Consider the following 72089-nt stretch of genomic DNA (forward strand, 5'->3'; position numbering starts at 1 on the left):
GATTTTCTTGCTCCAAGTGTGGGAGATTTTTTAATCAGAAATCAAATCTTGTTAGGCACCAGATAACTCACACAGGAGAGAAACCATTTTCCTGTTCAGAATGTGGGAAATGTTTTGCAGAGAAATCAACTCTTATCACACATCAGAGAACTCACACAGGGGAGAAGCCATTTTCATGTTCAGAATGTGGGAAATGTTTTGTACAGAAATCAAATCTTATCAAACATCAGAGACCTCACACAGGAGAGAAACCAATTTCCTGTTCAGAATGTGGGAAATGTTTTGTACAGAAATCATATCTTATCAGCCATCAGAGAACTCACACAGGGGACAAGCCTTTTCCATGTTCAGAATGTGGGAAATGTTTTACAGAGAAATCAACTCTTATCAAACATCAGAGAACTCACACAGGGGAGAAGCCTTTTCCATGTTCAGAATGTGGAAAATGTTTTAACCAGAAACCTAGTTTTCTTAAGCACCAGAGAACCCACACAGTGGAGAAGCCTTTTTCATGTTCAGATTATGGGAAATGTTTTGTACAGAAATCATATCTTGGTATACATCAGAGAACTCTTACAGGGGAGAAGCCTTTTCCATGTTCAGAATATGTTTTAACCAGAAATCTGATTTTGATAAGCACCAGAGAACCCACACAGGGGCGAAGCCTTTTTCATGTTCAGATTGTGGGAAATGTTTTAACCAGAAAGCGCATCTTGATAACGCCACCACAGACCTAACTCCCTAATAAGCCATTGAGGAGTTTCTCATACCTCCTGAGGAAACAGAGGGGAGGCTGCAACACACTGTCAACGAGGGGAAAGTAAAGTATGAAGACGCATGACCTAGGACGCAAACCCAGCTTTCTGACACTAGGCACTAAATTGTGACCCAAAATCCTTTGCTAATCTTCAGATTTCATGATGTCTTGCACACAGTCAAGGCACCTAGTGCCAGAGGCAGCAAAACAACCCCAAAACACCTTTGAACCTCCACCATATTTGACTGTATGGGTTGTAAATTTATTGATTATGCTGCGCACCTTGGACAAAGGAACATGCGGATCCCTAAAGATGGACTTATAACCTTGAAATTGTTGACATTTTTCAACAATTTTGGTTCTCAAGTCCTCAGACAGTTCTCTTCTCCTCTTTCTGTTTTCTCCATGCTTAGTGTGGTATACATATGCACACAATGCAAAGATTGAATCAACTTCTCCCTTTTTTATCTAGTTTTTGTTGTGATTTTTATATTGCCCACACCTGTTACTTGCCACAATTGCGTTTGAACAAGCTTCACATCCTTGAAACAAAGTTGTTTACCCACAATTTTGGCAAGGTGCCAACAATTTTGTCCGGCCTATTTTGTGTGAAATTATGTTCAATTTGCCTTTTTTTCTCTGTTTTCTTGTGTTGTTCCAATATACGCAAAGGAAATAAACGTGTATAACTAAACATGTAATTGCAATAATTTTCTGGGAGAATTACTTCATTTTCTGAAACAATTTCAAGGGAGCCAACACTTTTCACTATGACTTGTTTTTGTTGCCTTTTTAATTAGTTGCAGCTTTTCATCCTCTACGTGTTCAGCTATATTAGGAGGCTTGTAGCAAAGTCCAGTTAGCAGCTTTCCATTATTGCCATGTCCATGTACATTTACCCAGACTGATTCTACATCAGGAATGTAAAACTCACAACATGAAAACTTTGACAAAGTCGTGGGCCAACCAGTATACAGTATAATGGGCCCCACATGCTCCTCCATACATAAGAAACAAGAGGAAAAAACTTCAAGTCAGAGTCCCATATAATAGTGAAAAAATTACAAAATGTTATTAATTATAATTTATACAGGAAAAAAATATGAATCGCAGAAACAGACAGTTAATAGTAAAACAATGGAGGAGACTAATGAGGAGCATGAGACAAATTAACATGATTCTTTTCTGATGTAAGTACATAATTGGGCTGCCAAAAAATAAGAATATATTGTTAAAATGCAGAGAAGCATTCAATAAAAGTGCACGTGCTTGTGAGGTAGGTCAGAAGTAGTTGCTATATAAGAGGTTAGTTATACCGCTGTCTATATATAGGTACTAATATAGATAGCTCATACCGGGGACAGCAGATCTTTATAAGTGGTATCAGTGCCCTGACCTCTTAGGCTACAGGGTAAAAGTATATCCTAATACATATTAAAGCCTAGAAAATGCACCTAAGTAGGAAAAAAGATTAAAGAACGGCAGCAAAAAGAGTGTAGCATGAATCCTATAGAATACTTACAGCCACAGTGGATGTGAACACGCCCCTCAATTGCGCTCACCCTGATGGGCGTTTCGGCACGGCTGCCTTCATCAAGAGGTGGCGTCAGTGAAGGTGGGTAAGGTTTAAAAAGGGCCCTTGAGCCAATGGAAAAGGGGGTGTGTAGTCTCTCGGCCAATGGGTGTGGGGAGGGCGTGGCATGACACATGGCAATCACTGCTACACCGCCGCATCCATGGCAAACGCGTCATATGATCCATCATGAGATCCTCAGACCCCTTGTGAGACCATATGTTGGTGCGGTTGTCTCTGGGTTCCCCCTAATGCAGGACAATGCCAGACCTCATGTGGCTAGAGTGTGTCAGCAGTTCCTGATAGATGAAGGCATTGAAGCTATGGACTGGCCCACCCGTTCCCCAGACCTGAATCCGATTGAGCACATCTGGGACATCATGTCTCGCTCCATCCACCAACGTCACGTTGCACCACAGACTGTCCAGGAGTTGGCGGATGCTTTAGTCCAGGTCTGGGAGGAGATCCCACAGGAGACCATCCGCAACCTCATCAGGAGCATTCCCAGGCGTTGTAGGGAGGCCATACTGGCACGTGGAGGCCACACATAATACTGAGCCTCATTTTGACTTGTTTTAAGACATTACATCAAAGTTGGATCAGCCTGTAGTGTGTTTTTCCACTTTAATTTTGGGGGTGACTCCAAATCCAGGCCTCCATTGGTTAATAAATTTGATTTCCATTGATGATTTTGTGTGATTTTGTTGTCAGCACATTCAGCTTTGTACAGAACAAAGTATTCAATGAGAATATTTCATTCATTCAGATATAGGATGTGTTATTTGAGTGTTCCCTTTAGTTTTCTGAGCAGTGTGTGTATATGTGTATGTGTGTGTGTGTATATATATATATATATATATATATATATATATATATATATATATATATATATATATATATATATATATATATATATATATACTGTAATGCAGTAGGTTGCTAGCATTACTGTAAATGGTCCAGGATGTGCTTACCGGACCATGTACCTTCCCCTGGTCACATGACTGTGACATCACCCAGGTCCTGCATGCACAGTAAAGCTCTGTATACATGACTGGGACAGCACACAGGACCTATACACACAGCTGACTGATCACATGACTGTGACATCAGCAAGGTCCTGTCAGTATGTGGCTGTCTGTGCACAGCATATATAAACCTGCTTAATTTGAGACAGGTGTGTTCGGTGTGAGGCGTGAGGCCTGTTCCCCATGTGTGTGGGATACCGTGATACCGTTTGTGAGAGGCCTAGTGAGGCCGAGAGTGAAGCCTGGCAGCCTGAAAGGCCAAGCCTGGATCCGATGCATGGATGTCAGTGGCCTTTGAGGGAAAGCCGGCTTGTGGAAGAGTCCTGAAAGGCGCAGGCTGGATGTGAGTGGAGACATACCAGTAGCCTTAGACGGAACGACGGCTGGAGACCCCTACCTGGGAAGCCGCAGAGCCACAGTGGTGGCAGAGTAACGGACTGAGACAGCTATACCCGGCAAAGGTAATACCCGGTGCTATATGGACATTGTGATATGAACATTGCTACTTTATTACCTTGCCGTAAGCTGTACCTTGGAGCAAGTGGGCCGGTGTGCCACTTGGCTCATGAATTGTTTATGTGTGTAAACCTGCCGGTGGCGGACTAAGATGAACTGTGTGTGAACAGCGGTTTATGAAATGCCATAATAAACTGCAACACTGTGTGAAAAACGTAAAGACATTGCACGTGTGCATTGATTGACGCAGCGAAGCGAGTTACCCCCAGTATGATGACGAGCGCTGCCTTACAATACACAGTGAAGGAAATAAGTATTTGATCCCTTGCTGTTTTTGTAAGTTTGCCCACTGACAAAGACATGAACAGTCTATAATTTTAAGGGGAGATTAATTTTAACATTGAGAGAGAGAATATCCCAAAAAAATCAAGAAAATCACAGTGCCCCTGACGAAGCATCAGCAATACGGCGTTGGGGTGGTGTGAGGGGGCCGGGGTATGTTCTGAATACGTTTTCTCTTTTGATCCCTCTGGCTGTAGCCATTATGGGAAGGTGTCGCAGCTTTTATTTGAGTTTTATCTTTTTATATATGAAATGAATATTTATTTTAATGCATGCATATTTATGTATATTTAAAAATTTCTTTCCAAATCAGACAATGTGATTTTCAGGATTTGTTTTCTCATTTTGTCTCTGATAGTTGAGGTCGACCTATGATGTCAATATACATATAATATAATATATATACATATATTATCCCACATGAATATTGCTCCACTCATGTAATTCCTCACGTGTGTGTATATATTGTAATGCAGCAGCTTGCTAGCATTACTGTAAATGGTCCAGGATGTGTTTACCGGACCATGTACCTTCCCCTTTAACTGACTGGTCATATGACTGTGACATCACACAGGTCCTGTATGCACAGTAAAGCTCTGTACACATGACTGGGACAGCACACAGGACCTATACACACAGCTAACTGATCACATGACTGTGACATCAGCAAGATCCTGTCAGTATGTGGCTGTCTGTGCACAGCATATATAAACCCTGCTTAATTTGAGACAGGTGTGTTCGGTGTGAGGCGTGAGGCCTGTGCTCCGTGTGCATGGGACACCGTTTGTGAGAGGCCTAGTGAGGCCGAGTGAAGCCTGGCAGCCTGAAGGCAAAGACTGGATCCTGTGCGGATGCTAGTGGCCTTGGAAGGCAGCGGCTTTGGAGTGAAGCCTGGTACCTGGAAGGTCGAGCCTGGATCCTGTGTGGATGTCAGTGGCCTTTGAGGGAGAGCCGGCTTGAGTAAGAGTCCTGAAAGGCAGAGCCTGGATCCTGTGTGGATGTCAGTGGCCTTTGAGGGAACGACGGCTAGAGACCCCCACCTGGGAAGCCACAAAGCCACAGTGGTGGCAAGCGTAATGGACTGAGACAGCTAAACCCGGCAAAGGTAATACCCTGTGCTATATGGACATTGTGATATGAACATTGCTATTTTTACCTTGCCGTAAGCTGTAACCTGGAGCAAGTGGGCCGGTGTGCCACTTGGCTCATGAACATTGTGTTTATGTGTGTAAACATGCCGGTGGCGGACTAAGATGAACTGTGTGGACTTGTGGTTTATGAAGTAATAAACTGCTGAGCATTGTTTATAAACGGAAAGACATTGCACGTGTGCATTGATTGTCGCAGCAAAGCGAGTATTCCCCATTATGATGACTAGTGCTGCCTTACAATATATATAATGTGTGCATATCTGGAGGGGAAGGACTTTTCTCTGAACAGAAGCTCAGTCTGGGCAAATCAGAAGCGGATTTACAATAGTTCTGTAAAGGTGGTGTATACAACTCGTAAAACCAGTTCCCTTCTGTCCTATCAGCCGAGGTTACCAGGGTTCATTATAGCTCTTAAGTCCCCGTCTCACATAGCGAGATCGCTGTTGTGTCACGGTTTTGGTGACGCAACAGCGACCTCACCAGCGATGTCGCTATGTGTGACACTTTGCAGCGATCAGGCCCCTGCTGTGAGGTCGCTGATCGCTGCAGAATGTCCTGGACCTTTTTTTGGTCGTTGCCCTCCCGCTGGTCAGCACACATCGCTGTGTGTGACCAGCGGGAGCAGTAATCAGACTGGTAACCATGATAAACATCGGGTTACTAGGGGCACACGCGCACCTAGTAACCCCCTATTTATCATGGTTACGAGCCTGCTAAAGTGCACGTGTGCCCCTAGTAACCCGATGTTTATCATGGTTACCAGCCTGCTCCTGCTTCAGCAGGCTGGTAACCAGGAGCAGGACATCGTGGAAAGATTCTTTCCACGATGTCGCTGCTCCCCTGATCGTTGGTGAGCCTGCCTGTTTGACAGCTCACCAGCGACCACATAGCGACGCAGCAACGATCCCTGACAGGTCATATCGTTGTCGGGATCGTTGCAGCGTCGCTAAGTGTGACGGGGCCTTTAGTCAGTGATGGGGGAAAATGGGAGAATACAATAGGCTGGTGATATCAGTCCCCCACATCGGGGGCTGGAGATGCCCCTCTTGGACTGGATGTAAAATCACAAGACACATGTGCTGTCTCTCTCTTACTCCATGGACACAATGACAACCATATCTGGCTGAGTATGTACTGATCCTCTGTGACCCCTTACTTACTAGGCCCTGCTTACCCTGTGCTCCTGCATTAACCCCATATATATATATATATATATATATATATATATATATATATATATATATATATATATATATATATATATATATATATATATATATATATATATATATATATATATATATATATTATAATATACAGTACAGACCAAAAGTTTGGACATACCTTCTCATTTAAAGATTTTTCTGTATTTTCATGACTATGAAAATTGTACATTCACACTGAAGTCATCAAAAGTATGAATTAACACATGTGGAATTATATACTTAACAAAAAAGTGTGAAATAACTGAAAATATGTCTTATATTCTACATTCTTCAAAGTAGAAGGGAAGGACCAAATGTATGACTATGGGAAAATGGGGGAAGCCCAACATCTAGGGAAAATGAGAGAGGAGACCCCCTAGGCAGATCTTACAACACCCTGACTCCCCTATCGTCCCTAATCACCAAGAAACTCCAAGAAGAAACTAGCTGACTGCTAGAACTCCAGGCCTGAACAGAGGAAAATAGTTCACCGGTGACTCTCTGGAGACACTGTGGGTTTTTAAATATCAAGCAAGGGTGTGTCAATTAGCAGCAGAAAGAGGAGATCACTGCTGGGTCCTAGCGAGAGAAGGATAGCACTACACTACAGGGATGAAAGAATCAAAAAGGTGTCTGCAAAGCCAAGCGCAGCGACCTTCTACAGCTGGATCCAGAACGACTGTCTGTCAAACCTGATACACCCATGACACCCTCCCAGAATGTTAGACATAATTATTCCAGCAGCCTTTACGCCCATTGTGGGGGCGGAATAATAACAAATGTGGGATTAGAGGCTTAGAATACATAGGGGCGTGATGAATTCTAAGTCTTTGTATGAAATAGAATAAAAATGATAACAAAGATGGACGGGCACATTGGGAGATGAGAGGAAATAGGATGGGGTGTATTGATAATTACTATTTCACCCTTATTACTACTAACACTGAATGACTGCAGAGGTTGGCACCCTAAGAAGTCCATAGTCTAAAGAAAAGACTTAGAATTCATCATGTCCTTTGTATTCTTAACCTCTAATACCAGAGGAATATCGTTTCCTAAGTGGGGTCACTGTAGTGGGAGAGGGGGTCTGCTGTTTTGGCAGCTGCACAATATTCCAGACAAATCAGCAGTCCAGAAACCATATACAGTGGATACGGAAAGTATTCAGACTCCTTTAAATTTTTCACTATTTGTTTCATTGCAGCCATTTGGTAAATTCTAAAAAGTTATTTTTTTTTTCTCATTAATGTACACTCTGCACCCCATCTTGACTGAAAAAAACAGAAATGTAGAAATGTTTGCAAATTTATTAAAAAAGAAAAACTGAAATATCGCATGGTCATAAGTCTTCAGACCCTTTTCTCAGACACTCATATTTAAGTCACATGCTGTCCATTTCCTTGTGTTCCCCCTTGAGATGGTTTTACTCCTTCATTGGAGTCCAGCTGTGTTTAATTAAACTGATAGGATTTGATTTGGAAAGGCACACACCTGTCTATATAAGACCTAACAGCTCACAGTGTATGTCAGACCAAATGAGAATCATGAGCTCAAAGGAACTGCCCAAGGAGCTCAGAGACAGAATTGTGGCAAGGCATAGATCTGGCTAAGGTTACAAAAGAATTTCTGCATTACTCAAGGTTCCTAAGAGCACAGTGGCCTCCATAATCCTTAAATGGAAGAAGTTTGAGACCACCAGAAGTCTTCCTAGACCTGGTCGTCCAGCCAAACTGAGCAATCGTGGCAGAAGAGCCTTGGTGGCAGAGGTAAAGAAGAACCCCAAGATCACTGTGGCTGAGCTCCAGAGATGCAGTAGGGAGATGGGAGAAAGTTCCACAAAGTCAACTATCACTGCTGCCCTCCACCAGTCGAGCCTTTATGCCAGAGTGGCCCGACGGAAGCCTCTCCTCAGTGCAAGACATATGAAAGCCCACATAGAGTTTGCTCAAAAACACATGAAGGACTCCCAGACTATGAGAAATAAGATTCTCTGGTCTGACGAGACGAAGATAGAACTTTTTGGTGATAATTCTAAGCGGTATGTGTGGAGAAAACCAGGCCCTGCTCATCACCTGCCCAATACAATCCCAACAGTGAAACATTGTGGTGGCAGCATCATGCTATGGGGGTGTTTTTCAGCTACAGGGACAAGACGACTGGTTGCAATTGAAGGGAACATGAATGCGGCCAAGTACAGAGATACCCTGGATGAAAACCTCTTCCAGAGTGCTCTGGACCTCAGACTTGGCCAAAGGTTCACCTTCCAACAAGACAATGACCCTAAGCACGCAGCTAAAATAACAAAGGAGTGGCTTCAGAACAACTCTGTGACCATTCTTGACCGGCCCAGCCAGAGCCCTGACCTAAACCCAATTGAACATCTCTGGAGAGACCTGAAAATGGCTGTCCACCAACGTTCACCATCCAACCTGACGGAACTTCAGAGGATCTGCCAGGAAGAATGGCAGAGGAACCCCAAATCCAGGTGTGAAAAACCTGCTGCATCATTCCCAAGAAGACTCATGGCTGTACTAGCTCAAAAGGGGGCTTCTACTCAATACTGAGCAAAGGGTCTGAATACTTATGACCATGTGATAGTTTAGTTTTTCTTTTTTAATAAATTTGCAAAAATTTCTACATTTGTTTTTTTTTCAGTCAAGATGGGGTGCAGAGTGGACTTTAATGGGAAAAAATGAACTTTTTAGAATTTACCAAATGGCTGCAATGAAACAAAGAGTGAAAAATGTAAAGGGGTCTGAATACTTTCCGTACCCACTGTAGTGATTCTTCCTTTCCGAGCCATGGAAGCGAGATCTTCTGCCACATTCTGGTGTCGTCTTATTGTTGAGAAACTGCTTTAAAAATTGTGTAGCCCCCTATAAGCTCTTCCTGCCCACAGTGCCCCCATCCAGCGAGTGTTTGAGAAAGGTTATTACACTGAAACGTCCCAATATTCACAACCAAGGATCACAATATCATTTATCATTGCTGCGCGCTGTTTACTGCATCAATGGATGGAACAGCTGAGATTCTCCAGACTCCACTCGCTCCTCACACTCAGCAATGTCTGCACTCCGGACTATATACCCGAAGCATCGTACACTTAACTACTTCTGTTATATACGTTCTGCTCCGTACACACACGGCTCCTCTCCGTACGCCTCGTATACACACGCAGCTCCTCTCCGTACGCTTGGTACACATGCAGCTCCGTACACCTCGTACACACGCGGCTCCACTCCGTACAACTCGTACACACGCGGCTCCGCTCCGTACAACTCGTACACACGTGGCTCCGCTCTGTACAACTCGTACACACGTGGCTCCGCTCTGTACACCTCACACACACGCGGCTCCGTACACCTCGTACACATGCGACTCCGCTCCGAACGCCTCGTACACACGTGCGACTCTGCACTGTACACCTCGTACACACGGCTCCGCTACGTACATCTCGTACACATACGGCTCCGCTACATACACCTCGTACACACGGTTCCTCTCCGTACACCTCGTACACGCGCGGCTCCGCTCCGTACGCCTCGTACACGCGCTGCTCCGCTCCGTACGCCTCGTACACACGCGGCTCCGCTCCGTACACGCGTGGCTCCGCTCCGTACACCTCATACAAGCGCGGCTCCGCTCCGTACGCCTCGTACACGCGCGGCTCCGCTCCATACACCTCGTACACGCGCGGCGCCGCTCCATACACCTCGTACACACGTGCGACTCCGCACCGTACACCTCGTACATGCGCGGCTCCGCTACGTACATCTCGTACACACAGCTCCGCTCCATACACCTCTTACACGCGCTGCTCCGCTCCGTACACCTCGTACACGCGCTGCTCCGCTCCGTACACCTCACACGCGGCTCCGCTCCGTACGCCTCGTACATGCGCGACTCCGCTCCGTACGTTTCGTACACGCGCGGCTCCGCTCCGTACGCCTCGTACACACGCGGCTCCGCTCCGTACACGTGTGGCTCCGCTCCGTACACCTCGTACACACGCGGCTCCGCTCTGTACAACTCGTACACACGTGGCTCCGCTTCGTACACCTCACACACACGCGGCTCCGTACACCTCGTACACACGCGACTCAGCTCCGAACGCCTCGTACACACGTGCGACTCCGCACCGTACACCTCGTACACGCGCGGCTCCACTCCTTACACCTCTCGCACATGGCTCCGCTACGTACATCTCGTACACACGGCTCCGCCCCGTACACGAGCGGCTCCGCTCCGTACACCTCTTACACATATGGCTCCGCTACATACACCTCGTACACACGGTTCCGCTCCGTACACCTCATACACACACGGCTCCGCACACCTCGTGCACGCGCGGCTCCGCTCCGTACGTCTCGTGCACGCGCGGCTCCGCTCCGTACGCCTCGTGCACGCGCTGCTCCGTACGCCTCGTACACGCGCGGCTCTGCTCCGTACGCCTCGTACACGCGCGGCTCTGCTCCGTACACGCGCGGCTCTGCTCCGTACACGCGCGGCTCTGCTCCGTACGCCTCGTACACGCGCGGCTCTGCTCCGTACACGCGCGGCTCTGCTCCGTACACGCGCGGCTCTGCTCCGTACGCCTCGTACACACGCGGCTCTGCTCCGTACGCCTCGTACACACGCGGCTCTGCTCCGTACACCTCGTACACACGCGGCTCCGCTCCGTACACCTCGTACACACGCGGCTCCGCTACATCCACACTGTAAACCCCTCCTGACCCCACACATAAACTTCAGCTCATCCAGCACCATGACAACCAGCACAGCAGAGTCCTGCATCCACTGAGGCCCCTGATCATGTGACCCCTGACTCCTCCCCTCCTGTGACCTCATCACAGGTCCTGTGCGCACACAGCAGCCATATATGTGGTGGCGGCTCTGCAGGTGGAGGTATGTGGAGACCCCATTACTGGGCGCAGGAGCCATTAACCCCTTCAGCACGGAGACTCTTTTGGGGTCTTGAGTTGCCCCTTTATAAGAATCATAAGGTTTCTGTTCTGTTTCCTGTAATAGATACATACGACCCAACTATGGAGACAGGAAGGGAGGAAACGTATTGTTCTCAGAGTACGGGACCCCCACACAGTGTAATGCCCCCTTTATGCCCCTTATGCAGGATGTATGATGCCCCCACACAGTGTAATGCCCCCATTATACCCCTTATGCAGGATGTATGATGCCCCCACACAGTGTAATGCCCCCATTATGCCCCTTATACAGTATGTATGATGCCCCCACACAGTGTAATGCCCCCATTATGCCCCTTATGCAGGATGTATGATGCCCCCACACAGTGTAATGCCCCCATTATGCCCCTTATGCAGGATGTATGATGCCCACACACAGTGTAATGCCCCCATTATGCCCCTTATGCAGGATGTATGATGCCCCCACACAGTGTAATGCCCCCATTATGCCTCTTATGCAGGATGTGTAATGCCCCCACACTGTGTAATGCCCCCATTATGCCCCTTATGCAGGATGTATGATGCCCCCACACTGTGTAATGCCTCCATTATGCCCCTTATGCACCATGTATGATGCCCCCACACAGTGTAATGCCCCCATTATGCCCCTTATGCAGGATGTATGATGCCCCCATTATGCCCCTTATACAGTATGTATGATGCCCCCACACAGTGTAATGCCCCCATTATGCCCCTTATGCAGGATGTATGATGCCCACACACAGTGTAATGCCCCCATTATGCCCCTTATGCAGGATGTATGATGCCCCCACACAGTGTAATGCCCCCATTATGCAGGATGTGTAATGCCCCCACACTGTGTAATGCCCCCATTATGCCCCTTATGCAGGATGTATGATGCCCCCACACTGTGTAATGCCTCCATTATGCCCCTTATGCAGGATGTATGATGCCCCCACACAGTGTAATGCCCCCATTATGCCCCTTATGCAGGATGTATGATGCCCCCACACAGTGTAATGCCCCCATTATGCCCCTTATGCAGGATGTATGATGCCCCCACACAGTGTAATGCCCCCATTATGCCCCTTATGCAGGATGTATGTTGCCCCTACACAGTGTAATGCCCCCATTATGCCCCTTATGCAGTATATTTGATGCCTCCACACAGTGTAATGCCCCCATTATGCCCCTTATGCCGTATGTATGATGCCCCCACACAGTGTAATGCCCCCATTATGCCCCTTATGCAGGATGTATGATGCCTCCACACAGTGTAATGCCCCCATTATGCCCCTTATGCAGTATGTATGATGCCCCCACACAGTGTAATGCCCCCATTATGCCCCTTATGCAGGATGTATGATGCCCCCACACAGTGTAATGCCCTCATTATGCCACTTATGCAAGTTGTATGATGCCCCCACACAGTGTAATGCCCCCATTATGCCCCTTATGCAGTATGTATGATCCTCCCACACAGTGTAATGCCCCATTATGCCCCTTATACAGGATGTATGATGCCCCCATTATGCCCCTTATGCAGGATGTATGATGCCCCCACAGTACCGGTTTTGCAGTTGGAATAATCCCTCTGGAGTTGGTTTTCCCTCTGCCTGCTCCCCTCCATGTATACCCTCGAGCATGTATACATGCATGTAGGGGAGCAGCCGGCCTTACTAGATATCGAGGCTTTGTACAGTAATATACGGCCTGAGGATGGTATCAGAGGAGTAAGACGTTTCTTGAAATCGAGATCAGTCGAGTGTAGCAGACATAATGACTTCATGGAAGATTTGTCGGGGAACTCCGCATCAATAGAGTGGGCTTTAGATTTACATCTGAATTTAATTATAATAATAATAATTTTTATTTTTATAGCACCAACATATTCCACATCACTTTACAATTTTAGGGGGGACTTGTACAGACAATACAGACTTTACAGAATAAGCATAACTCAGATATTAAAAGGAGTGAGGGTCACAAGCTTACAGTCTATAAGCAAATAGGGGGGACACAAAGGTAAAATGTACATATATTCTATAATACAGCTATAATATAGTAAATAGGGTAAGTACATAACACTACATGAACTGGTCGCCTGTCACACTGTCACAGAATACTGGAGGTAGGGGACCTAAGCTGACCCTAAGCTGGGGCCCTGACTAATCCCTCACCCTGGAGGTACTGTTAAAGGTACAGAGGTCCAGGCCGCCAGCGTAACCCCTACCTCCTGAGGATCCCTGCACCTAAGTAATCTAGTCCTGAGAAGGACCCCGATCACAACAATTGGGAACCAGAAATAATATGCCCACACACAGTATTTAGACGAACGAGACAGTACAAGGGAAAAACCAAAACCACCTTGCATACAACTTCTACACAACTACAACAGAGGGAACACCAACGGGAAAGGAGATAAATGATAAAGCGAGGAAAGGGAAAAAACACTTCCAAATACACTTATCTCAGCAACTCCAAACACCACGATCCGCTCTGTAAGTCTGAATGAAAAGCTTTCACCGACACCTCCCAAACAGACCTGCAGGAATATAAAGGAGTCTCACTAAAGAAGCATTGATTGCAGCTGGGCGAGGCTGGACCTCAGCTAGCCCAGAGAGAGAGAGAATTAACTCCTACACTGCCGAGAAAACACAAAGCACCAACAAGTCAGCTGCGAGAAGTCAGGCTGTGTACTCGTGACGATCTTCGTGGCAACACACCCGTGACAGTACCCCCCCTTCTACGAGGGGCCTCCGGACCCTCAGGGCCAGGTTTATCCGGGTGAGCCGTGTGGAAGGCCCGAACTAATCGGTCTGCGTTAATATCCGACGCAGGAACCCACATCCTCTCCTCAGGACCATACCCCTTCCAATGAACCAAGTACTGAAGGGACCGGCGATTAAAGCGTGAATCAATGACCCTCGATACCTGGAACTCCAAGTTACCATTGACAACCACAGGAGGGGGAGGTAAAGGTGACGGTACCACCGGCGCCACATACCTCTTAAGCAATGATCTGTGAAACACGTTGTGAATTTTAAACGTAGGGGGGAGGTCAAGACGGAATGCCACCGGATTAATAACAGAACTGATTCTGTACGGCCCGATGAACCTGGGACCCAATTTCCAGGAGGGAACCTTAAGTTTAATATTCCTGGTAGACAACCATACCTGATCGTTCACACTTAGGTCCGGACCAGACACTCTCCTCCTATCAGCCATACGTTTGTATCGGTTCCCCATAGTATTCAGATTCTTCAGCACCCCTCTCCATACTGAAGCGAGAGATGAGGAAAATCGTTCCTCCTCCGGAACCCCCGAAGAGCCCCCCCTAGTGAAAGTACAAAACTGGGGGTGAAAACCATATGCCCCAAAAAACGGGGACTTACCAGTGGACTCGCTCCGCCTATTATTGAGAGCAAACTCTGCCAGAGGTAGGAAAGAAGCCCAGTCCTCCTGGTTCTCTGACACAAAACACCGAAGATATGTCTCCAAGCTCTGGTTCATACGTTCCGTCTGACCATTGGTCTGAGGATGAAAAGCCGACGAGAATGACAAATGCATCCCCCGCCGTGCACAAAACGCCCTCCAGAACTTGGACACAAACTGAGACCCCCGATCAGACACCACCTCGGAGGGTACCCCGTGAAGCCTCACAATCTCCCCAATGAACACCTGCGCAAGAGTTTTAGCATTAGGGAGAGCCGGAAGAGCGATAAAATGTGCCATCTTGCTGAACCTGTCCACTACAACGAGTATGACCGTTTTACCCGAAGACGGAGGGAGGTCCGTAATAAAGTCCATAGACAGATGAGTCCAAGGACGCTCCGGGATCTTCAAAGGTAAAAGGGCCCCAGACGGACGGGTATGTGAGGTCTTAGAGCGCGCACAAACCCCACAGGACGCGACAAAAGTTACCACCTCTTTATGTAAGTTAGGCCACCAAAACCGACGCGAGAGGAGATCCACAGTTGCTTTACTCCCCGGGTGTCCTGCAAAAACTGAGTTATGGTGTGCCTCGATCACCTTTTGTCGCAACTGATCTGGAACGAACAGTCTCCCCGGAGGTCCAACAGGGGCGTCCCCCTGAGCCTCCAATATCTCCTCCTCCAGCTCAGAGCATACTGCCGAAACCACCACCCCCTCCTGAAGAATAGGAATCGGGTCGTCCGTATTCCCGGCCCCAGGGAAACTACGAGATAAGGCATCCGCCTTTACATTTTTAGACCCAGGACGATATGTAACGACGAAATTAAACCTGGTAAAAAACAATGACCACCTAGCTTGTCTGGGATTCAGACGTTTAGCGGACTCCAGATATAGCAGGTTCTTGTGATCGGTGATGACGGTGACCGGATGAACTGCCCCCTCCAAAAAATGGCGCCACTCCTCAAAAGCTAACTTAATGGCCAAGAGTTCCCTATTGCCGACATCGTAATTCCTCTCAGCGGACGACAATTTTTTAGAGAAAAAGGCGCACGGATGCCACTTACCAGGGGACGAACCCTGTGACAATACTGCTCCCACCCCTACCTCAGAAGCGTCTACCTCTACAAAGAATGGCTGAGACGCATCAGGTTGAATGAGTATAGGTGCCGAGGCAAAACATTTTTTCAAGGAGGAGAATGCTTGACAAGCCTTGTCAGACCACCTAGAAAAATCCGTCCCCTTTTTAGTCATGTCTGTGAGAGGCTTAACCATGGACGAGAAATTACGAATGAACTTCCGGTAATAGTTAGCAAACCCCAGGAAACGTTGTAGTGCCTTAAGATTCTCCGGCCGATCCCACTCAAGAACTGCCCGCACTTTCCCAGGGTCCATACGAAAACCGGACGCTGAAACCAGGAAGCCTAAAAACTGGAGTTCCTGTACGGCGAACACACACTTTTCCCATTTGGCATACAGTTTATTATCCCGCAAGATCTGTAACACCTGTCTAACGTGCTCCTGATGAGACACCAGATCCGGCGAGTAAATTAAGATATCATCCAGATATATGACAACAAACTGTCCCACCAGGTGGCGAAAAATATCATTAACAAAGTGTTGAAACACCGCCGGGGCATTAGTCAGACCGAATGGCATGACAAGGTTCTCATAATGCCCCTCCGGAGTGTTAAAAGCTGTCTTCCACTCATCCCCCTCCTTCATCCTAATCAGATTGTACGCCCCCCTGAGATCCAACTTAGAGAACCATTTGGCGCCCACGATCTGGTTAAAGAGATCGGGAATAAGTGGGAGCGGATACGGATCTCGGACCGTAATCCGATTAAGTTCACGGAAATCCAGGCAAGGGCGTAGGCCTCCATCTTTCTTCTTAACAAAGAAGAACCCCGCGGCCACCGGTGAAGATGAAGGTCTAATATGCCCCTTAGCCAGACTTTCAGAAATATAATCCTTCATGGCCTGCCTCTCAGGACCAGAAAGGTTATACAACCTAGCTTTAGGTAACTTGGCCTCAGGGAGCAGTTTTACAGAACAGTCATACTCGCGATGAGGAGGTAGTTCCTGACACCCATTCTCCGAGAATACATCCTCAAAGTCCGCCAGAAATGGAGGTAAGACCCAAGGAGTAACCGCACCGATGACCGTGTTCATGCAGTTTTTATTACAGAATTTACTCCATTGGCTTATCTCTCTGGTTTGCCAATTAATAACCGGGTTATGCTTAGCTAACCAAGGAAGGCCCAACACTATAGGAGTGGGAAGACCCTCCAACACGTAGCAAGACAACAGTTCTTTATGTATTGCCCCCACTTGAAGTTTTACGCCATGCACAGCTTGCAAAAAACTTCCCTGACCGAGAGGCCTGGCATCGATCGAGAATATGGGGATGGGTTTAGCCAACTCACTCAATCGCATACCTTGAACCCGGGCAAACCGAGCATCAACCAGATTAGCCCCGGCCCCACTATCCAGAAGAACAGATATCCTCTCAGTTCTCGTACCCACCACCACCTCCGCCGGTACGAGAAACTGAGACGAACCTAGGGACGAAATACCTACTCACAGATTGCCGTCCACCACACAACCTGGGATCAACAGTTTTTTCGACGACTCCTTACTCTGCAAGGGACGGGATGGACACCCCCCAATAAAATGTCCCTTTTTCCCGCAGAGGAAACACCTTCCTGTCTTATGGCGCACCACCGGTCCCCTTCCCCGAAATGATGTCCCTCCTAATTGCATAGGCTCCTCCGGACTGACCAGGGGAACCACCATATGAGGGGACCTTGTAGGAGGTGGAGACATTACAGGGGGTAGAGTTATCCCGCACCTCTCCCGAAGCCGTCTGTCAACGCGAATAGCAAGGGCCATAGCGGCTTCCAGTGACGCGGGAGAGTCATACTGTGCCAACACATCCTGTAATTTGTCGGATAAACCATGACAAAACTGGCTCCTAAGAGCCGGGTCATTCCACTGGGTGTCCATGGCCCACCTACGGAACTCCGAACAGAATTCCTCCGCCGGACGATCTCCCTGCTGAATCCTACGTAACTTAGACTCAGCAAGGGAGATCCGATCTGGGTCATCATATACGAGTCCCAGAGCAGCGAAAAACCTATCCACTGACTGGAGAACCGGGGAGCTTGGGGGAAGAGAGAACGCCCAAGATTGTGGGTCCCCTTGTAGGAGCGAGATGACAATTCCCACCCTTTGTTCTTCACTGCCCGATGACCGAGGCCGCAGCCGAAAGTACAATTTGCATGCCTCCCGGAAAACAAAAAACTTGTCCCGCCCCCCAGTGAACCTGTCAGGGAGAGCTACTTTAGGTTCTGGTCCGGCTTGCTCCAGAGGATGCAAAACCTTGGACCTAACGTCCGCCAGCCCCATGGACAAACTCTGTAACTGCCGAGCTAGACCGGCTACTGGATCCATGGTAGCTGGAGAAAAACTAAGTTGGTCGGTGAAAATGTCACACTGTCACAGAATACTGGAGGTAGGGGACCTAAGCTGACCCTAAGCTGGGGCCCTGACTAATCCCTCACCCTGGAGGTACTGTTAAAGGTACAGAGGTCCAGGCCGCCAGCGTAACCCCTACCTCCTGAGGATCCCTGCACCTAAGTAATCTAGTCCTGAGAAGGACCCCGATCACAACAATTGGGAACCAGAAATAATATGCCCACACACAGTATTTAGACGAACGAGACAGTACAAGGGAAAAACCAAAACCACCTTGCATACAACTTCTACACAACTACAACAGAGGGAACACCAACGGGAAAGGAGATAAATGATAAAGCGAGGAAAGGGAAAAAACACTTCCAAATACACTTATCTCAGCAACTCCAAACACCACGATCCGCTCTGTAAGTCTGAATGAAAAGCTTTCACCGACACCTCCCAAACAGACCTGCAGGAATATAAAGGAGTCTCACTAAAGAAGCATTGATTGCAGCTGGGCGAGGCTGGACCTCAGCTAGCCCAGAGAGAGAGAGAATTAACTCCTACACTGCTGAGAAAACACAAAGCACCAACAAGTCAGCTGCGAGAAGTCAGGCTGTGTACTCGTGACTATCTTCGTGGCAACACACCCGTGACATCGCCTGCCAGTATGTGTACAGTACAGACAGAGGCTAATCACTGCATGTGACGCGCCCCCTGGGCCTGTGCTGGGAACCCGGAACCGGGCCTTTTGTAGGATGCTGGGGGTTGTAGTCTCCGTGTGGCGGTGACCTGGTCCGTGCCCAGGGTGGTCAAACCAGTGGCAGTCTACTTGTATTGTAATTGTCCGACTACGCCACCCGTGGATTGCGGTCAGTGGGGACCGCCGCTGCGCTGCAGACCGCTGAGGCTGATGTTATATGCGCAGCCAAGAATGGGATAACTCCCCACGGGAGAAGTATTGCCTCAGGGCAGCTAGAGTAGATGATGGTAGTGATGGTGTGAGCGTCCCAATACTAATGGTGCTGGTGCGGCGATGAAACACAGAGACTTGTAATTGCAGTTTCCAATGCTTTACTCACAGTTGTTATTCGTGTCAATGCTGCAGGCGATGACTGCCCAAGCCGTGCTGCGTCCACCAGGTGAGGGAATCGGTCAACTCCCAGGCAATTCCAGAGTGTGGCACAGGGCTCCCTTCTCTTCCCTTCTCTGGCCGTTCCCACCAGTGACCCACCTTTGTCCAGCTTCCTCGGGCCTTCTGTTGGCGAAACCTCTCTCCGGTTTCCCTGACCCTATGTGGTATGCTTTCCTGGTGGATGTAGTGAGGGGTCGCACCAAGATGTGGTCACAACCTCCGGTTTTGGCTGAGGATTAGTCGCCTCCACCAATTTGGGTTCCGGTACCCTGCTCTGCCAACCCTTCACCCGTTATCTCGTGGGTTCTTAGGGTTCCTTCTTCACTCTGGTCTCTGGGCCTTTCTCTGTGTTCCTGTTCCTTGCTTCCTTCCTCCTCTGTTCCAGTTCCTATCTTACTTTCCTTTCTGTTCCTTCTCCTTTCTCTCTCTCTCAGGCTCCAGCCTCCTGACAAGGCCTGCCTGCGGAGCAGAGCCCATGCAGAGGCTCTGCTTCCTGTCTTCTCCTCAGACTTCACTCCCCGGACTGAACACTGATCTAAGATGGTGCCCACCTTTTATACCTCCTTCTAACACCCGAGCCCAGGTGACTAGCAACCAATGGGCTCCTGCCTATGCCCAGAGACCCACCCCTATCTGCTCCTACACCACTGGGTGTACTTTCCCCTCCCCACTCCAGCCAGGGACAGATGCTGTCGTGCCTGCACTTCTGTCTAGTGGGAGCACCGTTGAGCTGTCCCTCGGTAATGGGGTGTGTGTGGTGCATGCAGCCTACCGAGTCCTGGTCCACACTCCATCCTTACCCGGGAGTGGAATATCACACCTCTGGTTTGAGGTGCAATACCCCTGTAGCAGCCGAGCCCTCGGGGTGCTACATTTGGATGGTATGAGCATGATTTTGAAGAAAATTTTAATATGGGCCAAACTGGGACAGTTAGATAAGTGTGTTGAGGTGATAGTCCTCCACTTTCTAATAACCCCTCAAATCCCTACACCAAGTAAGAAACTCTTCATCTCTCCCTCTATTCTCCCCATTCATCTCACCTCCTCCTCCAAATTATTCCTCAGCATTCAATCCTGGATCTCCAAACACAGACAGCCACCTCATGCTCTCTCTTGCTCCCACCTGCTAACACTTTCTCTGCTCCTCCTCACTGCTGGAGATATCTCTCCAAATCCTGGTCCTCCTCGCCATATCCCCACAGTCACTTCTACCTCCTATCCACGACCTTCCTCAAACTGTCGCAACCCTTCTAACCTCATACCCATCCAACTAATACCCACCTCCTCAGCTATACTAACAGGAGCTCTATGGAACGCTCGCTCTGTCTGCAACAAACTTTCCTTCATCCACGATCTTTTCATTACAAACAAACTCTCCTTCCTCGCCATCACTGAAACCTGGCTCACCCCCTCTGACACAGCCTCCCCAGCTGCCCTTTCATATGGCGGATTCCACCTTTCCCACACCCCCCGCCCCAATGGCAAACATGGTGGAGGCGTAGGTTTCCTCCTATCGGAACTCTGCGCTTTCAACAAAATCCCACTGCCACCCTCCGTTACACTCCCCTCTTTTGAGGTGCACTGTGTGCGCATCTATTCCCCCTCCAACCTCCAACTGGCCGTCGTTTACCGACCCCCAGGGCAAGCCACCACCTTCTTAGACCATTTCACTACCTGGCTGCTTCACTTCCTTTCCACTGACATCCCCACTATCATAATGGGTGACTTCAACATCCCCATTGACACTCCCCACTCGTCTGTCTCTAAGCTCCTATCCCTCACCTCCTCCTTTGGACTCACTCAATGGTCTTCCACACCCACCCACAAAGATGGCCACACACTGGACCTCATCTTCACCCGCCTCTGTTCCCTATCTAACCTCTCTAACTCACCACTCCCTCTCTCTGACCATAACCTCCTCACATTCTCTACCCTCTCCTCTCCGGGTGCACAATCCCCACTCCACAAACTCACACACCCTCGCAGAAATCTCAAACACCTTGACCTACACTCTCTCTCTGAATCCCTCCTTCCTCTCACAGACATAAATTCCTTGCACGATGCAGACGTTGCTGCTGCTTCATATAACACCACAATAGCTGCAGCTCTAGACTCAATCGCCCCTCTCACACACACCACACCTCGCACATTCAACAGGCAACCCTGGCACACTAAACTTACCAAAGAACTGCGCCGGGCCTCCAGGGTTGCGGAGCGGAGATGGAAAAGGTCTCACTCCATCGAGCACTTCATCGCATTCAAGCAATCCCTCACTAATTTCAAGTCCGCACTCACTACAGCAAAACAAACCTACTTCTCATCTCTCATATCCTCCCTATCTCACAACCCTAAACAGCTATTTAACACTTTCAACTCTCTCCTTCGTCCCCCAGCACCTCCTCCCTCTTCTCTCATCTCAGCCGACGACTTTGCCTCATTCTTCAAACAGAAGATTGACACCATCAGACAAAACTTTGGCCTAAAGTCCACACAACCCCTCCTCATATCTACTCAACCATCCTCCTCCAAACCCCACTTCTCCACCATTACAGAAGGTCAAGTCTCCTCTTTACTCTCCAAATCACACCTCACCACCTGCGAACTTGACCCAATCCCATCCCACCTCATCACTAACCTCACCTCAGTCTTCATCCCAACCCTAACCCACCTCTTCAATCTATCACTAACAACCGGAGTCTTCCCCTCATGTTTCAAACATGCCGCAATCACACCCATCCTCAAAAAGCCCTCCCTTGACCCTTCCTCTCTGACCAGCTACCGCCCCATATCACTTCTCCCCTTTGCCTCAAAACTTCTAGAACAACATGTCCACCTTGAACTGTCCTCCCACCTCTCCTCCTGCTCCCTCTTCGACCGTCTACAATCTGGCTTCCGACCGCATCACTCGACTGAAACTGCCCTGACCAAAGTCACAAACGACCTACTAAATGCCAAATCCAAGCGACACTACTCCATCCTCCTCCTTCTGGACCTGTCATCTGCCTTTGACACAGTGGACCATTCCCTCTTACTCCAGATTCTCTCATCTCTTGGCATCACGGACTTGGCTCTATCTTGGATCTCCTCATACTTAACAGACAGGACATTCAGCGTCTCCCACTCACGCACCACCTCCTCATCTCGCCCCCTATCTGTCGGTGTCCCCCAAGGTTCAGTTCTAGGACCCCTGCTCTTCTCCATCTACACCTTCGGCCTGGGACAGCTCATAGAGTCTCACGGCTTTCAGTATCACCTCTATGCTGACGACACACAGATCTACCTCTCTGGACCCGATATCTCCTCCCTACTAACCAGAATCCCACAATGTCTGTCCGCCATCTCATCCTTCTTCTCCGACAGGTTTCTAAAACTCAACATGGATAAAACAGAGTTCATCATCTTTCCACCCTCTCATTCACATCCCCCATCCGACCTATCCATCAACGTCAATGGCTGTTCACTCTCCCCAGTCCCACAAGCTCGCTGCCTTGGGGTAACCCTGGACTCTGATCTCTCCTTCAAGCCACATATTCAAGCCCTTTCCACCTCCTGCCGACTCCAACTCAAAAACATCTCCCGGATCCGTGCATTCCTCAGCAAAGACTCTGCAAAAACACTAGTGCATGCCCTCATCATATCCCGCCTCGACTACTGCAACCTCCTGCTCCGTGGCATCCCTTCCAACACTCTTGCACCTCTCCATTCTATCCTAAACTCTGCTGCTCGACTAATCCACCTGTCCCCCGCTATTCCCCGGCCTCTCCTCTCTGTCAATCCCTTCACTGGCTCCCTATTGCCCAGAGAATTCAGTTCAAAACTCTAACCATGGCATACAAAGCCATCCACAACCTGTCTCCCCCATACATCTGTGACCTAGTCTCCCGGTACTTACCTGCACGCAACCTCCGATCCTCACAAGATCTCCTGCTCTACTCCCCTCTTATCTCCTCCTCCCACATTCGTATACAAGATTTCTCCCGTGCTTCCCCCCTACTCTGGAACTCTCTACCCCAACATATCAGACTCTCGCCGACCGTGGAAACCTTCAAAAGGAACCTGAAGACCCACCTCTTCCGACAAGCCTACAACCTGCAGTAAACACCACTGCACGACCAGCTCTACCCTCACCTACTGTATCCTCACCCATCCCTCGTAGACTGTGAGCCCTCGCGGGCAGGGTCCTCGCTCCTCCTGTACCAGTCGCTGACTCGTTTTGTTAAGATTATGTAAATGCTTTTGTTATGTATATCCCTATCACATGTAAAGCGCCATGGAATAAATGGCGCTATAATAATAAATAATAATAATAATAATAGGCCAGTCTAAAGAAATGGGTTTTTACGGCACGCTTAAAACTGTGGGTATTGGGAATTAATCGAATTGTCCTGAGTACTGCATTCCAAAGAATTGGTGCAGCACGCGAGAAATCTTGGATACGGGAGTGTGAGGTTCCTATTACGGAGGATTTTAGTTTAAAGTTCATAGCAGAACGGAGGGCACGTGTAGGGTGGTAGACTGAGATGATGGAGGAGATGTAGGGGGATGCTAAAGCATGGAGCGCTTTGTGGGTGAGAATGATAAGTTTATATTGAACTCTGTATTGGATGGGCAACCAGTGCAATGACTGGCACAGGGAAGAGGCATTGGTGTATCGGTTGGTGAGGAATATGATCCTGGCTGCTGCATTCAGGATGAATTGAAGAGGGGAGAGTTTAGAAAGAGGGAGACCGATTAGTAAAGAGTTACAATAGTCCAGAGGAGAATGAATAAGAGCTACAGTGAGAGTTTTTACAAAGTCAAAGGTAAGAAAATTTCTGATTCTAGAGATGTTTTTGAGGTGTAGATGACGCGAGCAAGTGATTTGATGTGAGGTGTGAAGACAAGATCTGAATTGAGTATGACCCCAAGACAAACCAGTGGGCTTATTGCTGGTTGCTGGGGAGTAATGGTGGAGCCACAAACTGAAGTGGCAATATTGGGCACAGGTACAGTACAGACCAAAAGTTTGGACACACCTTCTCATTTAGATTTTTCTGTATTTTCATGACTATGAAAATTGTACATTCACACTGAAGGCATCAAAACTATGAATTAACACATGTGAAATTATATACTTTACAAAAAAGTGTGAAACAACTGAAAATATGTCTTATATTCTAGGTTCGTCAAAGTAGCCACCTTTTGCTTTGATGACTGCTTTGCACACTCTTGGCATTCTCTTGATGAGCTTCAAGAGGTAGTCACCGGAAATGGTTTTCACTTTACAGGTGTGCCCTATCAGGTTTAATAAGTGGGATTTCTTGCCTTATAAATGGGGTTGGGACCATCAGTTGTGTTGTGCAGAAGTCTGGTGGATACACAGCTGATAGTCCTACTGAATAGAGTGTTAGAATTTGTATTATAGCAAGAAAAAAGCTAAGTAAAGAAAAACGAGTGGTCATCATTGCTTTAAGAAATGAAGCTCAGTCAGTCTGAAAAATTTGGCAAACTTTGAAAGTGTCCCCAAGTGCGGTTGCAAAAGCCATCAAGTTCTGCAAAGAAACTGGCTCACATGAGGACCGCCCCAGGAAAGGAAGACCGAGAGTCACCTCTGCTTCTGAGGATAAGTTTATCCGAGTCAACAGCCTCAGAAATCGCAGGTTAACAGCAGCTCAGATTAGAGACCAGGTCAATGTCACACAGAGTTCTAGCAGCTGACACATCTCTACAACAACTGTTAAGAGGAGACTTTGTGCAGCAGGCCTTCATTGTAAAATAGCTGCTAGGAAACCACTGCTAAGAACAGGCAACAAGCAGAAGAGACTTGTTTGGGCTAAAGAACACAAGGAATGGACATTAGACCAGTGGAAATCTGTGCTTTGGTCTGATGAGTCCAAATTTGAGATCTTTGGTTCCAACCACCGTGTCTTTGTGCGATGCAGAAAAGGTGAACAGATGAACTCTACATGCCTGGTTCCCACTGTGAAGCATGGAGGAGGAGGTGTGATGGTGTGGGGGTGCTTTGCTGGTGGCACTGTTGGGGATTTATTCAAAATTGAAGGCATACTGAACCAGCATGGCTACCACAGCATCTTGCAGCTTCATGCTATTCCATCCGATTTGTGTTTAGCTGGACCATCGTTTATTTTTCAACAGAACAATGACCCCAAACACACTTCCAGGCTGTGTAAGGGCTATTTGACCAAGAGGTAGAGTGATGGGGTGCTACGCCAGATGACCTGGCCTCCACAGTCACCAGACCTGAACCCAATCGAGATGGTTTGGGGTGAGTTGGACCGCAGAGTGAAGGCAAAAGGGCCAACAAGTGCTAAGCATCTCTGGGAACTCCTTCAAGATTGTTGGAAGACCATTTCCGGTGACTACCTCTTGAAGCTCATCAAGAGAATGCCAAGAGTGTGCAAAGCAGTCCTCAAAGCCAAAGGTGGCTACTTTGAAGAACCTAGAATATAAGACATATTTTCAGTTGTTTCACACTTTTTTGTTAAGTATATAATTCCACATGTGTTAATTCATAGTTTTGATGCCTTCAGTGTGAATGTACAATTTTCATAGTCAAGAAAATACAGAAAAATCTTTAAATGAGAAGGTGTGTCCAAACTTTTGGTCTGTACTGTAGGTTAGTGGAGGGAGGAAATACGAGTAGTTCAGTTTTTGACAAATTCAAATTTAGATAGAGGGAGGACATAGTGTTAGACACAGCAGAAAGACCATCACTGGTGTTTTGTAATAAGTCAGGGGTGATGTTTGGAGAAGAGGTGTATGATTGGGTCATCAGCATAGAGATGGTACTTAAAACCGAATCTGCTGATTGTCCCATAGGAGCGATGTATAAGGAGAAAAGAAGGGTGCCTAGGACTGATCATTGAGGAACCCCGACAATAAGGGGAAGGAGAGAGGAGCAGGAGCCAGCAAAAGACAGTGAATGAGAGGTCAGAGAGATAGGAGGAGAACCTAGAGAGAAGGGTGTCCTTGAGGCCGATAGTGCTTAGCATAGTGAGGACGAGCTGTTGATCTTCAGTGTCTAATGATGCAGAGAGATCTGGGAGAATCAGCAGGGAGTAGTGCCCATTTGATTTGGCTGTTAGTAGATCATTAGAGACTTTAGTGAGGGCAGTTTCAGTAGAATGTAAAGAGCGGAAACCAGATTGTAAAGGGTCAAGAAGAGAGTTATCTGAGAGATAGCGGATCAGACGGGATTTCAAGGCGTTCCAGGAGTTTAGAGATAAAGGGAAGATTGGAGACAGGTCTGTAGTTAGCATCACAGTTCTCGTCCAGGGATGTTTTTTTTCTTCTTCTTCCGTGACTGGTTCGAAGTCAGAAAATGAGCAAGATTCAGTGTGGGAGGGAGGAGCATGCATTACATGTGAGGTTTTGGAGAAAATTTCCCGTCTGATATGGTCAATTTTTTCTTTGAAATAATTGTCCAGATCGTCAGCGCTGAGGTCGGTGGTCGGGCCTTGTGCTGTTTGATTGAGGAGAGAGTGAAACGTGTCAAAGAGTCGTTTAGGATTATTGGACCGTGAGATGATGAGTTTATTAAAGTAGGTTTGTTTGGAGAGGTAAAGGCCGGAGTTATAGGTTTTAAGCATAAATTTATAATGGAGGAAATCTTCGGGCAGATTAGATTTTCTCCGCAGCCGTTCAACGCACGTGGAGCACCGCTGGAGAAGCGTGTTCCAGGGTTGTCCTCATCTGCGCCGAGTTGTTCTCTGTGTAGGAGGTGCAGCTTCATCCAGGGAGCATTGCAATGTTTCGTTATAATGCTTCAGTGCAGAGTCAGGACATGTGAGGGAGGAGATTGGGGCCAATGATGTTTGCAACATTTTCATACATTTCTGGGTGTTAATGGATTGTATATTTCTGTAAGTGTGGAAAGTGGGGGTGTCTTGAGCAGGGGGACAGTTCTTGACAGAGAATGAAAGAAGGTTGTGATCAGAGAGCGGAAGAGGAGCGTTAGTAAAGTCATATATTGAACAGAGCCGGGCGAAGATCAGGTCAAGAGTATTTCCATCATGTGTAGGAGAATTAGTAAGCTGTGAAAGGCCGAAGGAGGAAGTTAGCGATAAAAGATGAGCGGCAGATGGGGAGACTGAATCGCCAATTGGGATGTTAAAGTCTCCCATGATGAGGGTGGGGATGTCCTAGCATAGAAAGTTGGGAAGCCAAGTGGCAAAATGATCCACAAACTGACGGGAGGGGCCCGGAGGGCGATACACATCCGCCACTCGCAGGGAGAATGGCCGGTAGAGTCTGACTCTGTGGGCCTCAAAAGAAGGGAAGATAAGTGAGGGTGCTGGGGGGATAACCTGAAAAGTACATTTTGTTTAAAGGAGCAGACCAACACCAATTATTACCAGTTGACGTTCCTGTATGTACTGATCAAGAAAGATTGAAATGGGACCCTAGGGACACTCATCTACCATAAACCTTCAAGCACTAATAAACTATTGAAGTGGGATAACCCCCCCCCCCATCCCCATACAAAGAGGAAAACCCAAGGGCCAATTTTTACGGTTGAGAAGGTACTGCTCGAATGTCACAGATTTTAATATACAGGCAATAGACCTGAACACCAGATTAAGGGATAAAGGGTACTCATGGTACATTTTCGATTCCGCATCATCGTTTGCAGAAAAATGGGAGAGAGAGACACTCCTCCATACCAATCCAAGAGACCAAGAAGAAGATTGGACTACACGAGTAAGAAAAACTTGTGACAATCAGAATGACTGTATCTTTCATATCCTCAGAAAACACTGGGATATACTTGTGGTCGACCCAGACCTGAGGGTGCTGTGGAATCTACTCCCACAATAACTTTCAGAAAGGGTTGGTCAATTAGGGACCATGCACAGTTTCTATAAAAAAAACTGCACCCAAGGGGACTTGGCTAGATAGAAGAATCTACGGTTTCTTTAGATCTGGAGAATGTTGTACATGTAATTGGATGAGACCATGTAAATCTTTCTCAAGTTCCTCCATGGTTAAAATCTTTTTCCAGTGGGATTATTCCATCTGTAAAACTTCAGGACTAGTATATATGGCCACATGCACCTGCCCCCTAGAATATGTAGACAAGATCAAGAGGGTGTCTAGGAGGAGAGTAGGGGAGCATTTGGGTGATATATGCCATGGTCGGGAGATCCCATTAGTGAGACACATGAACAGTGCACATCGAGGTGAACCCGGAGACCTCTCCTTTTGTATCATTGAGGTGGTTAAACCCAATGTGAGAGGAGGTGATCATAATAGATGTATCCTCTGAAAGGAAAGTGAGTGGATTGTTAGACTGGATTCACGAGCCCCTACGGGACTCAGTGAGCAAATTTCCTATGCCTGTTTTGTGTGACTACAGCCCCATTCTGGATTATATTTTTGGATTTTATGCTCTACCCATTGCTAGTCAGTTCCCTGTGAATGGGGTTCACATATTGTTGTACTTCACCGAGATATCTGAGCTTCTATATCAGAATTATTACTTATCAATTATATTCCACTTATACTATTTCGTCATTAACAAGTGTGGTGATCCTTGTGTATCTCTAATTGTGTAATAGAGGTCAAATTTGACCATTTAGGAATATACTGTGGGCCACCATCCCATATTTTTTGTAGTGATAAAGTAGATCTACATGCCTATTACATGATGGGAGGATGTGCAGTACTTGTTTTTAGTCTCCCATGATGCTGATCTCAGAGATAGGATTTTTCTATGTTGGTGGTATGCAATCCAATACCATATGCGATCCGGCGTGGAACGCATGTTTCCGGACATGCGCAGGTAGGAGACCGTGATGCCCTCCGGCGTGGAACGCACATGTCCGGGCACGTTTGAGCTTTCTGCCCGCCCATTGTTTTGTGCTGGATTGTGGGGCGTTCTTGAGAATTTATTTTTGTTCCATTTTCTTTAGTTGATCCCACTGATGCATCAGATAAGTCCTCAGAGAATTATAATTAGAGGAACCCATGGACACATTAGGATTTGTGAAGCTGACCTCCGCTCTCCTCTATTTCCTTTGAATTTATTGTGTGACCTGTATTTCTGAACAGTAGCTCCTGGTTTGTTTCGTTTCCATGTGGAAATTGAATTTGACTCGTAGTCTTTGATATCTCTCTCAAACGTAGTTTTTTTGCTGTCTGAGATGGCATCCTCCAGACTTTGTAAATTCTTTTGCATATTTTGTTTGAGTTTTGGATCCAAAAAGGCTTCTACACCAGGCGGAATAAGCAAGAAACAAATATCAAACGCAATGTAACTTGGTTATCCTATAAGGTTTTTTTAAATGTGGACATACACCCTGTAAAGCATGCAACTATGTTAATAAAACCGACACATTTGAAGAAAACCTAACGGTACAGCAATTTTCAGCACACAATTTCATCAATTGTAACACTATAGGGGGTCATTTATTTAATAGAGTGTATAGAGAGTTAACTACAATACGTGGGATGCACGTCAGGGCCCCTAAAAAAAATGTATTAGAAGACATTAATCTATTAAGATATTTGGCAGTCGGCACCACACTATCTAAATCACTGAAATATGATACGGGGTGCAATGGTAACTGTGCAACAAAGCACATAAAGAAGTAGGTAGAGAAAAGCTTGCACAGTGAGATAATGCACATCCAAAAATAATAAGAATTACTACAAATAATAAATAAAATAGCAACTTTATTTCATGTAGGGACACACAAGTGGTTAAAAAACATACGACCCCTGATGAAGCTACTGTAGTAGTGATACACGTAGGGCATAGATACCTACGTGTATCGCTACTACAGTAGCTTCGTCAGGGGCTGTATTTCTCTTGCTGATCAAAAAGGTCATAGTATTTGTATAACCCTGAATGCTGAATTCTGTTCGTTTGGAAACAATCATGTTTACTGTGATAATGACAAATTGCACTAAGTCAGCTGAAAGTTTATTTACAACAGCCCCTGTGATACCAACTGTGTAAGTAGATTAGCTCAAACAATGATAAGTGATCCCTGCACCTTTACCTCTTTTACCTGGGCTTTATGACCTCACATAGATGTAAATATAAACAGGGATGTCTGTAGTGCTGTAGACAGAATGAAATTTGGGACAGAGAATCACGGAACATCAGAAGGACTTTGGAAGGAGAATGGGAGACATCCTTCAGGAAAGTAGATGGATTGCATGGCATCTAAAGAGACACAGATTTGTATTCTACATGTTTCTAATCTAAGGGTATCAGCCCTCACTGGAAAGTTTCAGATCTGCTCCATTAACCATCAGAGAGACCATGGATACTTTTGGGAAGTCCGGGAGAGGACGAAAAAGTCACTTGGCCCCATGGATATGCTGTTTTGGTGTTGCTAGGAGGGACCCACCAGTCACCTAGAACCCATGGAGACATTTGGAGTTGCCAAGAGGGACCCACCGGTCGTCTGGTCCCATGAAAACTCTCGGAGAGGCCAGGATGGGACCATCGGGTCTCCTGGTCTTGTACCTCAATGGACTGTTGACTTCCTAAACTTGCCGCTACCTTCTCTCTGTGGGAGCCCACCTGAAGCGGAGGGCCACTGGTTGAGGTAGTCAGCACTGGAAGTCTCTAAAGTCGCAGCTGTTCTATCCCAGGCTGGCAGAGAAGGAAGGGTGAGACTGTGTAATGTTGTACCATCTTGGGTATTTGCTGGGACTGTTCTGTATGTTTAATGTCTTCTTTGTGGTTCAATAAAGTATTACCATGCTGTTTTACCCTCACCCTGTGTTGTTTTAGTAGCGTTACACCAACAGAAGACCCCGGGTCTTCACAGTCCCTGACCAAGGCGGCTCCATGCGGTGTTCTTCAGACAAGGTGCATTAAATAAACAGTGAGCTGACATCTCTCTCCATTTTCTCATTATATGCATGTTTTCCTTATAGTGACAAATATTTATTTTTGCTAAAACTGTGATATTTTCACTTTAAAACTTTTTTTTAAACCTTTTTTATAAACTTTTTAAAATAACTCTCATTAGTGCGATCATACAACACAGAAGCCTTTGATTGCTCATGTGATGCACTGTACTACTGTAGTGCCGTGTATTATCACTGCCTGTCAGTGTAATACTAACTGCCCCATACACATGAGATAAGTGTTGGCTGAACGATCATTTGGCAGACGGCTATCTCTCCCGACTCCCCCATACACAAATATTCCAGCTTTCCTGTGGTTTGTATGTCTGACTGCATCTGTAGGGAGGTCCCCAAATACATTATATAGTCGACCAAAATCAGTGCTTCCATGTAACTTTAGTCTAATGTTTATGGAGGCGTTAAAAAGTAAGTTATGGAACTCTGCCTCTGGCCCGGCCTAATAGACTTTTGTATATTACAGGCCCAGTACTTGAGGGAGGAGGGCATTCAGCTGAACTCTGTCACACCTTCTTAGATGCCATGTTTGCTTTTTGCAGGAGCAAGTGGTTAAACTGCCAGGGATTTTGTTGCTGCCGCACCTGTGCCATCCCTGAGGTGTACATCTATGTTCTGGTGCCCAAAAGAGTTCATAACATGTTAAAAAATTACAAAATGTGTCTTCTGCTTTTTGCATGTTTTTTCTTTTTACAAGAATTGTTGGAGCAAATTTTCTTTTGAAACCTTTTAATATTTGCTTTTTTATGTTTTTTTTTCTTGTAATATAGGAAAGCCTAAGGCTAGAAATAAAACCCATAATACACTGTACATGTAGACTTTAGTATCAAATAATTTCTGTCCGCGGCATTTGTGCAAACAAAACAGCTTTTATAAAAGCCTCAAACTTCTGTGTGTGAATCAGACATGAGATGTAACTTGATAGAAGATTACAGTTCGGGGAAGACTGGAAACATTCATACAGACGGCCAGTGGAGATGTAGTCAGTGACGGACTGTCTCCAAATATGGTTTTAGATCCGTAGTAGAAGATGTTTCCTCATCATGAAGTAGTTATTTCTCATGTCACGTGGAATAAATATCTCCTGCAGTATTGCTAATGCCAATTCCAGTGACAGAAAATGAGACGAGAATTAGCGTTATGGAAGGTGAGTCTATGAGAAACATTTTCAGCTGCAGACTTCCAGGAAGAAACTGCTTGTTGTCTGTGGCCTAAAATATAAAGGTTTTATTCCTAGATGTAAAGAAAAAACTAAATTTAAAATAATAAATCTCCTCGTATCTTTCCCCTTATTATCTCCAGTAATTGCATTATTACACAGGATTTTTATGATGTTACATCGGCTCATCTTCTTCTAATTCGGGTCTCTACAATACCGGATACTCTCAGTGAAGATCTTCTATATAAGAAAATTTTCCTGATTTACCTATCAAAGATGGATATGGACAGGGACAAGATAGTGGAGAGGATATTACACCTCACCCTAGAGATCCTCTTCCGGCTTACTGGAGAGGTAAGAGATTCTGATGATGTCACATTACATCATTCTTATCTATGGGAATAACAGATGGACAGAACTGGAGAGGTGAGGACTCTGGAAATGTCTGGAGTGAGATTTATTAATGTGTCTCTCCATAACCAGAGATTAATCACTGAGCCTCCACCTCACCCCCTGATACATGAGGACATCAATGACCAGATCCTAGAACTCGCCTACAAGATGATTGAGCTGCTGACTGGAGAGGTGACACTGCTGGGAATGCTGGGACATTATACAGTAATACTATGAAGGGATCGGGGGATGACGGTATCATTGTATGTGTCAGGTTCCTATAAGGTGTCAGGATGTCGCCATCTATTTCTCCATGGAGGAGTGGGAGTATTTAGAAGGACACAAAGATCTGTACAAGGACATCATGATGGAGGTTCCCCAACCCCTCACATCACCAGGTAATAGACAGGACTAAATACACATGGCCTATAATTATCTGTATGTAAAGAATGAATTCAGTCCCTGTATGTGTTTTCTCCAGATCTATCCAGTAAGAGGACACCAGAGAGATGTCCCCGTCCTCTTCTTCCACAGGACTGTAAACAAGAAGATCCCAATGTTCCTCAGTATCATCAGGTAGATGGAGAGAAGGTGTCATGAGATCTCCCCTATGATGTGTAGACGGCTGTGAGGGTCTTGTGCTCAGTCTTGTTTCATCCACCAGTATTATATGTTTTATACTTGTATAATGAGAACGGTGGAGATGGCAGAATTAGAGCTGATCACACATGTGACTTCTCCATCTGTCTTTGACTTTTGTAATATTTGTTTGAGGGTGAAGATCTGACTCATATTAATACTACAGAGACATATGTGAGGGGTGATGAGCGGTGTAAGGAGGAGATTCCTACATATGACTACCCAGGTGAGTAGTAACCACTAAATGCAGAGAAGTCACAGATTCTTCTCAGTCACCGGCTGTGGATGCTTTATCGGTGGTGTAGTCCGGCCATATCACAATCGTGTGATCACCATTTTGCTGCTAGACCACAACATTCTCCTCCTTCCGAAAATATTCAATTTACTTTGTGTAATTGTGAAAGCCCTTTTCTATAGAACTTACAACCTGGAGGATCTACCTACCCCCTGGGATTAGTAGACGCTGACCGTTACCTGCCCAAGTCTGTAAACTACAAAGCCAAATGACAGCGTACGTAGAAAGTGCTGACAAGTGAGAAAATCACTTGAAGAAAAATTATGATGGGACTGTAAGAGAAAGCGGAGGGTAATGATGCTGTTGGCTTCCTAGATCCCTGATATCTTATTGGATGAATCTACCTTCTATCCCTTCTGTGCTGCTGAATGTGCTCGTATGGTGCCTACAAGACCAGGTCCAGTCTTTCTGGCCAAAGTTTGCTTTTTTGATCGATAACATTAAATGTCCAGTGAGGAACAAGTGTAAATTTCTGTACAATAACAACAGAGTTTCCCTTTATCCCGACTTTTCAATTTCTTTTTAAACCAACTAACTTCAAACAGGATTTTGATAAACTACATAAAAAACATTACACCTGTGCCATGATATACAGTTAGGTCCATATATATTTGGACAGAGACAACATTTTTCTAATTTTGGTTCTAGACATTACCACAATGAATTTTAAACAAAACAATTCAGATGCAGTTGAAGTTCAGACTTTCAGCTTGAGGGTATCCACATTAAAATTGGATGAAGGGTTTAGGCGTTTCAGCTCCTTAACATGTGCCACCCTGTTTTTAAAGGGACCAAAAGTAATTGGACAATTGACTCCAAGGCTATTTCATGGACAGGTGTGGGCAATCCCTTCGTTATGTCATTCTCAATTAAGCAGATAAAAGGCCTGGAGTTGATTTGAGGTGTGGTGCTTGCATTTGGAAGGTTTTGCTGTGAAGTAAACATGCGGTCAAAAGAGCTCTCCATGCAGGTGAAACAAGCCATCCTTAAGCTGCAAAAACAGAAAAAACCCATCCGAGAAATTGCTACAATATTAGGAGTGGCAAAATCTATAGTTTGGTACATCATGAGAAAGAAAGAAAGCACTGGTGAACTCATCAATGTAAAAAGACCTGGGCGCCCACGGAAGACAACAGTGGTGGATGATCGCAGAATAATCTCCATGGTGAAGAGAAACCCCTTCACAACAGCCAACCAAGTGAACAACACTCTCCAGGAGGTAGGCATATCAATATCCAAATCTACCATAAAGAGAAGACTTCATGAAAGTAACTACAGAGGGTTCACTGCACGGTGCAAGCCACTCATAAGCATCAAGAATAAAAAGCCTAGACTGGACTTTGCTTAAAAACATGAAAAAAAAGCCAGCACAGTTCTGGAAGAACATTCTATGGACAGATGAAACCAAGATCAACCTCTACCAGAATGATGGAAAGAGAAAAGTATGGCGAAGGCGTGGTACAGCTCATGATCCAAAGCATACCACATCATCTGTAAAACACGGCGGAGGCAGTGTGATGGCGCGGGCATGCATGGCTGCCAGTGGCACTGGGTCACTAGTGTTTATTGATGATCTGACACAGGACAGAAGCAGCCGAATGAATTCCTTATGTATTCAGAGCCATACTGTGTGCTCAGATCCAGCCAAATGCAGCCAAACTGATTGGTCGTCGTTTCATACTACAGATGGACAATGACCCAAAACATAAAGCCAAAGCAACCCAGGAGTTTATTAAAGCAAAGAAGTGGAATATTCTTGAATGGCCAAGTCAGGCACCTGATCTCAACCCAATTGAGCATGCATTTCACTTGTTGAAGACTAAACTTCAGACAGAAAGGCCCACAAACAAACAGCAACTGAAAACCACCGCAGTGAAGGCCTGGCAGAGCATCAAAAGGAGGAAACACAGCGTCTAGTGATGTCCATGAGTTCAAGACTTCAGGCAGTCATTGCCAACAAAGGGTTTTCAACCAAGTACTAGAAATGAACATTTTATTTACAATTATTTAATCTGTCCAATTACTTTTGGTCCCTTTAAAAACAGGGTGGCACATGTTAAGGAGCTGAAACTCCTAAACCCTTCATCCAATTTTAATGTGGATACCCTCAAATGAAAGCTGAAAGTCTGAACTTCAACTGCATTTGAATTGTTTTGTTTAAAATTCATTGTGGTAATGTCTAGAACCAAAATTAGAAAAATGTTGTCCCTGTCCAAATATATATGGACCTAACTGTATCTCTAAGCTGTGCGTGGCTGATGGCTGTAATACACATCTATTCACGCCTGCAGGAGATGTGGTGGCATGGCTCGAGCCCTGGTTTCATGGATTCACTCCACGTCATAAATTCCATTATGTTTTCAATCCTAAAGAATTCAGATTACTGCACAATCTCTCCTGAAATGGGGGCACTAATACTTTCTCTACTCTTCTGGTCAGGATTCATCATACCTCCAATGGTCCACCATAAATGAGTGCGACTCCGGTTTAGTGTTGGATTTTTCCCTTCATACATACGTTGTTGTTGGGGATGTTACATATTTATATATTCTTTCTTTTTTTACAAGTTCATTCTGTATGATAGTTTGATTGTGGTGGAATCGGCCGGCCTCACTTATGTGTCTCTGTAACTCCCTGGTAGTCTTTCAAAAAGATCTCCATTGCCTCTTCCAAATGCCCGAGATCTAAATTTAAGACCCCTCAGCTCTGCAGTATTGTAAAAAACTTCACTTTAAATGTCTAATATTTCTTCTTGACACTCATCTGACAGAAAATATTGTCCCTTACGATAGTTTAGATGATGAAGAGCCCCCGAGCCCCAGACTCTAATTACCCCAGAGAGGTTTCACCACTAGTTACTCATTTTTCTCTGATGAAGACTGTTGAGTTTGATCATTTCAGTAGATGTTTTATTGTCTATACTCACAGTTTTTGACTTCAATAATCCTTTGATTTAACCCCTTCCCGCGTCACTTTATGTGGTGATAATTCTGGAATTCTTCACAAAGGATAATAGGAAACAAATGGACCTTACAAATTATTTTCCAACTTCTCTTGAATCTGACAATCCCCTATATACGGTTGTACACTACTGTCTGGGCACATGGCAGGGTAAGAAGGGAAGGAGCGCCATTTAGCTATTTGAATGCAGATCTTAACTGGAATAGTTCGCAGATGCAATGTATTGGGGGCGCTGTTCATGGTCACCTGGCAGCTCAAAAGATGGCCACCACAAACAGGCTTGTCACTATCTACCCTCTTCACAGATTTCACAAATGACTTTGCTCATCACCCTTTAACCCCTCTACATGGATCTGGACTTACACAGAGACCCCCTAGGCTTGGGCCACAGTGTTACCTGCTGTTCTGTGGAGTGAGATGGGAATAAGAATTGTCAGGTAGTCGGGTCAGAACCAGGAGGGCAGAGAAAATACAAAATCAGAAGACACGAGTAGTCAGTAAACGGGCCGGGGTCACAACCGGAAGCAAATACACAAGCCGGGAGCTGATCACAGAGGACTGAACCAGAGGAGAACAAGGCTGGATCTGGCAGCTTCCGGCAATATGCTTCCAGCTTTAGTAGGGTGCAGTGCTTTCCAAATGGCTGAAGCAGGGAGCAGGTTACTCCAGCTGGACAGCACACACACCCATACTGCCAGACTGGATGGTACTACTGGTCCCAGGCTACCTAATCTTAGTCGCTGGACAGAGCCTGCGCCTTTTACTCCATATTTGGGAGGCAGAATGAACAAACAGTTGAACACCACGCTCCACTGGTTCATCCTATGAGGTTTTCTATTAGATGGTCATTGTCCTGGTGAATAAATGAATTTTTTTTTTTTTTATATAACTTGCCTTTATTTACAGACAGTTTAAGTAGAAATATTCAAAAATATAAAATTCAAGGATTTTTTATTAAAAAATAATAATTGGTTTTATTCTTGGCAGATGACTGTACCAGGAGATCAGAGGGACAGGAGATTTTTATATCAGATGATCTTGAGATCCCACAGGATACAATTGAAGTGAATGCCATTACTCCAGATCTACCATCATCCCTTCACAGCAAAGATCTGTCATCTGATCCTATGAAACAAGTCCTGTCTTCTGATTCATTACCGACTACTAAGGAAAATCAAACTCACAAAATAAGCATTAAAAAACAAACTGCTCCTAAAGCAAAGAAGCCATTTTCACGTTCAGAATATAGAAATAGTTTTCCTCTCAAAAAGTCTTTTCTCAAACATCAAAAAATTCACACAGTGAAGAATAGATTTTCTTGCTCCAAGTGTGGGAGATGTTTTAATCAGAAATCAAATCTTGTTAGGCATGAGAGAACTCACACAGGGGAGAAGCCTTTTTCATGTTCAGAATGTGGAAAATGTTTTGCAGAGAAATCAACTCTTATCAACCATCAGAGAACTCACACAAGAGAGAAGCCATTTTCATGTTCAGAATGTGGGAAATGTTTTACAGCGCAGTCTACTCTTATAAAACATCACAAAACTCACACAAGGGAGAAGCCATTTTCATGTTCAGATTGTGGGAAATGTTTTGTACAGAAATCAGATCTTAATAAACATCAGAGAATTCACACAGGGAAGAAGCCTTTTTCTTGTTCAAAATGTGGGAAATGTTTTAACCAGAAAGCGAATCTTGATAACCACCGGAGAACCCACACAGGGGAGAATGCCACAACTACACCCAACTAGTCTCTGTACAGACAAGAAAGGCCCTAGCTGCACAACTAAAAACACCACCACTGACCTAACTCCTTAATAAGCCGTTGAGGAGTTTCTCGTACCTCCTGAGGAACCAGAGGGGAGGCTGCAACACACTGTCAACAAGGGGAAAGAAAAGTATGAAGTAAAATATGAAAACCCTGAATGAGAAACAAAAACACATTCATATAGGGCGAAGAAGTCAAGCTAAGGAGAACAAAAAATAGAAAGAACAAGTATAATCTCTCAAAAACCTATCATTGTTAGAATGAAAAGGTACTGGGAGGGAAAGCAAACTGACCAGGAGGATAGTTTCACCTTTGTGGTGAAACTTACAAAATTCATCCTCATCCACTGTATATGTAAAACCTGTCCATTTATAATGACCACGGACAAGATAAAGATTCCCAACTCACATCAGGACCACAAGATCCCAGACACTTTCAGCTGCATCACATCTAATGTACTTAATTATATGTACCAAATGTCCAACTGGGGGTCTGTATGTAGGGGAGACAAGGCAAAAACTTAGAACAAGGATGAATTCTCATCGCCACACAAAAAAAGACAAAAAGAATAGATCTACTTGTGGCCACTTATTTTTACGGCCACAACTTCTTCTCCCTTTCCAAAACTGATATTTCTGCTTCACATCACTTGTCCCATCTATTGCATTATTCCTGTGCCATGTTGTGTATAAATATGTGACTCTTCAGATTTTGTGTTATACTATGTCTGATGAAGAGACCTGAGTAGTCTCGAAAGCTTACTGACTAATGGCTAACTGAAAAGATGGTATCAAAAACTGAGGACTCTCAAACTGTAATATTTGTCTCCATACAGCAATTTTAAGATCTCTCCACAGGTGTTCAATGGGATTTAGATCCAGACTCCTTGCTGGTCAGAACTCTCCAGCACTTTGTTTCCATCCATTTTCTGGGTGCTTCTTGAAGTATGTTTGGGGTCATTGTCATGCTGGAAGACCCATGACCTAGGACGCAAATCCAGCTTTCTGACACTAGGCACTACATTGTGACCCAAGATCCTTTGCTAATCTTCAGATTTCATGATGTCTTGCACACAGTCAAGGCACCTAGTGCCAGAGGCAGAGAATCAACCCCAAAACACCTTTGAACCTCCACCATATTTGACTGTATGGGTTGTAAATTTATTGATTATGCTGCGTACCTTGGACAAAGGAACATGCTTATCCCTAAAGATGGACTTATAACCTTGAAATTGTTGATATTTTTCAACAATTTTGGTTCTCAAATCCTCAGACAGTTCTCTTCTCCTTTTTCTGTTTTCTCCATGCTTAGTGTGGCACACATATGCACACAATGCAAGGATTGAATCAACTTCTCCCTTTTTTATCTAGTTTTAGTTGTGATTTTCATATTGCCCACACCTGTTACTTGCCACAATTGCGTTTGAACAAGCTTCACATACTTGAAACAAAGTTGTTTACCTACAATTTTGTCCGGCCTATTTTGTGTGAAATTATGTTCAATTTGCCTTTTTCTCTGTGTTTTCTTGTGTTGTTCCAATACACGCAAAGGAAATAAACGTGTATAACAAAACATGTAATTGCAATAATTTTCTGTGAGAATTACTTCATTTTCTGGAACAATTTCAAGGAATCCAACACTTTCACCATGACTTGTTTTTGTTGCCTTTTTAATTTGTTGCAGCATTTCATCCTCTACGTGTTCAGCTATATTAGGAGGCTTGTAGCAAAGTCCAGTTAGCAGCTTTCCATTATTGCCATGTCCATGTACATTTACCCAGACTGATTCTACATCAGGAATGTAAAACTCACAACATGAAAACTTTGACAAAGTCGTGGGCCAACCAGTATACAGTATAATGGGCCCCACATGCTCCTCCATACATAAGAAACAAGAGGAAAAAACTTCAAGTCAGAGTCCCATATAATAGTGAAAAAATTACAAAATGTTATTAATTATAATTTATACAGGAAAAAAATATGAATCGCAGAAACAGAGACAGTTAATAGTAAAACAATGGAGGAGCACTAATGAGGAGCATGAGACAAATTAACATGATTCTTTTCTGATGTAAATACATAATTGGGCTTCCAAAAAATAAGAATATATTGTTAAAATGCAGAGAAGCATTCAATAAAAGTGCAGGTGCTTATGAGGTAGGTCAGAAGTAGTTGCTATATAAGAGGTTAGTGACACCGCTGTCTATATATAGGTACTAATATAGATAGCTCATACCGGGGACAGCAGATCTTTATAAGTGGTATCAGTGCCCTGACCTCTTAGGCTACAGGGTAAAAGTATATGCTAATACATATTAAAGCCTAGAAAATGCACCTAAGTAGGAAAAAAGATTAAAGAACGGCAGCAAAAAGAGTGTAGCATGAATCCTATAGAATACTTACAGCCACAGTGGATGTGAATACGCCCCTCAATTGCGCTCACCCTGATGCGCGTTTCGGCATGGCTGCCTTCATCAGGAGGTGGCGTCAATGAAGGTGGGTAGGGTTTAAAAAGAGCCCTTGAGCTAATAGAAAAGGGGGTGTGTAGTCTCTCGGCCAATGGGTGTGGGGAGGGCGTGGCATGACACATGGCAATCACCGCTACACCGCCGCATCCATGGCAACCGCGTCATATGATCCATCACGCCGCAAGTACGTGGGGAACCACGTGATCACGCGTCATGGAGCACAGATTGGACGGCCAGCGAGGTCACCACAGAGAACAGTGAAGCCATGCGTACCGCCCAGTCCACAGACATATAGTCAAACACAACCGGAGAGAAAAAGAAACAAGCATAATGGGGTAAACTGTCAATAATAGCATAGCCCAAATGTATATATGTATCTAAGGGGTATAGGCGATAGCCAGTTCTATATAAGTCAGAAAAGTTAATTGGCCATGACAAAACAAAGTATATATTTAAGAAAAGCATGAAGTATAACACGATTATATGAGATCATAGTATAAATGCATAATAAGATATAAGAAAATATCTCTCAATATATCGATCTATAAATGTGAAATATATACAATAATAACCGGACAAAAAATGCGCACACAGAAAAAAAGTTACAGATCTTGAGAGACAATACAGAGCCAGCAATTATGTCCATGTTATCCAATAGCAGAATGGAAGTCCTCAACGTCATTGACAGATAGAAATTATTAACTACTACCCAACCATACTAGATAAAAAGGTAAGACAAATAAAATAGCTAAAACAATGTGGATATAGGTGATCAAAGTCCAAATCCATCGGCTCTCTTTCTGGGCTAATAGTTGGCTCACTCGACCTTCCCTAATATTAGTGGTGATCATGTCAATACCCCGAACTTTAAGTTTAGATGCGTCACACTTATGGTGTATTCTCAAATGCTTGGGAATAGTTTTAACGTAGAAATATCCGTTTCATTTACCGCCGCTTCAATACCTAGGACGTGTTCACGTGTTCTTGTCTTAAGTTATCTAGTTGTGAGCCTTAGGCTGTGTGCCCATGATGCATTTTTAATGCGTTTCTGCAGCGTTCTTGCAGCTGCGGAAAGGCATTAATAACGCATGGTAGAAGGGCAGCAATGTTCCCCAATGATAATCCGCATGTGCTGTGCACATGCTGCAGAAATTTCCGCTGGGGATTGTCATTGCGGAAAAAAACGCAGCACTACCAATTAATTTGCGGAAATGCTGCATTTTCGCCGTCATTGACTTGCATTGGAACGCACCGATTGCGCAAGACTGCATCTGTACTTGTGTAATTGGTGCGTTCTAATGTGCGGATGGTACCCGGGTGTAGATGAGAGGAGAGTCTCCTCCACACCCAGGTACCATTAAAAAATCTGTAAAAAAAGAATAAAATAAAAAATAAATGTATATTTACCTTCCGGCGGCCCGCGCTGCGCTCCTCCTTGCTTCCCGGCACTTTGCAGTGGATTGAAGGACCTGCGCTGACGTCAGAGTTATGTGACGGGTCACTCGACGCTGACGTCGGCAGGTCTTTCAATCCACCGCTGCGGGCACCGAGCGAAGCAAGCCAGTGCGGGCCATCGGAGGGTAAGAATATATTTATTTTTTTATTTTTAGCCACTCTCTCGGGTCACACAATATAAATCCATGCTGTTTGCATGGATTTATATAGTGTGACCTAGTTGTCACAAGCACTTTCCAAGTGATGCTATCGCCTGGAAAGTTCTTGTCAATCCGCATGCGGAAATGTCAGTGAATAACGCTCCATTTCCGCATGTCCCTGGCAGGAAAACGCATGTACAATCCGCATGCGTTTTTTTCTGCCAAGGAGATGCAGACACGCTCAGGAAAAAATCCTGAGCATTTCTGCATCGTGGGCACATAGCCTTACATAGATTTTAGGACAGCAGCATGTCGCATAATAGACCACCGCTTTAGAGGTACAAGTTATCTGTTTGGTGATGTAATAGGTCCTAGAGCCCTGGGAATCTGTGAAAGAGTTAGCATGTTCGACATTAGGACACGCCACAGATCAACCACATGGTACACATCTATTTACTGGAGGTGGTCTTTTCAAAAAATTAGGGGGAGTGGTAGGATAATGATGGCTTCTCATAAGATGATCACAGATTTTTTGCCTTTCTGAAGGTGATTTGCTGTCTGTCTGGTAGATATTTTGCCAATATGGGGTCAGCCATTAACCACTTCGCACCAGAGCCTGTTTTTGCCTTCGTGACCGGGCCAATTTTTTCAATTCTGACCACTGTCACTTTATGAAGTAATTACTCTGGGATGCTTCAACGTATTCCCCTGATTCTGAGATTGTTTTTTCAGGACATATTGTACTTCATGATAGAGGTAAAATTTCTTCGATATCACTTGCGTTTATTTGTGAAAAAATCAGAAATTTGGCAAAAATTTTGAAAATTATGCAATTTTCAGACTTTGAATTTTCATGCCCTTAAATCAGAGAGATATGTCACACAAAAGAGTTAATAAATAACATTTCCCACATGTCTACTTTACATCAGCACAATTTTGGAACCAAAATTTTTTTTTGTTAGGGAGCTATAAGGGTTAAAAGTTGACCAGCGATTTCTCGTTTTTCCAACAAAATTTACAAAAGCATTTTTTTAGGGACCATATCATATTTGAAGTCACTTTGAGGGGTCTTTATGACAGAAAATACCCAAAAGTGACACCATTATAAAAATTGCACCCCTCAAGGTGCTCAAAACCACATTCAAGAACTTTATTAACCCTTCAGGTGCTTCACAGGAATTTTTGGAATGTGGAAGAAAAAAATTAACATTTAACTTTTTTCACAAAAATGTTACTTTAGACCCAATTTTTTTTATTTTCACAGGCGTAACAGGAACAAAAGGACCCCAAATTTTTTTTTTGCAATTTCTCTTGAGCGTGCTGATACCCCATATGTGAGGGAAAACCACTGTTTGGGCGCACTGCAGGGTTCCGAAGGGAAGGAGCGCCATTAGACTTTTTGAATGTAAAGTTTGTCTGAATAATTAGCAGACGCCATGTTGCGTTTGGAGAGCTCCTGATGTGCCTAAACAGTGGAAACCCTCCACAAGTGACACCATTTTGGAAACTAGACCCCTTAGGGAACTTATCTAGATATGTGGTGAGCACCCTGAACCCCCAGGTGCTTCACAGAAGTTTATAATATTGAGCTGTAAAAATAAAATTTTCAAATTTTTCCCACAAAAATGTTTTTCATCCCTTAATTTTGCATTATCATGAGGGTAACAGGATAAATTGCACCATGAAATTTGTTGTGCAATTTCTCCTGAGTACGCCGATACCCCATATGTGGAGGAAAACCACTGCTTTGGTGTACGGCAGGGTTCGGAAGAGAAAGGAGCGCTATGTTGGCTGGGATAGGTGGCAGACACCATGTCACATTTGAAGAGTCGCTGACATGCCAAAACAGCAGAAACCCCCACAAGTGACCCCATTTTGTAAACTACACCTCTCAAGGAATTCATCTAGGGAAGTAGTGAGTATTTTTTAATTTTTAAATTTATACCATTGGGCAGTGAAAAAAACATAATTATATTTTTACCACAAAAAAATGTTTTACCCTCAGATTTTACATTTTCACACAGGGCAATGGGTAAAAATGGTGCCGAAATGTGTCACACAATTTCTTCTAAAAGTGTCAATACCCCATATGTGGCTGTATCGTACCACTCAGCCATACGGCAAGATCTGGGGGGGACGGAGTGCTATTTGACAATTGGAGAACTAATTATTGTAGAATAGGCATTTGGATTTGGGTGCACAAAATTTTCTGAATTTCTTTTGGGGGGCAAGGGCCATTTCGCTTTTCCAGAGCCTTTCTGCTACCAGTAACTTGGAAGTCCCTTATATTTTTAACAGATGAAGGACCTGAGTGGGGACAAGCTTTTTTTGAGGACGGAGTTGATGCTTTTATTGGGAACATTTTACGTAACATTTATCCGGCGCTTGAGGCTGAGCACTTACATCGGGGTGATGTAATTCAGATGAAACCCCTGCAGGATCCATTCACTGTAATGAGGCAGCAGAGTTATTCTGGACTCCGTCTGGCCTCTGTTTAGCGGTGTCCTATTTTTCAGAAGTGCACAAAACTGTGGCCAACCGCACTTTTATGCACGCCTAAAAAAACTGACACCGTGGGATCCCAGGCTAGACGGCGTCCACAGTGGCCTATATCTGTCTCATTACAGGGAATCTTCCGTCATGGATTCCGGCTGAATCACGTATTTCAGAGATTTACACGGAAACTCTGGTGTAAGTGCTCAGCGCAGAGCGCAGGATAAATGTGAGCAGAGCCTTACTGCGATCTTTGGGAGACATAATAAACAAATCAGTAGCAGGTGAAGAATTGGTTTTATTTATTTTTTACGCCGTTCCTCGTGCGGTATAAGTGATGAGATTACTTTATTCTTCGGGTCGGTGCGATTACAGAGATACCAGATTTATATCGGGTTTTTATGATTGACAGCTGTCACACACTAAGAGACGCTTTTGTTTGCAAAATCTAGTTTTTGCATCACCATATTTTGAGAGCTATAATTTTTCCATATTTCGGCCGACAGAGTCATGTGACAACTTGTTTTTTGCGGGACGAGTTGACATTTTTATTGGTACCATTTTTGGGTACGTGACATTTTTTGATCGCTTTCTATTCCGTTTTTTGGGAGGTAAAATTAACAAAAACAAACAATTCAAGAATTGTTTTTTGAGGTTTTTTTTATGCCGTTCTGCATGTGGTAAAAGTGATCAGGCAGCGTTATTCTTCGGGTCAGTACGTTTACAGCGATACTACACTTACTGCATTCTTTTTTTATGTTTTGGCGCTTTTACACAATAAAACAATTTTATATAAAAAAATATTTTTTTTGCATTGCTTTATTCTGAGCGCTATAACTTTTTTATTTTTCGGCTGATGGAGCTGTATGGCGACTTTTTTGTTGCGGAACAAGATGACGTTTTCAGCGGTACCATTTTTATTTCTATTTTGTTTTTTGATCGCATTTTTTTCCACTTTTTGTTTGGCGATATGATGAAAAAGCATATTTTTTTGCTCCGTTTTTTATTTATTTTTATTACGGTGTGCACAGAAGGAGTTAATTAGTGTGACAGTTTTATAGCTCGGGTTGTTTCGGATGTGGCGATACCAAATATGTGTACTTTTTTTGGTTTTGTAAAATATATATACGGATTTATTGGTTTAATATTTTATTTATTTATTTTTATTTATTTTGTGTTTTTTTTTTTTAACAGTTTAAAAACTTTTTTTTTACATTTTTACTTAGTCCCTGTATGGGACATTAATTTTTATTTTTCTTATCATTGATCTCATGTAATGTAATAGACATGTATTACATTACATGAGATGTTCGCTGACTGTTTCACAGTCAGTCTCCTGCCTGGCTTCAGCTGCAGGCTGAGCCAGGCAGGACACCATATATGGCAGATCTAGAGGCGGTCATGTGACCTCCAGCTGCCATAGCAACCCCAGGTCCTGGAAGCTATCAGGGGTCGTCGGAGAGGTAAGTAAGACGACCCCCTCTCCTCCTTCTATCTTCTATATGCCGCGATCACTATAGATCGCGGCATATAGAACATAGCAAAGGGTTAACATCACTGGGACCTGATCCAATCAGGTCCCGATGATGTCCCCTGTCAGAGCTAACGCTCTGCAGCGGTATCGCAGCGCTTGCAGGACCCTGGGGGTCCTGAGCGCTGCGAGACCACCCACTGTTTTTAAACGTCGCTGCTGCACAGAGCCCAGCAAGCGCCGATGTTTATCTGCAGTGGGCGGTCGGTAACCGGTTAAAGAAGTTGTTCACTACTTTCACATTGATGCCCTATCTGTAGGATAGGGTATCAATGTATGATCGGCCGGGGACCCGCACCCGGCACCCCGATCGATCAGCTGTCATCGGTGCCGGCGGCGGCTGCCGGCCGGAAGTCCTTACCTGAGGTGCTTGGCCGTCCATCTGTAGTGGCCGCCGCGGGGTACTGCACATCCGCCTCCCATTGAATTGAATAGGAGGCGGATGTGCAGTAACAAGCGCCGGCCACTGCAACTTGACGGCTAAGCACCGCAGGTAAGCACCTCCTTCCGGCGGCCGCCGACAGCTCCAATAACAGCTGGCCGATCGCCTGCCGATCATACCGATCGCCGGCTGATCACCGATAACAGCTGGCTGATCGCCGGCCGATCATACATTAATGCCCTATCCTACAGATAGAGCATCAATGTGAAAGTAGTGGACAACTCCTTTAACAAAAAGCCTGCAAATTTCCCAATATATACTCTTCCAAATATATTCACCTCTCCTCTTTCCTGCAGTGGTCTTAACTCCCGGGCATCATTGCAACATAAGACCTGACACCAGTGGGGCTGTGGAGTGAAAAGGATTTTAGGATCAGGGTGAAGTGCCTGCAAATGTAGTGTCAGGTCTGTGCTGCAGATTAAGGTGTATTTACACTGCACAGTTATCAGGAACCAGTGGAGACAGGCCGACGATCGACTGACAAACAATTAAAACGCTCTTTCATAGGGTAAAATGATCTCTTGGTTTGCTTAAATGATCATCGATCTCGGTAGCACATCGTTTGTGTGAACAGGACTCGTGCTGCTCCCAACATTGACAGGTCAGGGGTCTGTGGTAATGGGGAAATTAGACTTCAAACTAGAGTCTGGAGGATATTGAGACTCGGTGCCTAGGGCAGTATAATTTATAAGTACATCCCTGAATATTTGACTGTCAGAAGACGCCAATATGAGTGTGCAATGCACTTTATATTTCCATGTTTTCCACAGATTTCTATGGTAACTGTATACATCCTTATACAGAGAGCTCCCCCTAGTGGTGTTTGCTAACAGACATTATTTTTAATGGCTACATAGGAATCTATATACTATTTCTACTGCTAATAAAGAAATGCACAAATACAAAAAATTGATATTAGTTTAGCAGGAGTAATGATGATAACACAGCTAATAATACTAGAAACATTGTCATCAGTTCAATCATTTTTGTTGGTAGTCAATTGAAACTTTGTATAATTAGCACAACTTAAGCAGAATCAGGACTGCTTCCATTCAGTATAAAAGTCGTCAATAAACAGTCATTTATCTCCTTGCCTCAGAGGGTAGCGCTCATCAGACCCTCAAGTTTACAGCTTTGTCAGCTTAGATGGACACAGAATGGAATTAACTATTGAACTAAACAATTTAGAAGGAACCTGTCATGTGACAAATGCTATTAACCTACAGCTATGGCTTTAATCTGCAGTTTACTGGTGCTTTATAACCATGCGGCCGCCGCAGTGAGTGCCTGGCTGCCAGGGGAAATAAACTTTATTCCTCTCGGAAGCTTCCAGCCTTCAGTCATAGAGGCGCGGCTTCAGTCATTGGTCAGTACACAGTTAACAGCGGCTATAAGCCCCGGCACTGACTGACAGCCGGCTCAGCAGGTGCATCAGTGCAGTCAGCTGTCAGTACAATTAGTAAAAGTAGATATTTATGCAGGACATTTTGTGCATTGGACAAGCCCTTTTATTGGTGCTTAGGAAGCAACCTACTCCACCAAACCTCATCTTGGCTGAGCTACAAAACTGCCCACAAGCCGCTACAAAGCTCACAGCTGATTTCACCACTGGGCTACAATAATAACTGTATAATTAGGCAGCAAAGAGAAGCAAATGGCTCTGTGGGGGGCGCTGCTGGTGGTACCCAGGTAAAAAATGCATTCCGTATAGGAAATTCAACATTTTTATACCTGCACCATGGTCTTTGATGCCATCATCTATATACAGTTCTGCACCCCCACACAGTCTTTTTATATTTGCCACGCGTGACAGCGTGCCAAATCAGGGCGGAGAGAATTTTTTGGCGCGAACAAGCCGGAACCCCGAACACAAACCCGAATTTGAAATGCCAAACAAACTCGGTGAACACTAATTACGAGTGCGAGTGCGGGAGCATGTGAGGGACATTGCTGCTGCCCGGACGGCGAACGACACCACAGAACTAAAAACTATCCCCCGACACTTCAAGATGCACCATGACTGTAGCCCCAAATCCATCCAGGTGCGAGGAATCGACCTTGTTCCCCCTCGTATACGGGGAGGAGATATAGGCAAACGTCTGGCCCAGCGTGAGACCAGATGGATCGTCACCCTGGGGACGATGACTCCATCAAGTTTAAACAAAGTTCTTAGTTTTTCGTCCTTTCTATGATTGATACACTTGCCACCATCACCATCTGGCTTAGTAGTTTGGTGTTATTTAACTTTGTTTTTAATATTTTGGTCTTATTTTGTTTTAATTACTCATCACTTTTTCCTTGTGAATCTACCTGCAGCTTGTTCCATTATCTCATGTTCATAATCTGTGACTGGTCTCCGTATGCAAATTTTCTGGTGAATTGAGGAATCATATATATACAATTGACATCTATATTGAATTGAGGATTCATAGACATATAATTTGACATCTATATGGAAGATACACGGATGATTTCTGGGATGGACATCGGACGGCATTTTATACTGACTATGTATTTTGCCATTGTGTAAATGGGCACATTTAATTATTTATTGTATTATCAATATCGCAAGAGGTTGATGTTCCACTAATTATTGTTGTTATCATTCCCCTTTTTGTTTTTTTGTCATCCTCCATCGATTTTCATTTATTTCTTATTTTTCATGATAGTGAGTAATGTTTTCATCTTCTAATATTTCATTGAGTGATGACCAGTCTTTTTCTAAATATTATATTTACCTATACTCACCATGGGATCGGTGTGCGCGTGCCCCTTTCCCTGCTCCGTGAGCGCGCTGCTCCACGGCGTCTCCATGTTGGTCTCGGCATGTGTGGGTGTCATCAGGACTCTCAGCCTGCCATCATTGGCTTGACGGCCGGGGGGTGGGCGTGCCGTGGGTGCAGTGATCGGCGCATTCTTCACTCAGTCGCTCTCATTTGTGAATCAGTAACCATGTGAGGTATTAACATTCCTCCCTACCCTCCCCTTGAGAAAGCGTGCAGTCGGCACGCGAAACGTGCGTAGGGGCGCAGCACTTTCAGCCTCCACAACCCGGGTCAGACTCTCCTTGCCACTATGGGTAAGGATTACTCCTATCGAACCTTGTAGTGTTAAATTAGGGTGATTAAATATCTATTCTTGCACCCCTCTACCTGCCCCATGATTATATCATTTTGAGTGATTACCATTTAGTTATATGGATTGGGATCTTTGGTCTTTACCTGAACTTTTCATGTTACCATGTAGTCTATCTCCTGTCCACTTTTTTCTGATTTTAAACTGCATACAATAAAGTAGATATTTTTAAACTATTCCTGTTGTTCCTCCTGTCAATATACAGTACAGACCAAAAGTTTGGACACACCTTCTCATTTAAAGATTTTTCTGTATTTTCATGACTTTGAAAATTGTACATTCACATTGAGGGCATCAAAACTATGAATTAACACATGTGAAATGATATACTTAACAAAAAAGTGTGAAACAACTGAAAATATGTCTTATATTCTAGGTTCTTCAAAGTAGCCACCTTTTGCTTTGATGACTGCTTTGCACACTCTTGGCATTTTCTTGATGAGCTACAAGAGGTAGTCCCCAGAAATGGTTTTCACTTCACAGGTGTGCCCTGTCAGGTTTAATAAGTGGGATTTCTTGCCTTATAAATGGGTTGGGACCATCAGTTGTGTTGTGCAGAAGTCAGGTGGATACACAGCTGATAGTCCTACTGAATAGACTGTTAGAATTTGTATTATGGCAAGAAAAAAGCAGCTAAGTAAAGAAAAACGAGTGGCCATCATTACTTTAAGAAATGAAGGTCAGTCAGTCCGAAAAATTGGGCAAACTTTAAATGTGTCCCCAAGTGCAGTTGCAAAAACCATCAAGTGCTACAAAGAAACTGGCTCACATGAGGACCGCCCCAGGAAAGGGAGACCAAGAGTCACCTCTGCTTCTGAGGATAAGTTTATCCGAGTCACCAGCCTCAGAAATCGCAGGTTAACAGCAGCTCATATTAGAGACCAGGTCAATGCCACACAGAGTTCTAGCAGCAGACACATCTCTACAACAACTGTTAAGAGGAGACTTTGTGCAGCAGGCCTTCATGGTAAAATAGCTGCTAGGAAACCACTGCTAAGGACAGGCAACAAGCAGAAGAAACTTGTTTGGGCTAAAGAACACAAGGAATGGACATTAGACCAGTGGAAATCTGTGCTTTGGTCTGATGAGTCCAAATTTGAGATCTTTGGTTCCAACCACCTTGTCTTTGTGCGATGCAGAAAAGGTGAACGGATGGACTCTACATGCCTGGTTCCCACCGTGAAGCATGGAGGAGGATGTGTGATGGTGTGGGGGTGCTTTGCTGGTGACACTGTTGGGGATTTATTCAAAATTGAAGGCATACTGAACCAGCATGGCTACCACAGCATCTTGCAGCGGCATGCTATTCCATCCGGTTTGCGTTTAGTTGGACCATCATTTATTTTTCAACAGGACAATGACCCCAAACACACCTCCAGGCTGTGTAAGGGCTATTTGACCAAGAAGGAGAGTGATGGGGTGCTACGCTAGATGACCTGGCCTCCACAGTCACCAGACCTGAACCCAATCGAGATGGTTTGGGGTGAGCTGGATCGCAGAGTGAAGGCAAAAGGGCCAACAAGTGCTAAGCATCTCTGGGAACTCCTTCAAGATTGTTGGAAGACCATTTCCGGTGACTACCTCTTGAAGCTCATCAAGAGAATGCCAAGAGTATGCAAAGCAGTCATCAAAGCAAAAGGAGGCTACTTTGAAGAACCTAGAATATAAGACATATTTTCAGTTGTTTCGCACTTTTTTGTTAAGTATATAATTCCACATGTGTTAATTCATAATATTGATGCCTTCAATGTGAATGTACAATTTTCATAGTCATGAAAATACAGAAAAATCTTTAAATGAGAAGGTGTGTCCAAATTTTTGGTCTGTACTGTACATTTCTTAAGGAGTATTTGAATACCCGTTATATGCACTAATGATCTATAATGATCTAATTTTGAATAACTAATTATGCCCATGGGATTTTTTCTAATTAACTTATGTAAAGGAGTTGTTTGGCCTCAGGGTACAAGTCTTCAGTCGCTCTATGTGACTGCAGACCTGTGAATCCTCTCAGAGTCCAATGTGCGTGTTGTCAAGATTCTCCGGTGCCAGCGCCAGGAACGGGCGAGAGCATAACTGAAGGTGTGAAATGTGCATACATGTGGTCACGTGCCAACGAGACGTGTGCAGTCTTGCTCAATATAAGTGAAAGGAGCGAGGCCGGATAAATGACCACCTGCTCCTGACACTGGAGAATCTTCACTAGTCTGTAGTCACATAAAGTGTCTGCAGACTTTTACCACAAGGCCGGACAACCCCTTTAATGAAGATCACCAACAAATGACCATTATTTTCTAGGTGGTGCTGGCAGAAGATAGATATACCCGCCAGCAATTTGCTGTAAAAGTCATCACAAAGAGGAACCTGCTAGCTGAAGGAGAGGAGCGCGCGATGGTGGAGCGGCGTGTGTTACAACTTGCATCTGGCAGCCCCTTCCTTCTTCATGGCACATTCGCCTTTCAGACCAAGGTAAAATTGTGACCAGTTCATTAATATTGGATAAACCATAAAGTGCACTCATCTCTATGCACGGAATATATCCACATTTATATATGGCGTTTAACATTTCAGCATTGACAGCATTTTAATGTCCTGCCCCTTGTATGTGTAGCTGTCACCTACTTTGGGAACACTGGACAAACCCTGGGGGCCAGGCAATCTGCCTAGAAATATGATGCTGACGGTTAACTTTTTGGCTTTCTCTATTGAAGTTTATGGAAAATCTTGGAGTGGTCCAACTGGCTCCCAAAATCTGAAGTCATTTGTCCACCCCTATGGATGTCATTCTTATTGAGTACTTCACAATGGTGAGAAATGCAGAAGGCAACATTACAGTGAGAAGGAATGCCGTAACATTTAGCCCATCACATTCTACATATGTAGCTATATCCACTATATGTGTATACTTAGAATAGCCAATAAACACATAGTAAAAAGAAGAAAGTATCATTATTGCTATTATTATGTAACTATATCTTCATGAGTTAGTGGAATAGAGCTCGATCACAGCAGAAATCACAGAAGAAATCACTGATTATTGAGTGTTAGTAAATGTATGGACGCTACAATGACTTTATCATACGACTGATCTCTACGTCTTGTCTGACAGGAGCTTGTGCTTCTTGGGATGGAGTATGTCACCTGTGGCGAATTCCACCATCTCCTGATGAGGAAGGGGTGTCTTCACACCCCCAGTGCACGGTACAGTATTCACAGTCTAAGCAATACAGCTATGTATTTTCTATATGAGACTGACTAGATTGATTAGATTGTTAGCTCTAAGGTTCAGGTAAACTCATATCTTCCATTCACAGGGATGTTATTAGTGAAACACTTAGGAAAATATGGCTGCTTTCTTTTCCACTAAAAATAGCACCACACCTGTCCACAGGTTGTGAATGGTATCGCAGCTCATACTCATTCACTTTAGTGATATGACGTTATTTTTTTAAAGAAAGCCGCCATGTTTTTCTGATTCTGGATAACTCTTTAACACCATATACATTTACATGGTAATGGTGGCAATTGTGTTTCCTTATAGGCAAAAAGGAACTTAAAGAGGTTGTCCACTACTTTACCATTTATCCTTAGGATAGGACATCAATGTCTGATCGGTGGGCGTGCAACACCCGGTACCTCTGTCAATCATCTGTTCATGGTGCCGGCAGTGGCCAGAACTGACCAGTTACAGAACTGCGCAGCACAGCTCCGTCTACCGCTTAGTGGCCGTGGTCGGGTACTGCACGTCCGCTCCCTATTCAAATCAGTATGGGGTAGATGTGCAGTACCCGACCACGGACTCTGTACAGAAACAGCTATGTATTTGAAGGAGAAGATAAAAAAAGTGATCGGGAGACATGTTACACTTTTAAGATTTTTTCTTTTTTTTTCCTTATTATTGGGATTGTTCATTAATACCTGTGTTCCTAATATTCAGATGAGCAGGTCCAGGTGCACTATAATCAGTGCGATATGTGCGACTGTCCTATTGGACCATAAAAATATAAAATCCTGACAAGTCCTGCCTGTCTAGTCTATGGAGCAGTGTATATTTCTGAGTTTCTCTTCCACTAAATACTATTTTCTCCTCTTTTCTTTCGGCCAGACTCTACGCCGCGGAACTTGTGTGTGGAATTCACCACCTGCATTCTAAGGGCATCATCCACCGGTAACTAGAAATACATCTCATCCTCCACCACCAGTGATGCCTAGAGCTATACTCAGCATTACTGAGAATTATACAGCAGACACTGATAAGAATCCATTTGTCTTCTTCTTCACAGAGACTTCAAGCCTTCTAACATCTTGGTGGCTGCGACGGGCCATATAAAGATTGCCGACTTCGGTCTGGCACTTGAGAACATCTATGGAGACCGGACAGCCATCGAATACTCTGGGACACCAGGCTTCATGGCTCCTGAGATGCTGGCTGCGGAGGAGTACAATGCTGGGGTAGACTGGTATGCATTTGGCATCATTAGGAACATCATGATTACCAGCAGGTCCAAATACCATCGAGGACTATTCAACACTTCCAGCAAGGAGGCGAAGAACATCATTAAAAAGGTCAGTACACGATATAAGTTTTATTACTTTTATGTTATTGTGTGATTAACTGTGATGTTAGCTATAATTTACTATAATGTCCAGCTCCATTGGTGGAAGGGAGATAAATGTCCCAATCTTATGGTAGGTTAAGTGTTAATGTGGTCAATATATTCTAGGGATGTGATGTAGCAGTGGTATATATTACCTGTCATGTATTATTGTAAATTTCAGAATAAAAACACTAATATATAGCTTTTTTTAAAAAAAAATAATGTTTTTTATTTTTTTTATTTTATTTTATTTATGAAGCTGTTATATTAATTAATTTATTTTTTCTTCTTTTGTAGCTTCTCCGGGAAGATCCTGCCAGGCGCCTCGGAGTCAATGGCAACATCAGAGCCCATAGGTTTTTCCAGCGTATTGACTGGGACTCGGTGGAAGCCCTTAGAATGTGTCCCCCACATGTTCCTGTGCCAGTAAGTATTAGAGGAGATGTTTTATACAGACTCATAGACATATTTCACATAGCTTTAATCTCTTTTCCAAATTCGTAATGTTACTAATAAGAGTGAAGGGGGCTGGTCTTAATAATGAATTAAGTAATGAATCTGAGGTCAAATTTGTCAGTGGAGAGATGGGAAGCCCCCATACATGTTAAATAATCGTCAGTGACAAAATCTGCTGATCATTGACTGACATGCAGTTTGCAGAGGGCCTGCAGCTTTCCTGAACTTTACTACATGCTGTTCTCATGTAATTACCTTCTTGTGTTTTCTTTTTCTCTTATAGCCAAGTAACATCCAGCGCGGCTCCAGACCATTCAATCTCCAAATTCTGGAAGCAGCAGAGGCGAACAACTCAGCCCTCTCAGCAGACCACCAGGCCTTATTTACGGGGTTTTCATTTACCAACATCAGCTGGAAAACCCCAAACCATCCACCAGCTCTTTAACACCATCAGAGCAAGCTGTCTGCCTAAGCCCCAAGAAGAACATCAAAATTAAGACGATCCGGATGGACAAGAAGGACCTGGACATCAAGAAATAAGCATGTCAGGACTCAAGCCAGGATCAGGACCCCAGAAGAACACTGAAGATATCCCTGTTCAAAAGGATGGCCACAAAGATGGATGAGGCAAGGGAGGTAAGTGCCCAGTAGGGACTTTTCTGTGTGGCATTATGATGTGCCTGGGAATACCATGCACACTACATGCCCCTGACAATAACAGCCTTATGATACTATATGTATAGTGTTACGCTATGTATATAGTACATAAGAGACAAGAAATATTCTAGTTATATTTACCTGTGACAACTGGTGACTATAATTTCACTTTTCCCCCTCCTCCATAACAACTCATTGAGCTGTTCTGGGTGACAGGGAAATAAGGTGTGAGATGGCTGGCTATTAAGTGGTGGAAGGAGGCCAGTTTTTTATTTTTTTTTTTAATCATAGCATGTAAAGCTATATTGCTTTGCAATGTAAAATAATAATTGTGATGAACCTGTAGCCGCCATCTTGGTAATGATAAATCATATCCAGGGATGGCCACACTTCAGCAGCCCCCACCCTTGGGACCTTCTGTTAAAACGTCAACTAGATAGTTTCCCCCCATCCAGGCTCCTGTAAGATAAGAAGCCCCGGGGCCTACTTAACACTTGAATGCTAGGAGCTTCAAAGACTTCGAGAGGAAACACAGCCAGCAGGGGGGGGGTGCTTCGTCTATCTGTACCTGACCATTTGTCCCATAGGACTAGTTTCTTTGTCTGTCACAAGCATGGAGGCATAAGATATAGAAACATGAAAAGTACACGCATGTTGCGTGGGATGGGCCAATAAAAAAAAATATCACGGCGTCCCGGAGCCATTGCGCACACAAGCCTCCGCGGTAGACGTTTGTACGTGCTCTGGAAGCCAAGATATAGCGCTGAGCCATTCCTGAGGACCGTATGGTATCATAATTGATATCAAAAGGTCGGTTACGGCGGCCCGAATCCATGGGAACCCCTGGGGGTATCCTGAGACCATCCCAGAAGAAGTTATTGGGTTCCATAGAATTTGGGCTTCTGATCGAAGTTAGACCTGAGGGTGGAGACTGAGCCAGCTGACCTCACCAGCAGTGGGCGGGACGGGGCAGGTAAGATAGCAGGACAGACAAGAGATAAGGGAGTCTTGACCCAAGAGTGGTGTGCTGAACATCTGAGCACCAGCTGAGGCCACCAAGGGGAGGAGCAGTTTGACCATGCGGTGGTAGGCCTCAGCCTGTAACAAAGAACCGTGCCTGCGACCGCAGAATCCTCTCCCTGCGTCACAAGAAAATCAAGAAACCGGTAACTGATATGCTGTGGTGATTCTGTGTGTTGTATTCCATTGTTGTATAGTTTAGCCTGACCTTATACCTGTGTATATTTAGTTGTATATCGTGTATCTAGTGTATTATTATAATCAATTACCTCAAGTAATTGTGGGCCTGCCTTTTATTCTGCATAACGAACGCACGTCCGTGTGAGCTCGGCTCAAGCCAAAAACGCTACCCAGGGTTGGTTCCTGACCCGATATAGGCCCATTCACGGACTGGGCGTATATCTAAAATAGGGACTGGTGGCAGCATACCAACTGGGGATTGGGGAAGGCTGGTAGTGACGGTCGGAGGTTCAGATATATATATTCCTGGCGCAGCCAAGGAAGATATATATACCACCCTCACTACAGAGGGCCCCGATACCCAGTAGGTTACAGGACAGTCTCTCTGGCGACCGCTTATCCTAGGTGCAGTTCCTTGACTGACCTGAGGCTAAGAGGGCGCTAGCGAGTTGTGCTGTGTAGTGACGTTACGGTTTAGTGACGTTGAAGGGGAACACTCTACCGTGTTCCCTGCGCTGGTTGCAGCTTCCTGGCACTACTTTCTCTAGGTGCAGTACCTTGACTGACCTGAGAGGTAAGGGGGCGCCAGAGAGCTGCACCCACCGGCCGGCTTTCATCACATTGGTGGCAGAGCGGTGGGATTGCAGAATAATAGTGTTGTGGGACCCCTACTCCCAGGCACTAAAGACTGCCAGTGGTAACTTCCACTGCTGGAGTCTTAAGGTCAGCCCAACGTTAGACGGTCAGGCTAAAAGTATAACAAGGTGTGTGCAAACTCAGGGTTGCAGCGGTGTCGGTTACCAAGATGGCAGACGGCACCAGGAGCAAGACCCTGCAGGAGGCTAATGCTACGGTCCGTGTGGCAGGAGGGGAGGACATTGTTACTCATGGCGAGGAGGAGTCCAGCCCGGGCACCTCAGGGAGCCAGTCCCCAGTATACGGTCCCGCAGTGGGCTGCCCACCACCTACCCAGCCCAGCCTGTCCAGATCACAAGCCCTTTTACAAGCGGCTATGGCAAGTCTCCAGTCTCATGGCGATGCCGTCTACAAAACCCTCCTGGCAGCATCAGAGAAGGCAGCGGAGGAGGAGCGCGAAGCTGCGGAGCGGGCTGCGGAGCGTGAAGCTGCAAAGCGCCGGGAGGCTGCGGAGCGTTCAGAGCGAGCTGCGGAGCGCCAGCACCAACTGGACCTGGCCCAGCGGGGGCTTCCGCTAGAGCAACCAACCCATCAGGAGACCAAGTCGTCCAAAGTCCGAGCTGAGGACTTCCCTCTACTGGAGAAGGATGGGGACCTGGACTCCTTTCTGGTGGCATTTGAACGGACCTGTCTTCAGCACCATCTGGCCCGGGATCAGTGGGCCAGATACCTGACCCCCCGTTTGAGGGGTAAGTCCCTGGATGCCTTGGGGGACTTACCTGCCGGGGAGGTACAGAACTACGACTGCATCAAGCGGGCCCTGATCCGGCAGTACAACCTCACTCCCGAGTCGTACCGCCAGAAGTTCCGGAGCCTGCTGCGTGGCCCCAAGGACACCTGGACCGATCATATGCGGGCGCTGTTGAGAGCCGCAGAGCACTGGACCTCGGGTCTAGCGCTTACTACCCGCCAGGAGGTCCAGGAACTGTTCGTCACGGAGCAGTTCTTGTGGAACTGCCCAGAGGACCTCCGACAGTTCCTCCGTGACCGAAAACCAACAGGGGCTTCTGCTACAGCCGCCCTGGCAGACGAGTATGCCAATAACAGGGCGCCTGAGCTGAAGAAGTCTGCCAGCAGCACCTGGAGAGGGGGTAAGCCCAGTCATGCCCCTGTTTCCCCGGCCCCTAGAACACAAGGGGTGTATCCCCCTGTTGCCCTTTCCAGGCAAGGACCAGACGTAAGACGTTGTCATCTATGCAACAAACCAGGACACTTTAGGGCTGAGTGTCCCCAGCGCCAAAAGACCCCATCCCAGTCCCAGAGAGCGCCCAATGTTTTGTGTGTGGGAGGGGGTGGTGGTAGGTCCCTGGACAACATCCAACCCGTCACCATAGGCCGTTCTGCGGTCATGGGACTGCGGGACACTGGCGCTGAACGAACACTGGTACGGCCTGAGGTGGTGTCCCCCCAGGACTTGGTACCAGGAAAGACTCTTTCCGTCTCCGGGGTTGGAGGCGTGGAGCCGGCACTTCCCGTTGCCATGGTGTATTTGGACTGGGGTGCCGGGAGGGGGATGCGGGAGGTGGGAGTAACGCCAAATATTCCCGCAAATGTTTTATTAGGGACCGACTTGGGGCGTCTAGTATCGCAGTATGTACCCTCTGAACCCCCAAGTTCGGCCCCCCAAGAGTGTATTGATTTGTCTGCTGCTAATGCCAACCATGTTGTATGTAGTGTGCGTCCTGCTGAGGAGGAGGGAGTGAAACCTGAGGGTAACACCTGCACAGACACAACACAAACAGGGTTAGTGAAAGCAGGTGGGGAGTGTGGGGATGCCCGCAGAGGTGCTCAGCCGGCGTGCCGTGACCTCTTGTCCTCCGGTGAGGGAGGGGGCGGGCAGGATTCTGTAGAGGGAAGCTCAGGGATGGAGAGGGGGGCAGCTACCGGCAGTGTAGGGCTCCCAGGGGTATCCAGGCTGCTGAGTATAGGCCCACTGCAGGGGGAGGAACAGGCCATGGGGGGTGGGGGTGTCCCAGGAGAGGAGCCGCCAGGTAAGACCCCAGGGCAGGAGTTCCCCACATCCGAGATGTCCAAAGGCCTAGGAAGCCTGCCTGATCGGGCGGCTTGGTCAGAAACAGAGGGGAAGCGGGCACTACCCACGGTCACAGCGGTCATAGCCGCTGTCACCAGGAGTGGGAGCGCCGGAGCCCAAGGAGCCTTGCAGAGGTCCGACGGCTTCCCCACTTCTGACCAAGTGTCTGCCGGGTCAGACAGCGGCCAGGTGACATGCCCGGAGGGGCTGACAGAGGATGTGGCAGTTTCGTCGATTCTGGCCACATCAAGTCAGGAATTTCAGGCTGCGTTGGAAGCAGACGACAGCCTGAAAGCTCTCAAGGAACAGGCGGCACAGCCTCCCATGGAGTCAGACTGCGAGCGGGTGGTCTGGGACCAGGGACGGCTGTACCGGGTAACGGTCCAGCAGGGTTCACCGGAGGCGTGGCCCAGGGACCGACAGTTAGTGGTACCCTATCCGTTCAGGGCGGAATTGTTGCGGATCGCACACGAGATTCCGATGGCCGGACACCTAGGGATCGCTAAAACCAAGGCCAGGATAGCTCAGCATTTCTACTGGCCTGGGATGGGAGCCGCGGTGGGTGCCTACTGCCGTTCGTGTGACACCTGTCAGAGGGTGGGGAAGGCGGGGCCGCTCCCCAAAGCCCCACTGGTAACTCTGCCAATCATCGAAGAGCCTTTCTCGAGGGTCGCTGTGGATCTTATTGGACCTCTGTCCACTCCCAGCCACTCCGGGAAATGCTTCATACTCACGGTAGTGGACTATGCCACCCGGTACCCGGAAGCGGTAGCTTTGTCGTCCATTCGGGCCGACAAGGTGGCTACCGCCTTACTGGAGATCTTCTCCAGAGTGGGTTTCCCCCAAGAAATGCTCACCGACCGAGGGACCCAGTTCATGTCGTGGCTGATGGAGTCCCTCTGTAAGCAAATGCAGGTGCAACATCTGGTGGCCAGCCCGTATCACCCACAGACTAATGGCCTGTGTGAGCGGTTCAATGGCACCTTAAAGCAGATGCTTAAGATGTTGGTCGACTCCCACGGGAGAGACTGGGAGCGTTACCTCCCACACCTCCTATTTGCTTACCGGGAGGTTCCGCAGGCCTCAACGGGGTTCTCCCCCTTTGAGCTCCTGTACGGGCGACGGGTACGGGGCCCCCTGGCTCTGGTGAAGGAAGCATGGGAAGGGGATTTGGCCACCCCCGAGGTGTCGGTCATCGAGTATGTCGTGCGCCACCGGGACAGGATGATGGCCTTGGCAAAGCTGGTGCAGGACAATATGGCCCAGGCCCAGGCCGACCAGAAGCGGTGGTACGACCAGAATGCTTGTGAGAGGACCTACCAGGTGGGTCAAAAGGTGTGGGTACTGGTCCCCGTACCACAGAACAAGCTTCAGGCAGCCTGGGAAGGTCCCTACTTCGTGCACCAGAAACTCAACGCCGTCACCTATCTGGTCACCCTGGATCACGCCCGTGGAAGGAGGAAGGCCTTCCACGTGAACATGATGAAGGCTCATCATGAGCGGGAAGCGACTGCCCACCCAGTGTGCAACCTTCCCGAGGAAGGAGAGGTAGAAACCCTCCTGGATCTGCTCACCCAAGCCAAGGCGGGTGGGTCCATCGAGGATGTGGGGGTTGGCCACCAGCTCACGGAGGACCAACGGTCCCAGCTGGGGACCACCCTGCACCCCTTCCGGGGGCTGTTCAGCAGTCTGCCCGGAAGGACTGAGATGGCTGTCCACGACGTGGACACTGGCGATCACCCGCCGATCCGGCGTTCAGCATATCGGGTCTCTTTCGAGGTGCAGGGAAACATGCGCCAAGAGATAGACGAGATGCTGAAGCTGGGGGTGATCCAGGCATCCAGCAGCGCGTGGGCCTCGCCTGTAGTCCTCGTACCAAAGAAGGACCGAACTACACGGTTCTGCGTGGACTACCGGGGGCTCAACGCTGTAACGGCCACCGATGCGTTCCCCATACCACGCATCGATGACCTGCTCGATCGGATGGCCGGGGCTAAGTACCTGACCATCATGGATCTGAGCCGGGGGTACTGGCAGATTCCTCTGACCCCCGCGGCAAGGGAACGCTCTGCCTTTATCACCCCTTTTGGACTGTACGAGTCCACAGTGATGCCATTCGGCATGAAGAATGCCCCTGCAACTTTTCAGCGGATGGTCAATACGCTGCTTGAGGGACTTGAAGGGTACGCGGCTGCGTACTTGGACGATATTGCAGTCTTCAGTCCCACTTGGGAGGATCACCTAGAGCACCTGCGGCAGGTGCTCGGTCGGATCCACCGGGCAGGCTTGACCATCAAGCCGGAAAAGTGCCAGCTGGGCATGAGTGAGGTCCTCTACCTGGGTCACCGGGTAGGCGGGGGGGTTCTGAAGCCAGAACCGGGGAAAGTGGATGCCATCGCATCCTGGCCCACTCCTAGGACCAAAAAGCAGGTGATGTCCTTCTTGGGGACCGCCGGGTACTATAGGAGGTTCGTCCCACACTATAGCACCCTGGCCAAGCCCCTGACGGACCTCACCAAGAAGAAGCTGCCCGTCGCAGTCGACTGGACAGTCGCCTGCGAGACAGCTTTCGGGGCACTCAAGGCCGCCCTAAGTAGCTCCCCTGTACTGCAAGCTGCCGACTTCGACCGGCCGTTTGTGGTACAGACCGACGCCAGTGACTTTGGCCTCGGTGCTGTGCTAAGTCAGGTCAACACGACAGGCCAGGAACATCCTGTCTTGTACCTGAGCAGGAAGCTACTGCCCCGGGAGGTAGCTTACTCCACGGTGGAAAAAGAATGCCTGGCAATTGTATGGGCCCTGCAGCGTCTGCAGCCCTACTTGTACGGGAGCCATTTCACCGTGGAGACGGACCACAACCCCCTCAGCTGGTTACACACGGTCTCTGGGTCGAATGGCAGGTTGCTACGCTGGAGCCTCGCTCTCCAGCAGTACCACTTCTCCATTCGCCACAGAAGAGGCCGTGACCACGGTAACGCTGACGGGTTATCCCGGCAAGGGGAGGGTGCAGAAGGACGCACGGGGGAACACAGGAATGTGCTACCCCCTCGCGCCCTCGTATAGGGGGAGGTGTGATGAACCTGTAGCCGCCATCTTGGTAATGATAAATCATATCCAGGGATGGCCACACTTCAGCAGCCCCCACCCTTGGGACCTTCTGTTAAAACGTCAACTAGATAGTTTCCCCCCATCCAGGCTCCTGTAAGATAAGAAGCCCCGGGGCCTACTTAACACTTGAATGCTAGGAGCTTCAAAGACTTCGAGAGGAAACACAGCCAGCAGGGGGGGGGTGCTTCGTCTATCTGTACCTGACCATTTGTCCCATAGGACTAGTTTCTTTGTCTGTCACAAGCATGGAGGCATAAGATATAGAAACATGAAAAGTACACGCATGTTGCGTGGGATGGGCCAATAAAAAAAAATATCACGGCGTCCCGGAGCCATTGCGCACACAAGCCTCCGCGGTAGACGTTTGTACGTGCTCTGGAAGCCAAGATATAGCGCTGAGCCATTCCTGAGGACCGTATGGTATCATAATTGATATCAAAAGGTCGGTTACGGCGGCCCGAATCCATGGGAACCCCTGGGGGTATCCTGAGACCATCCCAGAAGAAGTTATTGGGTTCCATAGAATTTGGGCTTCTGATCGAAGTTAGACCTGAGGGTGGAGACTGAGCCAGCTGACCTCACCAGCAGTGGGCGGGACGGGGCAGGTAAGATAGCAGGACAGACAAGAGATAAGGGAGTCTTGACCCAAGAGTGGTGTGCTGAACATCTGAGCACCAGCTGAGGCCACCAAGGGGAGGAGCAGTTTGACCATGCGGTGGTAGGCCTCAGCCTGTAACAAAGAACCGTGCCTGCGACCGCAGAATCCTCTCCCTGCGTCACAAGAAAATCAAGAAACCGGTAACTGATATGCTGTGGTGATTCTGTGTGTTGTATTCCATTGTTGTATAGTTTAGCCTGACCTTATACCTGTGTATATTTAGTTGTATATCGTGTATCTAGTGTATTATTATAATCAATTACCTCAAGTAATTGTGGGCCTGCCTTTTATTCTGCATAACGAACGCACGTCCGTGTGAGCTCGGCTCAAGCCAAAAACGCTACCCAGGGTTGGTTCCTGACCCGATATAGGCCCATTCACGGACTGGGCGTATATCTAAAATAGGGACTGGTGGCAGCATACCAACTGGGGATTGGGGAAGGCTGGTAGTGACGGTCGGAGGTTCAGATATATATATTCCTGGCGCAGCCAAGGAAGATATATATACCACCCTCACTACAGAGGGCCCCGATACCCAGTAGGTTACAGGACAGTCTCTCTGGCGACCGCTTATCCTAGGTGCAGTTCCTTGACTGACCTGAGGCTAAGAGGGCGCTAGCGAGTTGTGCTGTGTAGTGACGTTACGGTTTAGTGACGTTGAAGGGGAACACTCTACCGTGTTCCCTGCGCTGGTTGCAGCTTCCTGGCACTACTTTCTCTAGGTGCAGTACCTTGACTGACCTGAGAGGTAAGGGGGCGCCAGAAAGCTGCACCCACCGGCCGGCTTTCATCACAATAATATTTACCGGTGACTACCGGTGACTATAATTTCACTTTTCCCCCTACTCCATAACAACTCATTGAGCTTTTCTGGGTGACGGGGAAATAAGGTGAGTGATGGCTGGCTATTAAGGGGTGGAAGGAGGCCAGTTTTTTTTTTGCTTTTTTTTAAATCATAGCATTTAAAGCTATATTGCTTTGCTATGTAAAATAATTATATTTACCGGTGACTATAATTACCCTTTTACCCCTCCTCCATAACAACTCATTGAGCTGTCCTGGGTGATGGGGAAATAAGGTGAGTGATGGCTGGCTATTAAGGGGTGGAGGAGGCCAGTTTTTTTTTTTTAATCATAGCATTTAAAGCTATATTGCTTTGCTATGTAAAATAATTATATTTATCGGTGACTACTTATGACTATAGTTACACTTTTCCCTCTCCTCCATATTGACTCAGTGAACTGGTCTGGGCGATGGGGAAATAAGGTGTGAGATGGCTGGCTGTTAAGGGGTGGAGGAGGCCAGTTTTTTTTTTTTTTGTTTGTTTTTTTTAGTTTTTAAATTATAGCATTTAAAGCTATATTGCTTTGCTATGTAAAATAATTATATTTACCGGTGACTATAGTTATACTTTTCCCCCTCCTCCATAACAACTCATTGAACTGACCTGGGTGACGGGGAAATAAGATGTGAGATGGCTGGCTATTAAGGGGTGGAGGAGGCCAGTTTTTTTTTTTTTAAATCATAGCATTTAAAGCTATATTGCTTTGCTATGTAAAATAATTATATTTACCGGTGACAATAATTACCCTTTTCTCCCTCCTCCATAACAACTCATTGAGCTATCCTGGGTGACGGGGAAATAAGGTGAGTGATGGCTGGCTATTAAGGGGTGGAGGAGAGTTTTTTTTAAATCATAGCATTTAAAGCTATATTGCTTTGCTATGTAAAATAATTATATTTACCGGTGACTACCGGTGACTATAGTTATACTTTTACCCCTCCTCCATAACAACTCATTGAACTGACCTGGGTGACGGGGAAATAAGATGTGAGATGGCTGGCTATTAAGGGGTGGAAGGAGGCCAGTTTTATTTTAAATCATAGCATTTAAAGCTATATTGCTTTGCTATGTAAAATAATTATATTTACCAGTGACTACCGGTGACTATAATTACCCTTTTCCTCCTCCTCTATAACAACTCATTGAGCTGTTCTGGGTGACGGGGAAATAAGGTGTGAGGTGGCTGGCTATTAAGGGGTGGAAGGGGGCCAGTTTTTTTTTTTAAATCATAGCATTTAAAGCTATATTGCTTTGCTATGTAAAATAATTATATTTACAGGTGACTACCAGTGACTATAGTTACACTTTTCCCCCTCCTCCATAACAACTCAGTGAGCTGGTCTGGGCGATGGGGAAATAAGGTGTGAGATGGCTGGCTATTAAGGGGTGGAGGAGGCCAGTTTTTTTTGTTTTTTTCTAAATCCTAGCATTTATAGCTATATTGCTTTGCTATGTAATATAACTATATTTACCGGTGACTACCGGTGACTATAGATACACTTTTCCCCCTCCTCCATAACAACTCATTGAGCTGGTCTGGGCGACGGGGAAATAAGGTGTGAGATGGCTGGCTATTAAGGGGTGGAAGAGGCCCATTTTTTTTTAAATCATAGCATTTAAAGCTATGTTGCTTTGCTATGTAAAATAATTATATTTATCGGTGACTACTAATGACTATAGTTACACTTTTCCCCCTCCTCCATAACAACTCAGTGATCTGGTCTCGGCGACGGGGAAATAAGGTGTGAGATGGCTGTCTGTTAAGGGGTGGAGGAGGCCAGTTTTTTTTTTTTTTTTTAAGTTTTTAAATCATAGCATTTAAAGCTATATTGCTTTGCTATGTAAAATAATTATATTTACAGGTGACTACCAGTGACTATAATTAACCTTTTCCCCCTCCTCCATAAAAACTCATTGAGCTGTCCTGGATGACGGGGAAATAAGGTGAGTGATGGCTGGCTATTAAGGGGTGGAGGAGGCCAGCTTTTTTTTTTTTTTAAATCATAGCATTTAAAGGTATATTGCTTTGCTATGTAATATAACTATATTTACCTGTGACTACCGGTGACTATAGTTACACTTTTCCCCCTCCTCCATAACAACTCATTGAGCTGTCCTGGATGACGGGGAAATAAGGTGAGTGATGGCTGGCTATTAAGGGGTGGAGGAGGCCAGTTGTTTTTTTTAGTTTTTAAATCATAGCATTTAAAGCTATATTGCTTTGCTATGTAAACTAATTATATTTACCAATGACAACCGGTGACTATAATTACTCTTTTCCCCCTCCTCCATAACAACTCATTGAGCTGTTCTGGGTGATGGGGAAATAAGGTGTGTGATGGCGGGCTATTAAGGGGTGGAGGAGGCCAGGTTTTTTTTTTTAAATCACAGCATTTAAAGCTATTTTGCATTGCTCTGTGAAATAATTATATTTACTGGTGACTACCAGTGACTATAGTTACCCTTTTCCCCCTCCTCCATAGCAACTCATTGAGCTGTCCTGGGTGACGGGGGAAATAAGGTGAGTGATGGCTGGCTATTAAGGGGTGGAGGAGGCCAGTTTTTTTTTTTTTTTTTTTAATCATAGCATTTAAAGCTATATTGCTTTGCTATGTAAAATAATTATATTTACCGGTGACTACCGATGACTATAGTTATACTTTTCCCCCTCCTCCATAACAACTCATTGAGCTGTTCTGGGTGACGGGGAAATAAGTTGTAAGATGGCTGGCTATTAAGGGGTGGAAGGAGGCCAGTTTTTTTTTTAAATCATAGCTTTTAAAGCTATATTGCTTTGCTATGTAAAATAATTATATTTACCGGTGACTACCGATGACTATAGTTATACTTTTCCCCCTCCTCCATAACAACTCATTGAGCTGGTCTGGGTGACGGGGAAATAAGGTGTGAGGTGGCCGGCTATTAAGGGGTGGAAGGAGGCCAGTGTTTTTGTTTATTTTTAAATCATAGCATTTAAAGTTATATTGCTTTGCTATGTAAAATAATTATATTTACCGGTGACTACCGGTGACTATAGTTACACTTTTCCCCCTCCTCCATAACAACTCATTGAGCTGTCCTGGGCGACGCGGAAATAAGGTGTGTGATGGCTGGCTATTAAGGGGTGGAGGAGGCCAATTTTTTTTTTTTAAATCGTAGCATTTAAAGCTATATTGCTTTGCTATCTACTATATAATCGTCTTATCCCGTCTGTCTGTCTGTCTGTCTGTGTGTCTGTCTGTCCAGGAAATCCCGCGTCGCTCATTGGTCCGGCAGCAGCCAATCAGCGCCGCGGGATTTCTGAAAAAAGATGGCGGCCGTTAGCGGCTCAACTGCGGGACGGAGCTCAGCGGTGATGCAGCCGGAAGATGAGCGCCGCGAGGCGCTCATCTCCCGGCCGGCAACAGCAGAAGGAACCCGACCGCCGGACCCATCTGCGGGACGGAGATGCAGCCGGGAGATGAGCTGCGCAAGGCGCTCATCTCCCAGCCGGTAGCAGCGGAAGGACCGCCGGCGCCGCTGACCTCCATGCGGAAGGGAGGACCTGGGAGCGGCGCTGCGGGTCGGGATACTTCTGCTGCGAGCGCCCGCTATGTCCCGGGTTCTCGCAGCGTAAGTAGCCGCACAGGCAGCGCCGCTCCCCGGTCCTCACCAAGACGATTCGATGATTGGTCTCGGTCTTCGGACCCGACCAATCACTGATCTTAGCGCAAAACTTAAACATCGCTGTGCTGATTGGTCGGCTACGCCGCCCGCGACCAATCACCGATTTGGGCGCCACATTTAAATATCGGCCGCGACCAATCAGCACAGCGGTGTTTAAATGTGGAGCCAAGATCGGTGATTGGTCGCGACCGATATTTAAATTTGACGCCCAAATCGGTGATTGGTCACGGGCAGCGTCTGCGACCAATCAGCCCAGTAGTGTTTCACTTTGGCCGCAAGATCAGTGATTGGTCGCGGGCCAAGTCCGCGACCAATCAACGATTTGAGCGGCACATTTAAATACCGGCCGCGACCAATTGGATGTCAGCGCCGCTCCCCGGTCCTCCGTTCACGCCTTAGCCGCATGGATGTCAGCGGCGCTGCCTGTGCGGCTACTTCCGCTCCGAGAACCCGGGACATGAGCGGGCGCCCCGAGCAGCAGTATCCCGACCCGCAGCGCCGCTCCCCGGTCCTCCCTTCACACCCTAGCTGCTGATGTCCCCACAGTAGCCGCATGGTGTTACAAAGGTCCGGACATTTGTGTTAAAAATCTCTGATTGGTCGCTGGCGCTGCCCGCGACCAATCACCGATTTGGGCGCCAAATTTAAATATCGGCCGCGACCAATCACCGATCTTGGCTCCACATTTAAACCCCGCTGTACTGATTGGTCGCCGACGCTGGGCGTGACCAATCACCGATTTTGGCGGCACATTTAAATAGCGTCCGCGACCAATCAGTACAGCGGTGTTTAAATGTGGAGCCAAGATCGGTGATTGGTCGCGGCCGATATTTAAATTTGGCACCCAAATCGCTGATTGGTCGCGGGCAGCGCCTGCGACCAATCAGCAATTTTTAACACAAATGTCCGGACCTTTGTAACACCATGCGGATACTGTGGGGACATCAGCGGCTAGGGTGTGAAGGGAGGACCGGGGAGCGGCGCTGCGGGTCGAGATACTTCTGCTGCGAGCGCCCGCTCATGTCCTGGGTTCTCGCAGCGGAAGTATCCGCACAGGCAGCGACGCTGACATCCATGCGGCTAAGGCGTGAAGGGAGGACCGGGGAGCGCCGCTGCCTGTGCGGCTACTTCCGCTGCGAGAACCCGGGACATGAGCGGGCGCTCGCAGCAGAAGTATCCCGACCCGCAGCGCCGCTCCCCGGTCCTCCCTTCACACCCTAGCCGCTGATGTCCCCACAGTATCCGCATGGTGTTACAAAGGTCCGGACATTTGTGTTAAAAATCGCTGATTGGTTGCTGGCGCTGCCCGCGACCAATCAGCGATTTGGGCGCCAAATTTAAATAACGGCCGCGACCAATCACCGATCTTGGCTCCACATTTAAACACCGCTGTACTGATTGGTCGCGGACGCTATTAAATGTGCCGCCAAAATCGGTGATTGGTCGCACACAGCGTCGGCGACCAATCAGCACAGCGGTGTTTGAATTTGCCGCCAAGATCGGTGATGGGTCGCGGCCAGCGCCAACGACCAATCAGCGATTTTTAACACAAATGTCCGGACCTTTGCAACACCATGCGGGTACTGTGGGGACATCAGCGGCTATGGTGTGAAGGGAGGACCGGGAAGCGGCGCTGCGAGTCCGGATACTTCTGCTGCGAGCGCCCGCTCATGTCCCGGGTTCTAGCAGCGGAAGTACCTGTACAGACAGCGCCGCTGACATCCATGCGGCTAGGGTGTGAAGGGAGGACCGGGGAGCGACGCTGACATACAATTGGTCGCGGCCGCTATTTAAAAGTGCCGCACAAATCGGTGATTGGTCGCGGTCTTGGCCCGCGACCAATCACTGATCTTGCCGCAAAAGTTAAACACTACTGTGCTGATTGGTCGCGGACGCTGCCCGCGACCAATCACCGATTTGGGCACCACATTCAAATATCGGCTGCGACCAATTACCGATCTTGGCTCCACATTTAAACTCCGCTGTGCTGATTGGTCGCGGACGCTATTTAAATGTGGCGCCAAAATCGGTGATTGGTCGCGGGCAGCGCCCGCGACCAATCAGCCATTTTGAATAAAAATGTCAGGACCTTTGGAACACTATTCGGATGCTGTGGGGAGATCAGCGGCTAGGGTGTGAAGGGAGGACCGGGGAGCGGCGCTGCGGGTCGGGATACTTCTGCTGCCAGCGCCCGCTCATGTCCCGGGTTCTCGCAGCGGAAGTATCTGCACAGGCAGCGCCGCTGACATCCATGCAGAACGGAGGACCGGGGAGCGGCGCTGCGGGTCCGGATACTTCTGCTGCCAGCGCCCGCTCATGTCCCGGGTTCTCGCAGCGGAAGTATCCGCACAGGCAGCGGCGCTGACATCCATGCTGAAGGGAGGACCGGGGAGCGGCGCTGCGAGTCCGGATACTTCTGCTGCCAGGGCCCGCTCATGTCCCGGGTTCTCGGAGCGGAAGTAGCCGCACAGGCAGCCGCTCCCCGGTCCTCACCAATACGATACGCTGATTGGTCGCGCTCTCCTGACGCGACCAATCAGAGATTTTAAAGCTGAATTCAAACATACTGTCCGCTGCTTAGTAACACGGCGCGCAAGATTTAAAACCTGCTTTTATGATTGGTCGCGGACGCTGCCCACGACCAATCACAGATTTCCGCTCCAAATTTAAACACGCTCTCCGGCCAATTACCGCAACATTTGAAATATCTATGCCACCTTCGGGAGATAGCACTGCTAACTCCGCCCATTTGTCATGTGACTCACAAAATGCTCATAACGTACTGAGCAGGTTTTCTTTGTCACACTGTGCGAGGGACTTCTGTCACACTGTGCGAGGGACTTCTGTCACACTGTGCGAGGGACTTCTGTCACACTGTGTGAGGGACTTCAGTCACACTGTGTGAGGGACTTCAGTCACACTGTGCGAGGGACTTCTGTCACACTGTGCGAGGGACTTCAGTCACACTGTGCGAGGGACTTCAGTCACACTGTGCGAGGGACTTCAGTCAGGTTTACTGAACACGTTCTGCCAGTGACAGCGCGCTGAATAGATACTTATTTACGTTTCCTGTTTTATAATGGGTCGTAAGCGAAAATACGCCACGGAGGAAGACAGAAAAGCAGCAGAAGCAGCAAGAAAACGACAATGTCGAGAGCAACAGACACCACAACACACTGCCGCCAGACAAGCCCAGGATGCAGAAGCTCACAAAAAACGCCGGGAACAGGAGACACCGCAGCACACTGCCGCCAGACAAGCCCAGGATGCTGATGCTCAACAAAAACGCCGGGAACAGGAGACACCGCAACACACTGCCGCCAGACAAGCCCACAATGCAGAAGCTCAAAAAAAACGCCGCGAACAGGAGACACCGCAACACACTGCCGCCAGACAAGCCCAGGATGCAGAAGCTCAACAAAAATGCCGGGAACAGGAGACACTACAACACACTGCCACAAGACAAGCTTAGGATGCGGAAGCTCACCAAAAACGCCGGGAACAGGAGACACCACAACACACTGCTGCCAGACAAGCCCAGGATGCGGAATCTCACCAAAAACGCCGGGAACAGGAGACACCACAACACACTGCCAGCAGACAAGCCCAGGATGCGGAAGCTTACTGAAAAATTCGGAAGCAGGAGACAACACCACACACTTCCGCCAGACAAGCACAGGATGCAGAAGCTCACAGAAAAATTCGCCAACAGGAGACACCACGACACACTGCCGGCAGACAAGCCCAGGATGCTGAAGTTCACAGAAAACTTCGGGACCAGGAGACACCACAACACACTGCCGGCAGACAAGCCCAAGATGCGGAATCTCACAGAAAATGTCGGGAACAGGAGACACCACAACACACTGTCGCCAGACAAGCCCAGGATGCCAAATGTCACAGACAACGTCGGGAACAAGAGACACCACAACACA

General features: G+C 46.5%; 1 protein-coding gene across 1 annotated transcript; it reads left to right on the forward strand.

Annotated features, from left to right (window-relative positions):
* The first annotated feature begins 11364 nt into the window (after positions 1 to 11364).
* On the forward strand, positions 11365 to 40064 carry LOC141191473 (uncharacterized). Its single transcript, XM_073661375.1, has 7 exons — positions 11365 to 11417; positions 32664 to 32874; positions 33004 to 33105; positions 33188 to 33311; positions 33395 to 33489; positions 33688 to 33778; positions 37796 to 40064. The coding sequence occupies exons 1-7, from the start codon at positions 11392 to 11394 to the stop codon at positions 38557 to 38559; spliced, it is 1413 nt and encodes a 470-aa protein (XP_073517476.1). The 5' UTR covers positions 11365 to 11391; the 3' UTR covers positions 38560 to 40064.
* The last annotated feature ends 32025 nt before the right edge of the window (positions 40065 to 72089 follow it).

Source organism: Phyllobates terribilis, unplaced genomic scaffold (assembly GCF_046119375.1).
Source record: "Phyllobates terribilis strain yellow unplaced genomic scaffold, ASM4611937v1 Scaffold_46__1_contigs__length_10046794, whole genome shotgun sequence".
In the NCBI taxonomy this organism is placed as follows: Eukaryota; Metazoa; Chordata; class Amphibia; order Anura; family Dendrobatidae; genus Phyllobates; species Phyllobates terribilis.

Coding starts and splice junctions, on each gene's coding strand:
- LOC141191473 (XM_073661375.1), top strand. CDS start 11,392: ATGTGGTGGCGGCTCTGCAGGTGGAG. Junction 11,418..32,663: donor TGGCGGCTCTGCAGGTGGAG/GTATGTGGAGAC, acceptor TATTATCTCCAG/TAATTGCATTATTACACAGG. Junction 33,312..33,394: donor CCAACCCCTCACATCACCAG/GTAATAGACAGG, acceptor TGTTTTCTCCAG/ATCTATCCAGTAAGAGGACA.